Here is a 60,948-nt window from a genome sequence, read left to right as displayed (position 1 = left end):
TAAACAGCCAGAGGAGAGCCTCAGAGGCATGGAGACCCTGAACAAGAAAAGAAACAGGAAAACAAAAGGTAAACAATGGGTAAAATCCTGGCTTTCCTGAAGTCAGCAACAAAACTCCCTTTGCCTTCAGTATGCCTGGATTCCCAGTGTGGTTAAATAGCAGGACTCAAAAGGTTATCTGAGCCAAGAATGGAAATCCAGCCAATAGAACGGGATCACCTATGGCAGATGAAATATGTAGTGGAGCGTAGGAGTCTAAGAATGACTTTGAAGAGCAAATAGCTAAAGGTATAAACACGAATATGTTCATTAGATTTATCAGAAGCAGAAAGCCTGCAGGTGAATCAGTGGGTTCAAGGGACCATGAGGGAGAAGGGCATCGCAGAGACGCTAATGGTGGCTTTGCATGTCAGGAAGGCATTAAACTGATGCCCTTGTTGCCCTTTGTGTGCCCTCTGATGTGGCAGGACTGCAGCGCAGAGCTCCCCAGTTCCCGGTAGAAGGGGTTGCTGACCAAGGAAACAGCTTGAGAGTCCTGGCAGTCCAGGCCCTTTCAGAAAGGTGTCCTGATTTTTCATACTTGCTATCTAGTCAGCTTACCTTTACCCCTCTGCAAGGGGGGAGATACCCTGAACAGCACAGCCAAGGGGCCCTGCCCTGGTAGACAGGAGCAGCACCCACCCTCTGCCCATGGGCTTACTAGAGAAAGAGAGCCTACCACCTCACCACAGTTGAGTTTGGAGGTATGCTTGTCAGCTTATAAAGATGAAGTGCTGCCAGGGATTGAGGGGTGCTAGAAAGAGGTGCTGGAACAAATTAGTGAATTAGAAAGCAACAAGAGAAAGGTATAACATGGCCCAGAGGTTGGAAATTGAAGCTAGACAAATAGAAATAAGGCATAAATTTTCAACAGAGGGTAATTAGCCACTGGGTGACCTAGGGTGTGGTAGATTCTCTATTACCTGAAGCCTTTAAACCAAGACTGGATGTATTTCTAAAAGCTACGTTTTAGCACAGACGGAGGTATGGGCTTAATGCCAAGGTTACAGGGTGAGGGTCTGTGGCTTGTTTTAATGCAGGGGGTTGGACTAGGTCAGTGGTTTCAACTTTCTTTCATTTATGAACCCTACAAAATTTCGAATGGAGGTGCGGACCCCTTTGGAAATCTTAGACATAGTCTGAGACTCCCCAGGGGTCTGCAGAGCACAGGTTGAAAACCACTGGACTAGTCCCTCTAACCTTAAAATCTGTGAAGCTACGAGTCTGAATCCAGATTCCTTGGCTGTTTTCCAGGGGCACCTGATCAGCTTATCCAAGCAGTGTGACTTGCCCACCAGAAAGGTGGAGAGGTGGTTCCGATACCGGCGGAACCAGGACAAACCCAGCCTGACTACAAAATTCTGTGAGGCCAGGTGAGCGCTATGGGCAGAGGCCTTGGGTCACTTCAACCTTCCAGCAGGGTCTGAGCTCTACAGTGTGTGCACAGCCTCCCAGCACCGCCATGGTCCCAGCTGGAATGTGCCGTTCCCGCTGCCCCTCTGCTTCGCCTCCCCGCTCCTGTGCTGCCTCCCTACCCTAAATCAGAGGCCTCGCTTTTCCCTCCACCTTCAGCCCCTGGACTGTCTCCTTGGCCCTGTCTCCTCCTACACCTGTCCTCCTCATTCCTTTTGATCCCTACCTGCCCTTACATTCCTTACCTTTAAACAGGCTTGTTACCCAGGGTTTTCAGAACCCAAAGCAGGGATAACTTAACTGTTTCAACGTTCCAAGGGGAACAGTGGGGGCAAAAGGCATATCTGGCTTCAAGACGAAGCTTGATAAGTTTATGGAGGGGATGGTATGATGGGATAGCCTAATTTTGGCAATTAATTGATCTTTGACTATTAGTGGTAAATATGCCCAATGGCCTGTGACGGGATGTTAGATGGGGTGGGATCTGAGTTACTACAGAGAATGCTTTCCTGGGTGTCTTGCTGGTGAGTCTTACCCACATGCTCAAGGTTTAGCTGATTACCATATTTGGGGTTGGGAAGGAATTTTCCTCCAGGGCAGAATGGCAGAGGCTCTGGGTTTTTTTCGCCTTCCTCTGCAGCATGGGACACGGGTCACTTGCTGGAGGATTCTCTGCACTTTGAAGTCTTTAAACCACAATTTGAGGACTTCAGTAGCTCAGACATAGGTTAGGGGTTTATTACAGGAGTGGGCGGGTGAGATTCTGTGGCCTGCGTTGTGCAGGAGGTCAGACTAGACGATCATAATGGTCTCTTCTGACCTTAAAGTCTATGATTCTATGATTCTAGGTGGCCCCACCAGTTTACATCAGCCGATAATGTGGCCCAAAGAGCTCAGCTCCTGCATCCCTTTGGTTCAGTGTGATTGGTCGGTGCTCAGCAATTGTAATTCCACCAACGCCCCTCTGAAACTGCTGTGTATAAATCAGCTCAATTACACAGATGACAAAGCTGAGGCACAGGGAGGTCAAAGCAAAAGCTGGGTTCCTCAGGTTTTGAGCGCCCAAGTTTAAACAGCAAAGATGTCTCAAGCTGGGCATGCAAAAATGTAAGTCCCCAAAATCAGAGGTTCCGGGCAACAACTGCTTCAACTGGCTTCAGCTGGAAGGAGGTTAGAGAAGGATTGTCACCGCACCGGTCTTGCATGTGATGCCTCTCATCCCGTGTCTGCATCACTTGGTGACATTCTCTGAGGGTCAGACTAGATGATCAGAATGGTTCCTGGACATCGCTGACTCCATGAAACATTCTGTAGGAAACAGTTCTGCCTGGGTGCCCAGGAAGGGGGGCTAAAGGACCTAGTGGGCTGTTCCCATGTCTAACGTCTCTGATGCACTGACCAGTCTGAACATGTTCAGTGTACTTGCCCAGAGGCTGAGGCACTCCATACCCTTGGGTGCCCACTCTTGCAGGCAGGGGCTGGGAGCTGAAGCTCTTGTACATAACACAGTGGATCTCTATCACCACGCAGGGGCTGATATGCCAAGCAGCAATTTCCATGCATAGGAGGAATAGAAAAATAAGGGATCAAAAATAAAGGAACAGATCCAGTGAAATCCCCATAGTCTCTGCTGATTCTATTCCACTGAGCCCAGCTGACATGCCAGGAGTCTCTCACTGCTGAAAGGCTGCTTTGGCCAGGGATCACAGCTGCTGAGCGAGTGTGGCCCTTGCATATGTCAGAGTCAGAGAGAGGGAAGAGCCCTCGTTTGAAGTCTGTTGCTATTGGCATAAAAATATCCCAGTTCCCCTATAGTCATTCCCTCCACGAATCCCAGAGATGTGTTAGACTGGGCTAGTTACCATATAGGGGAACAGGACTGTGGGAAGTGATAAGGGATTGGGATGGAGGCATCTTGACAAACACTTAGCACCTGAATATTTGGAATGAGGGAATTAAATGTACCTGTGTCACTGCAAGAGGAGGGGTGAAATCCTAGCTCTAATTACATCAATGGGAGTTTTGCCATGGACTTCACTGGGGACAGGATTTCTCCCTGGGACTGGGACCCTGGAGAGATGGGTTGTACTTCCTTAGAAGTTTTTAAGGTCAGGCTTGACAAAGCCCTGGCTGGGATGATTTAATTGGGTATGGGTCCTGCTTTTGAGCAGGGGGTTGGACTAGATGACCTCCTGAGGTCCCTTCCAACCCTGATATTCTATGATTCTATGATTCCCAGCCCTTATTCTCTGGGTGATCATGGGCAAGGCATTTACCCACTCTTTGCCTCAGTTTCCCCATCTGTACAGTGGAGATGATACTTTCCTATCTCCGATGAGGCTGAGCAATTACTGTTTGTAAAGTTCTTGGAGATCCTTGAATCAAAAATGCTAGAGACATGCAAAGTACAACTGTAATTTATTATCACCTGGATGAGCATCTGATACCACCACAGCCCATGTGCCTTTGACAAGGTCACTGTTTGAATGAATGTCTGGCTGACACTGGGCACAGAGTTGCAGCCTGACCTCTGTTGTAGTTCTAACGTGCTTTGTTTTGTTTGTTTTAGCTGGAGGTTTACATTTTACTTCATTTCTTTCTTCACTGGATTTGCTGTCCTGTATGATGTGAGTATATAAGCATCCCCACTTGGGTCAGCTGAAATGGTAGATTTTATAATTCGGACACATGTCCACTTCGACCTGAGCTTACACACCTTCCACAACACACATCAGCCACTAAATGATAAATATGTTTGGTCTTGATTAATTTAGGTTGGAGCTCAACCTCCAGCTTGGATGTGAAAGGATCCCTACCAGATTGTCAACCCCTGAACCACTCATTCCCCTCTGTGATCATTTAGTGATATAGAAGGATGTGCACAGACAACCTTAACTCTAGCATCTCCTAACTTTTGAGTGCTTGACTTTGCAACCTTAATGTTCTTTTCATGTGGTTTTTGTGGATGAAATATCTTATGTTTCTAAAACCATATTGAGCCCCACATGTGTCAGCAGCAGAATTGGGACTTCTAGATCCATAGCACACACCTCTGCCACGTGAGCTAATGGACAGCAGTAGTAGATTGTCATCCTCAACTTGGACTACACTAGCAGGGGATGAGACACACACATGGCCAGTGGGAGTCAGAGATATTTGCTGACAGCAGAAGAATGGTAAGACTCAGGAATCCTGGGTTCATTTTCAGGTTCTAAAGGGTCGTGTCTTCTAGTGTTTACAGAGTCTTCTGCTTTCCTCCAGCCTGTGCCTGATCTTAGAATCATAAAATATCAGGATTGGAAGGGACCTCAGAAGGATGGGTAGGATCCCCTGGGGGACTAACTTGAAGGGGAAAGGAGTCCAGGAGAGCTGGCTGTATTTCAAGGAATCCCTGTTGAGGTTACAGGGACAAACTATCCCGATGTGTCGAAAGAATAGTAAATATGGCAGGCGACCAGCTTGGCTTAATGGTGAAATCCTAGCGGATCTTAAACATAAAAAAGAAGCTTACAAGAAGTGGAAGGTTGGACATATGACCAGGGAAGAGTATAAAAATATTGCTCGGGCATGTAAGAATGAAATCAGGAGGGCCAAATCGCACCTGGAGATGCAGCTAGCGAGAGATGTTAAGAGTAACAAGAAGGGTTTCTTCAGGTATGTTGGCAACAAGAAGAAAGCCAAGGAAAGTGTGGGCCCCTTAATGAATGAGGGAGGCAACCTAGTGACAGAGGATGTGGAAAAAACTAATCTACTCAATGCTTTTTTTGCCTCTGTCTTCACTAACAAGATCAGCTCCCAGACTGCTGCGCTGGGCATCACAACATGGGGAATAGATGGCCAGCCCTCTGTGGAGAAAGAGGTGGTTAGGGACTATTTAGAAAAGCTGGACGTGCACAAGTCCATGGGGCCAGACGAGTTGCATCCGAGAGTGCTAAAGGAATTGGCAGCTGTGATTGCAGAGCCATTGGCCATTATCTTTGAAAACTCATGGCGAACGGGGGAAGTCCCGGATGACTGGAAAAAGGCTAATGTAGTGCCCATCTTTAAAAAAGGGAAGAAGGAGGATCCTGGGAACTACAGGCCAGTCAGCCTCACCTCAGTCCCCGGAAAAATCATGGAGCAGGTCCTCAAAGAATCAATCCTGAAGCACTTACATGAGAGGAAAGTGATCAGGAACAGTCAGCATGGATTCACCAAGGGAAGGTCATGCCTGACTAATCTAATCGCCTTCTATGATGAGATTACTGGTTCTGTGAATGAAGGGAAAGCAGTGGATGTATTGTTTCTTGACTTTAGCAAAGCTTTTGACACGGTCTCCCACAGTATTCTTGTCAGCAAGTTAAAGAAGTATGGGCTGGATGAATGCACTATAAGTGGATAGAAAGTTGGCTAGATTGTCGGGCTCAACGGCTAGTGATCAATGGCTCCATGTCTAGTTGGCAGCCGGTGTCAAGTGGAGTGTCCCAGGGGTCGGTCCTGGGGCCGGTTTTGTTCAATATCTTCATAAATGATCTGGAGGATGGTGTGGATTGCACTCTCAGCAAATTTGCGGATGATACTAAACTGGGAGGAGTGGTAGATACGCTGGAGGGGAGGGATAGGATACAGACGGACCTAGACAAATTGGAAGATTGGGCCAAAAGAAATCTGATGAGGTTCAATAAGGATAAGTGCAAGGACGGAAGAACCCAATGCACAGCTACAGACTAGGGACCGAATGGCTAGGCAGCAGTTCTGCGGAAAAAGACCTAGGGGTGACAGTGGACGAGAAGCTGGATATGAGTCAACAGTGTGCCCTTGTTGCCAAGAAGGCCAATGGCATTTTGGGATGTATAAGTAGGGGCATAGCGAGCAGATCGAGGGACGTGATCGTTCCCCTCTATTCGACATTGGTGAGGCCTCATCTGGAGTACTGTGTCCAGTTTTGGGCCCCACACTACAAGAAGGAAGTGGAAAAATTGGAAAACATCCAGTGGAGGGCAACAAAAATGATTACGGGACTGGAACACATGAGTTATGAGGAGAGGCTGAGGGAACTGGGATTGTTTAGTTTTCAGAAGAGAAGAATGAGGGGGGATTTGATAGCTGCTTTCAACTACCTGAGAGGTGGTTCCAGAGAGGATGGTTCTAGACTATTCTCAGTGGTAGAAGAGGACAGGACAAGGAGTAATGGTCTCAAGTTGCAGTGGGGGAGGTTTAGGTTGGATATTAGGAAAAACTTTTTCACTAGGAGGGTGGTGAAACACTGGAATGCGTTACCTATGGAGGTGGTAGAATCTCCTTCTTTAGAAGTTTTTAAGGTCAGGCTTGACAAAGCCCTGGCTGGGATGATTTAATAGGGGATTGGTCCTGCTTTTGAGCAGGGGGTTGGACTAGATGGCCTCCTGAGGTCCCTTCCAACCCTGATATTCTATGATTCTATGATTCTAAGGTCATCTAGTCCAACCCCCTGCTCAAAGCAGGACCAATCCCCAACTAAATCATCCCAGCCAGGGATTTGTCAAGCCTGACCTTAAAAACGTCTAAGGAAGGAGATTCCACCACCTCCCTAGGTAACGCATTCCAGAGTTTCACCACCCTCCTAGTGAAATAGTATTTCCTAATATCCAACCTAAACCTCCCCCACTGCAACTTGAGACCATTACTCCTCGTTCTGTCATCTGCTACCACTGAGAACAGTCTAGAGCCATCCTCTTTGGAACCCCCTTTCAGGTAGTTGGAAGCAGCTATCAAATCCCCCCTCATTCTTCTCTTCCGCAGACTAAACAATCCCAGTTCCCTCAGCCTCTCCTCATAAGTCATGTGTTCCAGTCCCGTAATCATTTTTGTTGCCCTCCACTGGACGTTTTCCAATTTTTCCACTTCCTTCTTGTAGTGTGGGGCCCAAAACTGGACACAGTACTCCAGATGAGGCCTCACCAATGTTGAATACAGGGGAACGATCAGGTCCCTTGATCTGCTAGAAATGCCCCTACTTCTCCATCCCAAAATGCCATTGACCTTCTTGGCAACAAGGGCACACTGTTGACTCATATCCAGCTTCTCATCCACTGTCACCCCTAGGTCCTTTTCTGCAGAACTGCTGCCAAGCCATTCGGTCCCTGGTCTGTAGCGGTGCATGGGATTCTTCCATCCTAAGTACAGGACTCTTGAACCTCATCAGATTTCTTTTGGCCCAGTCCTCTAATTTGTCTAGGGCCCTCTGTATCCTATCCCAACCCTCCAGCGTATCTACCTCTCCTCCAAGTTTAGTGTCATCTGCAAACTTGCTGAGGGTGCAATCCACGCCATCCTCCAGATCATTAATGAAGATATTGAACAAAACAGGCCCCAGGACCAACCCTTGGGGCACTCCACTTGATACCAGCTGCCAACTAGACATGGAGCCACTGATCACTACCTTTTGAGCCCAACAATCTAGCCAGCTTTCTATCCACCTTATAGTCCATTCATCCAGCCCATACTTCTTTAACTTGCTGGCAAGAATACTGTGGGAGACTGTGTCAAAAGTTTTGCTAAAGTCAAGGAACAACACATCCACTGCTTTCCCCTCATCCACAAAGCCAGTTATCTCGTCATACAAGGCAATTCGATTAGTCAGGCATGACTTGCCCTTGGTGAATCCATGCTGACTGTTCCTGAGCACTTTCCTCTCCTCTAAGTGCTTCAGAATTGATTCCTTGAGGACCTGCTCCATGATTTTTCTGGGGACTGAGGTGAGGCTGACTGGCCTGTAGTTCCCAGGATCCTCCTTCTTCCCTTTTTTAAAGATGGGCACTACATTAGCCTTTTTCCAGTCGTCCGGGACCTCGCCTGATCGCCATGAGTTTTCAAAGATAATGGCCAATGGCTCTGCAATCACATCCGCCAACTCCTTTAGCACTCTCAGATGCAGTGCTTCTGGCCCTTTGGACTTGTGCTCGTCCAGTTTTTCTAAATAGTCCCAAACCACTTCTTTCTCCACAGAGGGCTGGTCACCTCCTCCTCATGCTGTGCTGCCCAGCGTAGCAGTCTGGGAGCTGACCTTGTTCGTGAAGACAGAGGCAAAAAGAGCATTGAGTAGATTAGTTTTTTCCACATCCTCTGTCACTAGCTTGCCTCCCTCATTCAGTAAGGGGCCCACACTTTCCTTGACTTTTTTCTTGTTGATAACATACCTGAAGAAACCCTTCTCGTTACTCTTAACATCTCTTGCTAGCTGCAACTCCAGGTGTGATTTGGCCTTCCTGATTTTGACCCTGCATGCCAGAGCAATATCTTTATACTCTTCCCTGGTCATTTGTCCAATCTTCCACTTCTTGTAAGCTTATTTTCTGTGTTTAAGATCAGCAAGGATTTCACTGTGAAGCCAAGCTGGTCGCCTGCCATATTTACTATTCTTTCTACACATTGGGATGGTTTGCCCCTGTAAACTCAATAAGGATTCTTTAAAATACAGCCAGCTCTCCTGGACTCCTTTCCCTCTCATGTTATTCTCCCTGGGGATCTTGACCATCAGTTCCCTGAGGTTGTCAAAGGCTGCTTTTCTGAAGTCCAGGGTCCGTATTTTGCTGTTCTCCTTTCTTCCTTGTGTCAGGATCCTGAACTCAACCATCTCATGGTCACTGCCTTCCAGGTTCCCATCCACTTTTGCTTCCCCTACTAATTCTTCCTGGTTTGTGAGCAGCAGGTCAAGAAGAGCTCTGCCCCTACTTGGTTCCTCCAGCACTTGCACCAGGAAATTGTCCCCTACATTTTCCAAAAACTTCGTGGATTGTCTGTACACCGCTTTATTGCTCTCCCAGCAGATATCAGGATTGAAGTCTCCCATAAGAACCAGGGCCTGCGATCTAGTAACTTCTGTTAGTTGCCGGAAGAAAGCCTTGTCCACCTCATCCCCCTGATCCGGTGGTCTATAGCAGACTCCCACCACAACATCACCCTTGTTACTCACACTCCTAAACTTAATGCAGAGACACTCAGGTTTTTCTGCAGTTTCATACTGGAGCTCTGAGCAGTCATACTGCTCTCTTACATACAGTGCAACTCCCCCACCTTTTCTGCCCTCCGTGTCCTTCCTGAACAGTTTATATCCATCCATGACAGTACTCCAGTCATGTGAGTTATCCCACCAAGTCTCTGTTATTCCAATCACATCATAATTCCTTGACTGTGCCAGGACTTCCAGTTCTCCCTGCTTTTTTCTCAGGTTTCTTGCATTTGTGTGTAAAGGCACTGGAGATAATTCGCTGATTGTCCCTCTTTCTCAGTATGAGGCAGGAGCCCTCCCCTCTTGCCCTCTCCTGCTCGTGCTTCCTCCTGGTATCCCACATCCCCACTTACCTTAGGGCTTTGGTCTCCTTCCCCTGGTGAACCTAATTTAAAGCCCTCCTCACTAGGTTAGCCAGCCTGCTTGCGAAGATGCTCTTCCCTCTCTTCGTTAGGTGGAGCCCATCTCTGCCTAGCACTCCTCCTTCTTGGAACACCATCTCATGGTCAAAGAATCCAAAGCCTTCTCTCCAACACCACCTGCGTAGCCATTCGTTGACTTCCACGATTCGATGGTCTCTACCCAGGCCTTTTCTTTCCATGGGGAGGATGGACAAGAACACCACTTCCGCCTCAAACTCCTTTATCCTTCTTCCCAGAGCCACGTAGTCCGCAGTGATCTGCTCAAGGTCATTCTTTGCAGTATCATTGGTGTCCATGTGGAGAAGCAGGAAGGGGTAGCAATCCGAGGGCTTGATGAGTCTCAGCAGTGTCTCCATCACATTGTGAATCCTAGCTCCTGGCAAGCAGCAGACTTCTCGGTTTTCCCGGTCGGGGCGGCAGAGAGATGACTCAGTCCCCCTGAGGAGAGAGTCCCCGACCACCACCATCCGCCTCCTTCTCTTGGGAGTGGTAGTCATGGAACCCCCATCCCTAGGACAGTGCATCTCATGCCTTCCAATCGTCAGAGTCTCCTTCTGTTCCATTCCCTCCGATGTATCATCTGGTCCACTCTCTGCATTAGTACCTGTGGAGAGAACATGAAAACTGTTGCTTACCTGCATCTGCGTTGCTGGTACATGGATGCTCCCCTTTCTTCTTCTGGAGGTCACATGCTGCCAAATTTCTTCACTGTCCTTCTGTCCCTGCTGCGCGGCCTGCTCTGAATCTTCAGAACGTTGTGTCCGTAGAAGCATATTCTGATGTTTGTCCAGGAAATCTTCAGTTTCTTTTATGCAACGCAGGGTCAATACCTGTTACTCCAGACCTTGAACCTTCTCTTCCAATATGGAGACCAGCTTGCACTTTGTACAGACAAATCGCTTCTGTCCTGTGGAAGAAAGACAAACCTGGCACATCCAGGGCAGGTCACAACAGCTGAACGCTCCCCATCCATATTACCTTCCTTCTACGAGCTGCCTCAGGAGTTGTAATAACTACTCGGAGAAGACTGCAAGATGTAAGCCTCAGTGGGCTCTCCCCAGGTGAACTCCCAGGCGAACTCCCTCTGTTAGCCTCTCTGTTTGCTGCTCAGCTGACTGGCTTTTTATAACAGTCAGGCCCACTCAAGGCTCACCTGGAACAAAGCACTCCCAATTCACACTTTTCAAACAATCAATCAAGCACAGGGTTAAACTGTCCAACTGTCCCCGCAACAGACACTCAGATACTCACCAACACAGCCTCCCTACTGCAGCCCTTAGTGTACCTCCTCTTAGACAGATCCCAGGCAAACTCCCTCTGTTAGCCTCTCTGCTGTTCGCTGCTTAGTTGGTTCGCTGGTCTGTCTCTTCTAGCAGACACATGCAGGACAATATCCTGCAGGTGCACAATGAAATCAGGAAAGTTCAAAACAGAAATAAGTTGCCCATGTTTAATAGTGTGAGTAAAGGTTTTTTTACTTTACGGCCCGGCTTGACAAAGCCTTGGCTGGGATGATATAGTTGGTGTTGGTCCTGCTTTGAGCAGGGGATGGGACTAGATGACCTCCTGAGGTCTCTTCCAACCCTAATCTTCTATGATAATTAACCATTGCAACAGATCAGCAAGGGATTTGCAAATCCTCCTTTATTTAGAGTCGCCTAATCAAGACTGGGCATTTCTTGTCAAAAGATCTGCTTTAGCAGAATCTGTGGGCACATCCTCTTGCCTGTGTAATGCAGGAGGTCAGAATGGAGGTTTACAATGGTCCCTTCTGGCCTTAAAATCTCTTAAACCTTGGCATAAAGGATGTTTGAATAAATGAAGTGAAAACATACTATCAAGCCTACATTTAGGGAAAACAGAAGCAAAGGTGTACATCCAATAATCCACGGATGTGTTGGTTGCAGTAGCTCTGAAATCATAATAATTTCTAAGATGGTAAATTCTAGTGTAAGGAAGCCCTGTGGTGCCCACAGAAGACAAAATTGCTAATTAAAACGTGTGTGCCCTACAGAGCTGGGCTGAACACTGTCTTTTCAGCTATGAAACCACAGGTGAGCGAACAGAAAATTTTTGATAGCTGGTAATAGTAATAGATGGTTCCTTGACCGCATCATGGAACATCCTCTAGAGGGCAACATTACATGCTTAAAACCAGCACTTCCCACTGGATCCAAGGGCCAATATCCGTCCATCCCACAGCATTCATGTACAGTCTTTCCCCTGAAATGCAGAGACCTGATCACTACCCAAAACTGTTTGTTTTGTTGGTTGTTTTTTCCCTTTGCCCCCATTCCCTGGCGCTTGTGTGGGGGGCTATAACACAACTGCTCCCTCTTGGTTTTGCAGCCCTTACTGCTCTCGGTATTCTGGTACTACATGCTGGAGCTCTCCTTCTACTCTTCGCTGGTCTGCACGCTGCCCTTTGATGTGAAAAGGAAGGTAAGTGGCAGCGCCATGGGGATGGGGGCACAAACTGAGCTGGGGCATCTGGAAGCCTGGAAGGAGGTCAGTTTGGTGAATGTGCCACACTGCAATCTACCAAATTCGATTTGCCAATTGTACAAATGTTACAGCCAATGTTAGAATGGAATCTAACAGGATGGCCCCTTTCTACTGAGTCCAGGGTGGGATCATTAGCTTACTAATTTAATGCTAGTTTCTTTTCATGCCAGCTTTTAATTGGAACAGTATTTCTGAAATCAGGACACTTGGTTATTCTTAAACAGTCAACAATCACCCAGTCTCACATCTATATACTGTCTACAGTTCACCCATCAAGTGTAGATACAATCAATGTTCTATGTATGTACTGAATACAGTTTTGCAAGTAATTGTCAAAGCGTGGTGTGGGGCTTACACCAAGGAACAGTCAAATCACCAAGATTTCTTGCTACATTTACTTATGATCATCCGTTCTTTAGTACCGAACACATTTATCAACTTTCAGTATTTCTCCAAGGAGCAAGGATGGACTTGTCTTTAAGGCACTTTCAAGAGTGTGGTCCCTGCTGTTTCAGTTGTTTAGTTTGCAATGGACATCAACATCAAAAAGCAACAACATCAGAAGCAGTTGCTTGAAGTTATGGTTCAAATCTCTCTTAGGCCAATTTGCTTTGACTTATAAAGGAGGGCAGGTATATAGCATTAGTTACAATCTAAAATATGGTCAGAGATCTCACTAGAGCATGCAGACTCAGCAAGATAACTGACCTTCAGTTATTTATATTAAAGAATAGAAGGAAAAATACAATTTTTGAAATGAAATCTCACCACTTTTTATCCTGTTAACCCTGCAATGGGGAAAGTCCTTTCCACACGACTGCTCTGGGCATACATCACCTTCCTTGTGGGTTCTGCCCATACCCATGTGGTGATCTCAGTTTTATGTACCCTGATTCCAGGGTTCATTGATGGGGTTACCTTCTGATTTCTGTTGGATGCTTGCCATCGGAGTGCTCAGTTTTCAGCTGTCTGAGTTTCTCTGCCACTTCCATCAGCATTCAGTAGATGGTGTTGGCTTAGGACAGATTTCTTCAGTCCCATTGCAGGTATTTTATGTTTGATTCATTCAAGGATTGTATTTCAATATTAGCCCACATTATTTATTGGAATTTCCCCTTTTTTAGGCAGTTTCTTATAGTAATGCAAAGTTATACCCTGGTTTATATCTTTTAACACTCCTCCTCCTTGTGCCGTACAAATCGTATTGCTTCTAGAATGCCACAATTATTCATAATGAAAATGAACAAAATCTCTTATAATCTTCCAAACTTGATGGACATGCTTCACACATTCTTTGATTATGTACATATGTATTTTGTGTTATTTAGGGTTTGCAACAGAACAAGAGACATTATCCACATATAGAGAGATGTAAATCTGACTCCCAGGCCAAGCAAATATGCATAATTAATTTGGGATGAAAGACATGTTGATGGGGCAAAACAGATTATCCATAGTATATTTGATTTACAAGGCAAACAAATGTATAGTTTCATATGAGGAGAAAACATGTGATTTGAGTTTCTTGGGGTAATCGGCAGTTTGCCCCACTTGTTGATCTTCAGTCTCACAACTATTTATTTCTAGTTTGGTTAACTCCCAGCTTCCCAATCCAACTCTTGACCAACTCCGAGTGTTCAGTGAGCCACTTTGCACAGGAAAGCTAGGCGATACCCTAGCATGTGTCAAAGTTTGACTCAGACTCACAATTTATCAGACCACTCTGTTTTATTAGCAAAGCTGCTCTGCTAATACATTTAGAAGTGAGCCCCCTGAGTGGGGCTTGTGTCTCTTAATTTATACAGCTTGCTGGAGAACAAGTTACAGAGAAGTTACAGACAAAAGAAGAAAAAGATTTTAGTCACCACCCTTCGAGAACCCTGAGACCAGTCACGTATCTTCAATTACCTGCCACCCTGAACAATCTCCTTTAACAGCTTCCAGTTAACTTAACTAATTGCCCTTCACACCTTCCATTCTGATGCCTGCTTCTTAGACGTGCTGGCTCTATCTTAATTGCTTCTCCATTCAAAAGCTAACTGTCCCTACGTGTGCTCCCTCAGATACTTTGTAACATGTTTTGGCATGCCCTCTCATATACAATGTATCCAGCATGTTCCCTTATACAACGTTATACAATGTTATACTTCCACACATGGTAACTTTTTGGAGGCCTTTTAGCTAAATTTGGAGGTAGAAGAATGCTTTATCTGTATGTAAATTATGGGAGATTTGTGCCTCTGTGGTTAACAATCTTCCCGTTTAGCCATTTTAGTTTCTATTCCTGGGGGGGGGTGGGAGGGGGGGTTGAACTCCTAACCAGAGTCGATCTGTGTGTCTTTAGACAAAGGTTATGTCTTCATTACAGCCCTTAGAGTGGCACAACTGTAAGGTCTCCCGGGTAGCCACTGTGTGCCGACCGGAGAGAGCTCTACCATCAGCATCACCCCAACGAGCAGCGGTAGCTCTGTCAGCAGGAGAGCGTTTCCCACCAACGTAGCACTGTCCACACCGGCACATGGTTCTGTGGATGAAGGGAAAGCAGTGGATGTATTGTATCTTGACTTTAGCAAAGCTTTTGACACGGTCTCCCACAGTATCCTTGTCAGCAAGTTAAGGAAGTATGGGCTGGATGAATGCACTATAAGGTGGGTAGAAAGTTGGCTAGATTGTCGGGCTCAACGGGTAGTGATCAATGGCTCCATGTCTAGTTGGCAGCCGGTGTCAAGTGGAGTGCCCCAAGGGTTGGTCCTGGGGCCGGTTTTGTTCAATATCTTCATAAATGATCTGGAGGATGGTGTGGATTGCACTCTCAGCAAATTTGCGGATGATACTAAACTGGGAGGAGTGGTAGATACGCTGCGGGGCAGGGATAGGATACAGAGGGATGTAGACAAATTGGAGGATTGGGCCAAAAGAAATCTGATGAGGTTCAATAAGGATAAGTGCAGGGTCCTGCACTTAGGACGGAAGAACCCAATGCACAGCTACAGACTAGGGACCGAATGGCTAGGCAGCAGTTCTGCGGAAAAGGACCTAGGGGTGACAGTGGATGAGAAGCTGGATATGAGCCAGCAGTGTGCCCTTGTTGCCAAGAAGGCCAATGGCATTTTGGGATGTATAAGTAGGGGCATAGCGAGCAGATCGAGGGACGTGATCGTTCCCCTCTATTCGACGTTGGTGAGGCCTCATCTGGAGTACTGTGTCCAGTTTTGGGCCCCACACTACAAGAAGGATGTGGATAAATTGGAGAGAGTCCAGCGAAGGGCAACAAGAATGATTAGGGGTCTGGAACACATGAGTTATGAGGAGAGGCTGAGGGAACTGGGATTGTTTAGTCTGCAGAAGAGAAGAATGAGGGGGGATTTGATACTACCTGCTTTCAACTACCTGAGAGGTGGTTCCAGAGAGGATGGTTCTCGACTATTCTCAGTGGTAGAAGAGGACAGGACAAGGAGTAATGGTCTCAAGTTGCAGTGGGGGAGGTTTAGGTTGGATATTAGGAAAAACTTTTTCACTAGGAGGGTGGTGAAACACTGGAATGCGTTGCCTAGGGAGGTGGTGGAGTCTCCTTCCTTAGAGGCTTTTAAGGTCAGGCTTGACAAAGCCCTGGCTGGGATGATTTAATTGGGTATGGGTCCTGCTTTTGAGCAGGGGGTTGGACTAGATGACCTCCTGAGGTCCCTTCCAACCCTGATATTCTATGATTCTATGATCTGTCGGTGAAACTTATGTCAATCAGGGTGTTTTTTTCATGCCCCTGACCAACAAAAGTTTTACTGACAAAAGTGGTAGTGTAGGCATAGCCAAAGTGTCTCACATGATGTTAATCATTTTCTTATTGTCTTTGCTTGCTGGGTGGATCCTATTTTGTGATAACAGAAATGGATATTTTCTAATTTTCGAGGGTCAGGAGACATTGTTATTAATCATTCAAGACATATCACTTGTCTCTACCTCTTACACTTCACACTGAAGAGAATATTCAGACTGTGTGCTCTGGCCTGGTCCTCGGTTCTGCAAAGCTCACTCCTCACTGGTTAGACTGGGTTCCTCTTCACAACAACAGGGCTTCCCTCCCCTCTGGGAAGGTGGAGAACTACACGGCCAAACTTCCAAAGGTGCCAGCTTCTTTAGGGTGTCCAGCCTTCGGCATTGTGAGCTGGGATCCCCCAAAGTGTGAATGTTTTTGTAAATTCTTCCCTTGATCTGCCATGCCACACTGGTGCTGGAGATGGGAATAGAAACAGCTGACTGCCATGCAGGCTGAACGTGTCCATGTGACCAGGGCTCCAGGAGACATGGGGCTCTATGTGGTTGCATAGGCTTAAGGCTGCCATATAAGACTTCATGTGCAGAGGGGAGGGTGGGTGCATGCGTAGATAAGGGTGGGGTGTGCATTGCAGGCATTAGGCGAGTTGCAGGTATAGGTGAGGTGAGGGTGTAGGCCTGCACATGGGCACAGAGCAGAGGTGGGAGCTAGTGTTACTCTATGGCAGAGGGGAGGTTTCTCTTTGCCTCCTCCAATGTAGAGGCATAGGTCTGCATTGTCAGTTGGGTACGTGTGTGCTTTCTCCATGTACGGTCCCAGCCCTGCACAGATAGGTGGTTCAGCAGAAATCAGTAGTACTAAACAGAAGGACCACAGGCTCAGTTCAGTAGCAAAGGCCCTTGGCCAGGTTTACTGTTGATGAAGCACGGTCCTAGCGCCCCATACTAGATACAGGCACACTAACACATGTGTGCCCAGGACCATGGACCAGCTCAGTCAGCAGCAGGACTTTCTGCTGCCCCCCCAGCTGGACGAATGTGCCCCTCCTATGACTTCTCTTTTATACATTGATACAAACAAGTTACCTATCTAGGGTGACCAGATAGCAAGTGTGAAAAATCGGTCTGGGTGGGTGGTAATAGGCGCCTATATAAGAAAAAGCCCCAAATATCAGGACTGTCCCTATAAAATCGGGACATCTGGTCACCCTATACGTATCACACTCCTGACATGGTTAGTTACCAGCCCTACACCTGGTTCCTGCTGGCTCGAACAAAACATCCCCATTGATTATTCTGTCCTCCTGTCCTTACCTTACTCAGGGTCAGGGTGTTCCCGTACCATCTCCCAAGAATGTGTTAACATGTCTATCCAGTACGTAGTACTTAGGAGTTCCTGAGTCTTACCCACGCTCGCTGTACCTCTGCCAAGTGTATGTTCCAGACAGTGAACTTGTGACCAAGCATCTGCCCTATGCCAGGGCCTGACTTTGGCTCCTAGCATGGCCTGGCTTTGCTGATTGTGATTCAGGGCTCAGGTCCGGCCCCAGACCCCGTGCTCCAGGCCCTCTCGCTCTACTACAGTTTGTAGGAGTTCTGTGTGTGTGAGTTTGCCCAGATCAGACCGTGTTTGCCACCATTGACTCTTTCTTCCCATTTTTCTGGTTGTGGGTCATCCAAGAGTCATGGGTGCCTCATCCCTTTCACAGCCACCAGGGAGTAGACAAAGTTCTCTTGGCTGCTCAGAGCTCTAGAATGTGGCCAGGTTAGAGAGCTGCTGTGGGAGGGCCAGTCTGGGAGCTGCTTCGTGCCTCGTAGCAGGAAGAGATTTTATTTCTGGTTCGGAGGAGAATATGCTCTGCCAGGAGAGAGGGTGGGTCTTGTGTTTTAATCTCTGCTGTACACACTCATCCCTTTTCTCATCAGGATCTTAATCAGCAGATCGTCCACCATGTGGCTACCATCTTCCTGATCTGTTTCTCCTACTGTGCCAATTACCTCCGCATTGGGACATTAGTGATGGTGATCCATGATGCTTCAGACTGTATCCTAGAGGTGAGCACCACAGACTATGGGGTGGGGGGTGGGAATCGCTGTGCAGCCCACGAGAACCTGAGTTTGGTTTTCCAATAAATCCAGGACAAGTCCGGTGAGTCAATGCAGAAGCTTACAGCTGTGGAGACTTGTGCTGGAGCCTGGCTAAATCCACTTGTGAAATGAGCTACATGGTCTCAGATGTGTCTCTAGTGGACATTTCTCCATACTCCAGTTCTGCACTCTTGGCGGTGTCTGCCTGCAGGAAAAGCAGGGTCATGGCAAGTCAGCACTGAATGGGAGGAGCTGGGTGGGCTCTGGCCTGGCACACCCCACGCTGATGCAGTCAAATTGAAGAGTGCTGGCTGAGCTAGTGCAGGCCCAGGATTGGAAAAGCAGGGTGCTGCAGCTCAGGAGGAGGGGCCATTGGCAGAGAACTCTGGAGACCAAACACACCCAGCCTTGTGCCTCACCCGTGTCTGGGCTGGGAGATCAGCCTTCACAGCCCTGTCCATCCTAGACTCCCTGCTCAGGGGGCCAGCAGTGGGACTTGCGTGCTGCCCCTGCCCCTCTCCCCATGTCTTCCCGCCATGCAGTCACTGCTGAGGCACTCTCCCAGGCTGCTCTCTTTTACTTTTCTTTTCTTTTCAGCCAACCAAGATATTCAATTATATGAAGTGGAGATGAATTTGTGACGGGCTCTTCATCATCTTCTCAGCTGTTTTCCTCATCACCCGCCTGCTCATTTTCCCCTACAAGTGAGTCTGCGCTAGAGTATGGTTCTTCGAAAGGGCTTCCTGGGGAATCACTTCAGAGTCAGGAGCAGCCAGCCTGGCCCCAAATCCCCAGCTACAGCCTCTGCTCCCTCCATCCCCGAGCACCTGCCCCTCCGTAGCTGGGCTGCAGCACATGCATATGTGACCAGCCTTGCTCCAGGGGTGAGCTGGGAACATGTGGCCTTGGAGGCTGGCAGACTAGAGTGATTCCCTGGCACAGGGTGTTTCCGTGAGTTACCATCTCACACAGGCCTCTGGCAAGTCATTCCCCACCCACGCTGGGCTGCTTGCCTCCTCGTGGTCATTGCCTCAGCTCTATAATCTCCCTACGCCAGCATGTGAGCACACCCCTGTCTGAGACAAATAGTGCTGCCACCTTTCAAGTCTCTCTCAGACACACCCCTGTGCCTGAGTCTGTAGAAAAGCCTGACACATGAAATGTGAATCCTCCTGCCCCCATTCATCGGACTGGAGAATCAACTTCGGTGTCATCATTAACTCTTCAGGCATTGATGGGTTCAGGGGAGGGAAGCAGGTGTGAATGAAGCTGGTGGGGCTGGGAACTGGGAGATGTTGCAGCAAAGGACACACAGAGGGAGGAGCAGAGGAGGCTCCCAGGACCCGGGAAGAGAGAGAAAAAGAGCATGAGGAAAGAAGGGGCAGGAACCACAGTGGCCTGAAGGGGAGCATATCCCCCCCTGGAGGAGGTGGGAGGGCATTTCCCCATGGAGTGACGAATGTGACAGTAAGACAACGGGCCAATAATAACTAAACATGTAAAAAGAAAAGGAGTACTTGTGGCACATTAGAGACAACCAATTTATTTGAGCATAAGCTTTCGTGAGCTACAGATCGGATGAAATGAGCTGTAGCTCACGAAAGCTTATGCTTAAATAAATTGGTTAGTCTCTAAGGTGCCACAAGTACTCCTTTTCTTTTTGCGAATACAGACTAACACGGCTGCTACTCTGAAACTAAACATGTAGTTACTGCAGAAAGACCAGATTCTTCCCTTGGTCTTGTGCAGCCCCCTAGGGGGAGCACTGTTTGCATTGCAAGGGGTCTGTAGTTCTGCATGTATCCCTGGCCCCGGACCATTATTAAACTTGGAATCCAGCCACTCCCCCAGGTGCGGTGAAACCCAGTGCTGGGGTATGGTTGTACTTTACTTTTCATACAGATACAGGAAAATCAGTCCAGAAAAACAGACAATAGACAAAGAGCTAACTTACAACCTAGGTCAGTTTTTAAAATAACCCTCTGGCTGTTCTCAACCCCACTGGGGATCTCCGAGCCCATCAGACGGATGCAAAGAAACAATGTGTTTGTAGCTCACTCAGAGCCAGAAGTGTGATTAGGCTCCAGTTAGCTTTGAGCTGGGACCAAGCGGCACTTAAGGAGCCTTAGAAATAACTGGGCAGCTGTGACCCAGCACAGCCTGCATGGGTTGGGGCTGGCAGGCTGAGCATGGAGGATCTAGGAGGCCCTAGGAGAAGGGCTGAGGATAAGAGTGAAGGTACAAACAATGCAGCAGGGTCAGATAGCAGCCAGTTATGTTCCCATGTGGACAGATCAGTCCTAATCCCTTCTCTCACCATCTGTCACATTTACTCCTTTCCAGAGAAGCCAGATGCAGCTTTCAGCAGCTGCCAGCCAGAGCCGGGGGCAGCTGCTCACTCAGCTGCACAGCAAAAGACTGAAAGGGGAGAAGCAGCTCTGGGCAGGGGGAATGAGGGTTGTCTGTAGATCAAGGGATGCGAGCCAGTCAGCCAGCCCCTGCAGTTTGGCCTTGGAAAAAATAAGGGGAGGATGAGGCTGTGACAAAACCAGGTGTGACTGGAAAGAGTGTCGGACCTGGATTTTAGAAGGTGGGCGGTCTAGGGAACGTGCGAATTAGGGAGCAGCAGATCCTATGATTTAATTGGGGATGGGTCCTGCTTTTGAGCAGGGGGTTGGACTAGATGACCTCCTGAGGTCCCTTCCAACCCTGAGATTCTATGATTCTATGATTCTATGTCTGGCCCAGAGAAACTTGAGAGAAAAGCCCCAAACCCCACAGTCCACCTGGCCAATTGTACAATGCTATATGTGGGGATGGAGGGGAACACAGGGGCATTCCAAGGACCACATTTGTTCTGTGATCCCCTTACACCCTGAGGCCTGCTCCCCCATAGCCCTACCCTGCCTGCACACGCTTTTATTGCTCACCAGATTGTCAGCCCTTTAAAGCTCTAGCCGCAGTATTTGAGTCTCCTGTGGCTTGGAGTCCTGCAGGCTGTGACTACGCCTGGTGTGAGCAACTATTTCCTTTCATTCGTCCTGGACATACTGGCCATTCCCCAGATGTGGTTACAATCTGCTTGTAGACGGGGAAGACACATTTTCAGACATGTCCTCTTGCTTTGAATGCCGACTTGAAATGCACTAGCGGCCTGATTTTCAGAGGTGCTGAGCACCCACAACTCCACCTGCAGTCAAAGTACTGGCCACTGGCTCCTCTAAACCCCATTAGCTGTAATGGCCCCCGGTGAGGTGAGAGTGCAGCTGCACTCTGATCACACCCCAGCGTGACCCCTGCACTGGGAGCTGCAAGAGAGACGTGGCATAAGAACTAGCTGAGCTGGCTCGCCACCACCTGGGGATCTTCCCCACCCCACTAGCTGCTCTGTGCCACCAGATGGGTGCAAAGCAGTGGGGGCGGGGGGAGGGCCAGAGGAGCTGGCCCAAAAATGCAGTCTGCCACCATGCCCCAGAGGCAGCTGCCCCTGCTGCCTTGTAACCCTGCTGAGCACAGGCTGGGGCTTTGGCAGACAGCCCAGTACAGACAGCACCTGAGTGAGATGTAGAGCCAGCAGTGAGAGATGCAGGGCTTAGGCCTGGTGCATACCTGAGAGAGGAGGAGCTCCTGCCACCTGCGCTCAGCAAAGGAGAGCTAAGTACAGCTCATCCCTGGCTGGGGGCTGGCTCCCAAGTGTCCTGGGTAGGGACTGATGTGCACCCATTGCTAGAGCTGAACCTTGCTGAATCCTACTAAGATCTCGCCTGTTGCTCACGGGGACTCTCTCTTCGGCAGGGTGCTCTACAACACATACTACTGCTCCATGGAGCTCTGCCAGCCCTTCTTCGGGTACTATTTCATGAATGCTCTCCTGATGATTCTGCAGCTGCTGCACGTCTTCTGGTCCTGCCTAATCATTCACATGGTCTACAGATTCATCCTGTGTGGCACGGTATGAATCTGCTAACAGTCTCCTGTACCCTCCCTCTAGACTCCTGGGATTCTCAATTATCCATGGTGGATTCTGCATCCTACTAGAATCCAGGGGCTTACATTCCTCACAGTGCAGCGGGGGGGGCCAGGCTCATTGGCAGTGTTGGCCCTAAAGATGAAACTTCCATGGAAGTTAATAATGGGCCCAAACCTGACATCTTTGTTCAGGGGAGATCCATGCTGGAGTCAAAGGAAGTTTTGTCTGGGTAAAACTTGCACAAAGACAGAGTCAGGACCTCCAAATTGGGCCAATGTGATCTGCATTTGTCACAGGATCACAGAAATTGGAGAAAGGGAACTCTGTCATGTCACTAACGATCCCCTGCAGCATCTTCTCCAGAGCTCTTCCAGGCCCACCTTTTCCTATTTGTTATTGATACACCTTGTGACTTTAATCTACAGCATGTTCTGTCACACTGAATTGCTGCACAGAAGGAAATGCTCTCCCAAAGGCAAAGGCACAGTCTTAGCAATGTTAGATTGCCAGAAACCAGGCTGTAGGAAGGGGCAGTGGGGTATGCCCAGTAGCAATAGCAGGGAGGGCCAGCATAGTGACAGATGGGAGCTGCTCTCACAGCTAAACTGTCTTTTATTGGTCTCTGATTCTGACACTGTCCTGCAGGAACCAAGAATGAGCAGTCACCATGCCCTGTTCCAGTCCAAATACAAGCTCTTTCCTAAGAGCAACACAGAGCAACCCCAACTTACTAAATGAAAAATAACACTCACTAATTACCTATAGTTTCCCCTGGGGTGGAGAGTGGAGAAGAACTGAATTTGACAGACAGGAAGGTGCTCAGACACCACGGTGATTGGCACAGTGTAAAAAGATTAACAGAATAGAAGAAAGCCTTATTAGAAGAGGAATGGGCCATGAGGAAAACTACACTCAGTTATATCCAGAATTAATTCATGTTCTCTCTAAAAATACTTCACCTTGTGATACGTGCAAAAATATATTTCAGAGATTTTCAAATTCAGCAGAGCTCAGCAAGGAATAATAGTGCAGCATCCACAGCCAGGTGTGTAAACTCTGCTTTTAACGATAAAGACTCTGAGTGGCCCAAGCAGCATTAGGAAGGATGTGGCATGACCTCCCCTGCTTAGAGAAGATCAGCCAGAGAATTCACACAGTTCAGTCCAAGACTCTGGCTCCTTTTGTGGGTCTAGTTTCCTGCTCCTTTTTCCCTCCTTTTCTCCTTCTTCTTTTTATTCTCCCACAAAAGTTCAAAGAAAATTTTTCTCCAATAAAGCAACGAGAAAGTGCAGGGCATGGCAAGAGCAGTGCCCAGTGCTGCAGCACAGCTCAGGGCTCACCCATTCTAACTAGCCCCAGAAACAAACCCAGGATTGGGCAGGGCATCAGGCACAGCACCAGCAACTAAGGGGGGATCTGCAAAGTCACCTCTGAGACTTAGGAGCACAAGTCCTTACAAGTGACTGTCAAAGGGAGTTGGGCACCCTCCAAGCTTCCAGCAGCCCCCAGGACTCAGGCAGAGCTTAGCAAAGCTGGAAGCCTCCCCTTCCACTCAGCAGAGCTGTCTGAAGCTGGTATCCCCACTCAGGCCACAGGGTGGAAGTGATAGCTGCAGTCCTGCTAATACCCATGCAGCTCAGAGAGCTCCTAGGCCGATGGTCCAGTCTAGTTTTAAATGACTGGAGCAATGGGATTTCCACCTCCTCCATGGGAGACCACTCCAACGCCCTGGAGTTCTGATCCCCAGCTAGATTTTTCCTTTGCCTAATTCCATCTCATTGCTCCTATTCTCTTCCCACTAACCAGCATAAACAATTCCTCTCCCTCCTCAGCGTTTATACCCCTCCGAGCCCAGATGGGCATATTCAGCTCTGAGCATCTCACACTATGCTCTCCAGCTCTCTAGTCATTTTGATTGCCCTGCTCTGAGTGTTGGCATCTTTCTAATATTAAGATACCCAGGACCAGATACAGTATTGCAGGTACCTGGCCAGATTCATACCCCTGCTCCAGTCCCTTGGAGCTGCTCAGGTTGCAGGTGCTGTTACTCTCATCAGACATGGACATACACCTAAAAAAAGGCTAGGACAGGTCTTTCCTAGGAGGTGACCCTGCACAGAGGTTCAAATGTCCTGAAACATTTAAGTCCACCCCAACTAAATGTTTTGTTTCAATTTTGAGGTTTTTAAAAATATCTTTATAAGTTTTTAAAACAAAATTGAGGGATATACTGAAACAAAATATCTCTCCAAAACAAAAAGTCTATAACTTTCATTTTGGAAATGCCCAAACACAAACCATTTTGACATTTCCCTTTTTTCCCCTGAAATGATTCACCAACAAAATCAACCCGAATTCACAGATTATTATGGTTGACCCGAATTGGCATTTTTCAGGAGGAAAAACAAAGTACTCACAGATATCTGTGATGAGATAACTGGCTCTGTGGATAAGGGGAAAGTGGTGGACGTGTTATTCCTTGACTTTAGCAAAGCTTTTGATACTGTCTCCCACAGTATTCTTGCCAGCAAGTTAAAGAAGTATGGGCTGGCTGAATGGACTATAAGGTGGTTAGAAAGCTGGCTAGATTGTCGGGCTCAACGGGTAGTGATCAATGGCTCCATGTCTAGTTGGCAGTCGGTATCAAGCGGAGTGCCCCAAGGGTAGGTCCTGGGGCTGGTTTTGTTCAATATCTTCATTAATCATCTGAAGGATGGCGTGCATTGCACCCTCAGCAAGTTTGCAGATGACACTAACCTGGGAGGAGAGGTAGATACACTGGAGGGTAGGGATAGGATACAGAGGGACCTAGACAAATGAGAGGATTGGGCCAAAAGAAATCTGATGAGGTTCAACAAGGACAAGTGCAGAGTCCTGCACTTAGGACGGAAGAATCCCATGCACCGCTACAGACTCGGGACCGAATGGCTAGGCAGCAGTTCTGCGGAAAAGGACCTAGGGGTTACAGTGGACAAGAAGCTGGATATGAGTCAACAGTGTGCCCTTGTTGCCAAGAAGACCAATGTCATTTTAGGCTGTATAAGTAGGGGCATTGCCAGCAGATCGAGGGACGTGATCATTCCCCTCTATTTGACATTGGTGAGGCCTCATCTGGAGTACTGTGTCCACTTTTGGGCTACACACTTCAAGAAGGATGTGAAAAAATTGGAAAACGTCCAGTGGAGGGCAACAAAAATGATTACGGGACTGGAACACATGACTTATGAGGAGAGGCTGAGGGAACTGGGATTGTTTAGTCTGTGGCAGAGAAGAATGAGGGGGGATTTGAGAGCTGCTTTCAACTACCTGAAAGGAGGTTCCAAAGAGGATGGATCTAGACTGTTCTCAGTGGTGGCAGATGACAGAACAAGGAGTAATGGTCTCAAGTTGCAGTGGGGGAGGTTTAGGTTGGATATTAGGAAACACTGTTTCACTAGGAGGGTGGTGAAGCACTGGAATGTGTTACCGAGGGAGATGGTAGAATCTCCTTCCTTAGAGGTTTTTAAGGTCAGGCTTGACAGAGCCCTGGCTGGGATGATTTAGTTGGGGATTGGTCCTGATTTGAGCAATGGGTTGGACTAGATGACCTCCTGAGGTCCCTTCCAACCCTGATATTCTATGATTCACACCATTTTTTTCTGCAACTCTAGAGGTGACTTGATTACAGTCTGTCAGTACCTGCAAGGCGGTGGAACTTTCTGATACTAGAAAGATCTGTACTGTAGCAGGCAAAGACACAATAAACTGGAAACTGAAGCTAGACAAATTGAGTCTAGGAATGAGATGCAGATTTTTAACAGTGAGGGTAACTAACCATTGGAACAACTTGCTTAGGATGTGGCGGATTCTCCATCATTTGAAGTCTTGGGTGTCTCTTTCTAAAAGGTTTGCTCTAGTTCAAGCAGAAGCTACAGATCTGATTCAGGATTCACTTTGTGACATTGTTGCCTGTGTTGTGCAGGGGTCAGACTGGAAGATTGAAAGGGATTGTAATGGATTAGGCTATGAACCTGCCCACTGTGCATTTAATTCCTTACAGTTACAGTCACCAGAAATGCAGTGCTCTCCATTGTAAAGTCACCATGGGCCGAGTTACCACGCAATGAGATCGGAGACACCACAGTTCTTCTTTGAGCAACCGCAGATGTTTATTCCAGTCAGCTGCACGCAAGCCCAGGGCACTGATGCCATAGAATTTTGCTTAGCAGTACCACAGGGGCAGCGCTCCCATAGCCTTTCCCATGGCTGTATCCCCAACCCCCCTCAGTTCCTTCTCACTGCCCACAGCTCAAGTTGAAGTATTTTGCGTGGCTTTTCCTCACACAGTTTCCTATCTCAGTCCTCTGAGATTTTGTTGTAAATAGTTGACAGTTAGTTAGTAGTCATATCCGTTCTATTAGTTGGAAATAGTTCATTAGGGTAAGTAGTTGTCCTGGAGGGATGTGCTCACTGGGGTTCAAGCACTGGGGTGGCTATTCCCAATTGTGATCCCCACACATGGTGTTTATTGTGCCTAGAAGAAGGGCACTCTAGGGTCATGTCACCCAACCAACCCATGATGCCACCTGCTCGGCCACCTACATTACAGACTCACATGGAGGCTGCTTCCTCACAGCAGGTTCAGACTGAGCCACTTATACAGGGACCTGCGCTGCAACAGGACAGTCCAGTGGCTCCACTTCCATCTTCGTCCTTATCCCCTGATGACTCCATGGTACTGGAACGTTCCTCCCCAGTGCCTGAAGTTTTTAAGGCACATCTGGAGCTTCTCAGACGAATGGCTTCAGCCTGGATAGTCAGGATGAGTTTGTGCACGGTCTGGTAGACATTCTTAAGTCCTTGACCCTGGGGAGGGTCACTCTCCCTTCAAATGAAGCACGGTTAGAACCTGCCCAAACTTCATGGATAACCCCATGTTCCTTGCCGTCTCCAACAAATTGTACAGACCAGCATTATTACATTCCTGTGCAGGGGTTTGAGTGCTTTAATTCGCATCCTGCTCTTAACTCTTTTGTTGTAACAACAGCTAATGAGAGGTCGCAATGAAGGGAGATACAAATCCACACCCTGGGACAAAGAGGCTAAGAGGCTGGATCTCATAGGAGGAAAAATCTACTCGACTTTTGCAATGCGCATTTGCAAGGACAATCAGCATGCGCTGCTGTCCAAATAAGATTTTGGGAGTTAGGTTTGGTAACAAAATTCACAGATAAGTCACCTGAATCCTCTCGGGAGGGGTTCAAGGTGTCCATTGCAGACAGCCGATTGGTTGCTAACACAGCTTTGCAGTCGCCACCAGGCACAGCGGATGCAGCTTCCAGAGATATGGCATCAGCATTTACAGTGAGAAGGGCATCATGTTAGCAAAACTCTGGCATAGCTCCAGAGACCCAGCAGAGTGTAGAAGACCTGCCCTTGATGTTGATGTTTGTTCTCTGACAAGACAGATAAGACTTTACATTCATTTAAGGACTCTCAAGCAACTCTGTTGGGGATTTATACCCCAGCCACAAAGAGACATCATTTTGCGGGTCAGTAACAGCAGCAGCAGTATCGCCCTCAGCAGTTTTTCAGACAGGTATCTTACCAGTTAAGGCACCAAGACTACTCCAGAAGGGGGAACAAGTCAAACAGAAGAAGACCTTCTGGATCTAGTTTTACCCAATCAGTCTGTCCTCCTCCAGCTTCGAGAGCAGCATACCAGTGGTGAATGTCTCAATCCTATCTCCTCAGTTTGGGGACAGGCTGTCTCACTTCTACAGCACTTGGGAAGCCATAAGCACTGTAGGATTGAGTTACGGTATTCAATTTCTCTCCATTTTCCCCTCCCAACCCCCATTCTGTCTCTATTCAGGGCTCCTCTCTCGAGTCACTGTTTCTTCAGTAGGTCCAGGGCCTCTGTGTTCTGGGAGCTGTGGAAAAGGTCCCTCATTGTCATTGCCAAAAGAAATTCTACTCTGGGTACTTTCTGATCTTCAAGTCCAAGGGACGGATGAGATCTATCCTTGAGTGCTGTGATCTCAACAAGGACATCAAGTATATGAGATTCTGCATGGCTACCCCTGGCTACTGTTCTTCCCACATTGAATCACAACAACTGGTTTGCTGCTCTCAATCTCCAGGATGCATATTTTCATGCAATGATCTTCCCAAGCCACAGGAAGTTCCTGAGGTTCCTCATTGCCAGCGAACACTTTCAGTGCACGATTTTCCCCTTTGGCTTGTCGTCAGCCCCATGTCTCTTTACCCAGTGCACGACAGTGGTAGCAGCCTACTGCAGATTGGGGGGGGGCGTTTGTGTCTTCCCATACTTAGACAATTGGCTAGTGAGAGGCTGTCAAGGTTCCTTCCCCACTCTGAACTCTAGGGTACAGATGTGGGGACCTGCATGAAAACCTCCTAAGCTTACTTTTACCAGCATAGGTTAAAACTTCCCCAAGGTACAAATTAACTTTACCTTTTGCCCTTGGAATTTCCACTGCCACCACCAAACTTTAACTGGGTTTACTGGGAAATGTAGTTTGGACACGTCTTTCCCCCCAAAATCTTCCCAACCCTTGCACCCCACTTCCTGAGGAAGGTTTGGTAAAAATCCTCATCAATTTGCATAGGTGACCACAGACCCAAACCCTTGGATCTTAGAACAATGAAAAAGCATTCAGTTTTCTTACAAGAAGACTTTTAATAGAAGTAAAGGAATCACCTCTGTAAAATCAGGATGGTAGATACCTTACAAGGTAATTAGATTCAAAACATAGAGAATCCCTCTGGGCAAAACCTTAAGTTACAAAAAAGACACACAGACAGGAATAGTCATTCTATTCAGCACAATTCTTTTCTCAGCCATTTAAAGAAATCATAATCTAACACATACCTAGCTAGATTACTTACTAAAAGTTCTAAGACTCCATTCCTGTTCTGTCCCCAGCAAAAGCAGCATACAGACAGACACAGACCCTTTGTTTCTCTCCCTCCTCCAAGCTTTTGAAAGTATCTTGTCTCCTCATTGGTCATTTTGGTCAGGTGCCAGCGAGGTTACCTTTAGCTTCTTAACCCTTTACAGGTGAGAGGATTTTTCCTCTGGCCAGGAGGGATTTTAAAGGGGTTTACCCTTCCCTTTACATTTATGACATGCCCCCCAAATCTCAGCTAGGGTGAAACGCTGGCTGGGATTTCTTCCTGGAGCTCTAGGAAAAACAGAGTTAATAAGACACATGCACCTCTAAATATACTACCAAGTACATAAAGACTAACAATATTTTCCACATCTCAAGGACGATTTTAACCAGTTGATTCTGGGAAACTTTCATGGGAGAGTGCATCAGCCACTTTGTTAGAAGCTCCTGAGATGTGTTGGATGTCAAAATCAAAATCTTGGAGAGCTAAACTCCACCAAATAAGTTTTTTATTATTTCCCATGGTGGTATGAAGCCACTTCAGTGCAGCATGGTCGGTTTGCAGGTGGAAACGCCGTCCCCAAACATAGGGGCATAGCTTTTCCAGAGTGTAGACAATGGCGTAACTTTCTTTTTCACCGACTGACCAGTTGCTTTCCCTCTCAGACAGTTTTTTGCTGAGAAACACTACAGGGTGGAATTCTTGATCAGGTCCTTTCTGCATTAAAACTGCTCCCACACCACGCTCGGATGCATCTGTGGTTACTAGGAACGGTTTGTCAAAGTCTGGGGCCCTTAGTACAGGGTCAGACATGAGTGTCGCTTTAAGCTTGTTAAAGGCCTTCTGACACTTTTTGGTCCACTGAACAGCATTTGGCTGTTTTTTTTTCGGTTAGGTCTGTCAGTGGGGCGGCGATTTGGCTGTAGTGCGGTACAAATCGTCTGTAATAACCGGCCAAGCCTAAGAAGGATTAAACCTGTTTCTTTGACTTTGGGACAGGCCACTTTTGGATAGCATCCACTTTGGCCTGTAGGGGGCTGATAGTTCCTTGATCCACCTGGTGTCCAAGGTAAGTCACTCTGTTTAGGCCTATTTGACACTTCTTAGCCTTAACAGTTAGTCCTGCCTTCCTTATGTGCTCAAGGACTTTTTGTAGATGTTCCAGGTGGTCTGCCCAGGAATCTGAAAATATGGCTACATCGTCAAGTTAGGCGACTGCATATTCTCCCAATCCCGCTAGGAGACCATCTACAAGTCTTTGGAAGGTGGCGGGTGCATTTCGCAGCCCAAAAGGGAGTACATTAAATTCATACAGCCCGAGATGTGTGGTGAAGGCTGACCTTTCCTTGGCAGATTCATCTAGCGATACCTGCCAGTACCCCTTGGTTAAGTCCAAGGTAGAGATGAACTGGGCCCGTCCCAGTTTCCCTAATAGTTCATCTGTGCGTGGCATTGGATAGTTGTCTGGTCGAGTTACAGCATTTAGCTTATGGTAGTCCACGCAAAAACGTATCTCCCCATCTGGTTTGGGAACTAGAACCACTGGAGATGCCCATGCACTGCCAGAGGGGCGGATTACCCTGATCTGTAGCATATCCTGGATCTCCCGTTCTATAGCAGTTTTAGCTTGAGGAGACACCCGGAAAGGTTGGGCTCTGATTGGGTGAGCATTACCTGTGTCAATGGAGTGGTATGCCTGTTCAGTCAGTCCTGGGGTGGCTGAGAACGTTGCGCATAGCTAGTGCACAGCTCCTGGATCTGCTGTCGCTGCACACGCCCAAGGGTCATGGAGAGGTTCACCTCTTCCACACCACCAGCACTTTTCCCCTTTGTAGTAGACACCTTCGGGCCACTCAGCGTCGTCTCCTCCGTGGGCTGTAAACTGACAAACCTTTAATTCTCTGGAATAAAAGGGCTTTAGAGAATTAATATGGTACACCTTAGGCTTTCGGTTGGAGGTGGGGAATGCTATGAGATAATTAACAGCTCCCAGGCGCTCCTGGACCGTGAATGGCCCTTCCCATGATGCTTCCATTTTATGGGCCTGGAGTGCCTTTAAGACCATGAGCTGGTCCCCTACTTTGAAGGAACGCTCTCTGGCATGTTTATCATACCAGGCTTTTTGCTCTTTTTGAGCATCCTGTAAGTTTTCTTTAGCAAGGGCTAAAGAGGTTCGGAGGGTGTTTTGTAGGTTGGTTACAAAGTCCAGAATGTTAGTTCCTGGAGAAGGTGTAAATCCCTCCCATTGCTGCTTCACCAACTGTAATGGCCCCTTAACCTCACGGCCATATACAAGTTCAAATGGGGAAAACCCTAAACTGGGATGTGGTACAGCTCTGTAGGCAAAGAGCCACTGCTGCAACACTAGGTCCCAATCATTGGAGTGCTCATTTACGAATTTACGTATCATGGCCCCCAAAGTTCCATTAAACTTCTCCACCATGCCATTTGTTTGATGGTGGTAAGGAGTGGCAACCAAGTGACTTACCCCATGAGCTTCCCAAAGGTTTTTCATAGTTCCTGCCAGGAAATTAGTCCCTACATCTGTGAGGATGTCGGAGGGCCAACCTACCCTGGCAAAAATGTCTGCTAGTGCCTGGCACACACTTTTAGCCCTGGTGTTGCTTAGAGCTACTGCTTCCGGCCATCGGGTGGCAAAATCCATGAAAATCAGTATGTACTGCTTTCCTCTGGGTGTCTTTTTCAGAAAAGGACCCAGAATATCCACAGCTACTCGCTGAAATGGAACTTCAATGATGGGGAGTGGCTGGAGAGGGGCTTTGACCTGGTCTTGGGGTTTTCCCACTCTTTGGCATACTTCACAAGACCGGACATAGGTAGAAACATCCTTGCCCATTCCCTCCCAGTGGAATGACCCCCCCAGATGGTCTTTGGTCCTGTTTACCCCAGCATGGCCACTAGGGTGATCGTGGGCTAAGCTCAAGAGCTTGGCCCGATATTTAGTTGGAACTACCAACTGTCTCTGAGGATGCCAGTCTTCCTGGTGTCCACCAGAAAGAGTTTCCTTGTATAAAAGTCCTCTTTCGACAACAAGCCTGGATCGATTAGAAGAGCTGAGAGGCGGTGGGTTGCTCCGTGCCGCCGTCCAAGCTCTCTGGAGGCTTTCATTTGCTTCCTGTTCAGTCTGGAACTGTTCCCTTGATGCTGGAGACATCAGTTCCTCATTGGATTGTGGACATATGCTTGGTCCCTCTGGAAGCGATGTAGGGGATGGGGCTGTTTCTGTTGACTGTGAACTGCTTTCCGCTGGGACACTCTGCTGGGGTTCAAGCTCTGGCTGAGCCTCTTGTGTAGGGTTATGGGCTGCTGCCAGTTCAGCTTCGGTGGGGCCCTCTGGTGTTGAGCTGTGGCCTCAGCTCTACCATGTATTGGTCAGTAGAGATGCTGTACCCAAGGCAGGCCCTTTCGAAGTTTTCTAAGAAGGCCTCAGTATCTTCGCCTGCCTTGTAGGTGGGGAACTTTCTGGGATGGGGAGTGGTACCTGGAGAAGGATTGCTAGGGTTTGTTGGTATATTCTGCTGAGCCTTTACCTTCTCCATCTCCAGTGCATGCTTCCTCTCTTTTTCCTTCTCCTCCTCCGCATGCTTCCTTGCCTCCATTTCCCTCCTGTGGGCAGCCTCCTGTACCTCCTTCTCCAGCCACATGAGTTCTATCTGTTTTTCATGTTCCTTTTGTTTTTCCTCAGCCTGAAATCTGGCTAATTCCAGCTTTTGTTGCGCCATGGATTTTGTCATCCTAACCTCTCTGTTTTTAACTAACTTTACACCCAAGGTTTAGAAATAAACAAACAAAACTTGGCTGTAATATTTTGCTGTGCTGGAATAGGATACCTATTCTCTGATATTGATTGTCAGCCTACAGAAAAAGACAATTCCCTTTGTCTCTGCTCTGGCCCCAAATCAAAGCAAAAAACCTCCAACTACTTGGAAACCTACTTACTAGCAGCCCAAAGGAAAAAAAATTCCTTTTCAAACCTGTGCTCCTTGTAAAAAAAAAAATCAAAATTCTAAAAATAACCAACCCCCTGCCACTTTTGTCTCCAGTCAAATGGGTAGAACACCCCCCCTCCCCCGCATTTACTTTTAGGGAAAAAAAAACCTCTGGTTTGGAAGACTGTGAATTTCCCTGCAGGAGTTAAGTACCCTGCCTGCAGGCAAAGAAAACCTGCAATTCACAAAGATAATCCCCTTTTGTCTCTGCTTTGGCCCCAAAGCAGAGAAAAAACTAGCTGCTTTCAGTTGGACCTCCTTTCCAGCAGCCTCAAAGGAAAAAAAAATTTCCTTTTTAAAATCTGTATTTCTAGTCCAAAAAATCTCAAATTCATCTCAAAATGATTTCATGTTAATCCCACCATTCTGCCCCCATGTCAAGGTTCCTCCCCCACTCTGAACTCTAGAGTACAGATGTGGGGACCTGCATGAAAACCTCCTAAGCTTACTTTCACCAGATTAGGTTAAAACTTCCCCAAGGTACAAATTAATTTTATCCTTTGTCCCTGGATCTCCACTGCCACCACCAAACTCTAACTGGGTTTACTGGGAAACATAGTTTGGACAAGTCTTTCCCCCCAAAATTCTCCCAACCCTTGCACCCCACTTCCTGAGGAAGGTTTGGTAAAAATCTTCACCAATTTGCATAGGTGACCATAGACCCAAACCCTTGGATCTGAGAACAATGAAAAAGCATTCAGTTTTCTTACAAGAAGACTTTTAATAGAAGTAAAGAAATCACCTCTGTAAAATCAGGATGGTAGATACCTTACAAGGTAATTAGATTCAAAATATAGAGAATCCCTCTAGGCAAAACCTTAAGTTACAAAAAAGGCACACAGACAGGAATAGTCATTCTATTCAGCACAGTTCTTTTCTCAGCCATTTAAAGAAATCATAATCTAACACATACCTAGCTAGATTACTTACTAAAGTTCTAAGACTCATTCCTGGTCTATCCCCGGCAAAAGCAGCATACAGACAGACACAGACCCTTTGTTTCTCTCCCTCCTCCAAGCTTTTGAAAGTATCTTGTCTCCTCATTGGTCATTTTGGTCAGGTGCCAGCGAGGTTACCTCTAGCTTCTTAACCCTTTACAGGTGAGAGGATTTTTCCTCTGGCCAGGAGGGATTTTAAAGGGGTTTACCCTTCCCTTTATATTTATGACATAAGATGTCTATGAAAAGGTTATGATTTGCTGGTTATGATTATGCTATCTGTATGCATGTATCATTTTTGTATTTGAAGTTATAATTATTGACTCTATACCTGGATTTCAAATGTTTGCTCCTGGGGTACACAAGGTAGTCAGCCAGCACATCTTGGACTATTCAAATTGAGTGGAATGCCCAAGGAAACTGCTTTTATGACTTCTTGTTAGCCAGTGTGGTGAAACAGAAGTTTACTTTTGTTGCTGGTTTGGTATATCTTATGGAAGGATAACCACCAGTTTTGGGTTGTGTTTGCCCTGTTTCTCAGCATTTTGTCCTGAGTTTGACATTCTCAGTTGTGACCCACTGAGGCACGGTTACGGGGCATAGTCTAGCTAGGATCTACAGAAACAGGTCAATTAAGCTTTGGATCAGAACCCCATGCTATTCAAAATTTGAAATTTAATATTGAGAGTTTAAAAGGTTAAAGATCAATGACCACGAGCCAGAAGGCATCAGCGGAAGTAATGAAACTGCAAGCTCTGAGGGAAAGCCTGTATTTTGAACATGAACAGGAAATGGCTGAAATAAAGAAAGAAGCTGCTGAAAGAGAGAAAGAAGCCCATGCAAGGCACATGGAACGGCTGGCCACTGAGGAGAGGGTTGCCAGACTTAAGCTCCAAATCAAAAGAACAATGGAAGAACAGCAGAAACTGTGTTATCCTGAAAGTCCAGTTTATTACAATGTTGGAATGTTGTTCGACTCTAAGCAGTTGTCTGTGTTTAACCAGTTTTGCTATGACTAGGGAGAGGGTGTCTCTAACCTGGGGAAGGTGGAAAATAACTGTTTGTCTGTAAATGAAGTTTCTGAATGTCTGTCTAGTATCTCAGAAGTAAATCTGGAATTAGATAAAGCACAGAGAGAACTCATTAATCAGGAAAATATTTTTCTAGAGCAGATTAAAGTTGATGGTCAAGTCCTAACAGGAATAAAGGGGTAAACTTTTTATGGGTGATGGATTGTTGGCAAGTAAAGTTTGTGAAAGTAAACCTGAAAAATGGAGACGTGATTTGCTTAGAGAAGCTCAGTATAATGTGGAATTTATCTGTTGGGAGTGGCAATTTGTCTGTTAAGGAAGCTGTCCTAGTTTTCAGGTATGTGTCTGAAATCAGCCATGGGTGCTGGGACAAAGGAAAGGATGACTCCAATTGTTTCTCTGTTTTGAATAGCAGCAGCATGCTGCACACCAGTGGAGCAGACAGAAAGTGCTTCTGTTTATGCTACTTGAAAATTTATCAGTTGTCCCAGAGGTGATTCTGGATTTAAGTGAAACCCAGAAAGAATCTGTTGTTGCTCAGGAAAATGTTCCTTTAGAGCAAGCCCTAAGCGGAGAGGGTAAGGGCAGAATTTCTGAGAAAGATGGGTTGTTGCTCAGGCCCAATCTACACTAGCAAGTTTGTGCACAGTAAAGCAGCTTTGAGTGCTGTAACTCCCAAGGCATCACACTGCCAACCCACTTAGTGTGCAGAAACTGCACAGATGCAGTGCTCTAAAAAAAACCTCCACAACAAGAGGCGTAGAGCTTTCTGCGCCAGGGCTACAGTGTAGACACTGTGGTGATTACAGGCCTCCGGGAGGTGTCCCACAATGGCTGTTCTCACCTCTCTGGCCATCGGTTGGAACTCTACTGCCCTGCCCTCAGGTGACCAACCGTCAGCCCCACCCCGGACATTCCTTTGCAAATTTGAAAGTCCCCTTCCTGTTTGCTCAGTGATGCATGCAGTGGTCTCAGCACATCCTTCCAGGTGGCCATGTCTGCTCCATACACCAGGCGATCCCCTGCTTGGAGCAATGCCAAGCTGCTGGACTTCATCGGTATTTGGGGAGAGGAGGCAATGCAATCCCAGCTGTGCTCCAGCCGTCAGAATTATGATATCTACGGACAGATTTCTAGATGCATGACAGAAAGGGGCCATGACTGGGACACACTGCAGTGCAGGGTCAAAGTGAAGGAGTTGCAGAATGCCTACCACAAGGCACGGGAGGCAAACTGCCACTCCTATGCTGTGCCCACGAGCTGCCAGTTCTACAAAGAGCTGGACGCAATACTTAGTGACGACGCCACCTCCACTGCAAAATGCCCTGTGGATACTTCATTGGCTTGCATGCCAGTCGAGAGTGGACCAAGCCAAGACGAGGCAATCTCAGATAAAGAAGGGGAGGGGGAACCAGAGGCAGAGGATGACTCGGAGGTCAGAGATGCAGGCAGCCTGGAGCTCTTTTCTACCCTGGAGGAGGCTAGCCAGTCACTGTAGTTGGAGCTTGGCGAAGTGTGAACAGGAGAGGAGGCCCCTGGTAGGTGGATCTGATTTGGGGAATTGCTGAAGCGAGTTGTTGGGGGCAGGAGGGTTGCAGAAAGCAGGCTTGTCTCCCAGCTCATGCCTAGCCTGAATGGCAGAACAGGCTGTTGATACACTCCCTCACTTCATGGGAATCTCCCTCAGAGATCTCCAGGAAACTCTCCTGGAGATACTGGGCAATCCGCTGCTGCAGGTCCCTAGGCAGAGCTGCTTTGTTTCTTACCCCATTAATGGTAACTTTCCCTCGCCACTTTGCCGTGATGGGTGGGGGGACCATTGCTGCACACAGGCTAGCCGCATAGGCGCCAGGGCGGAAGCCACAGGCTTGGAGAAGACCCTCCCTTGATTCCCTGCTCACCCTCAGCAGCAAGATATCTTCCCTAACGATCACCTCCTATGGAGAGTGTGGGGACAGGAATGATTACCAGCCCCACCCCCCACAGTGCTGGCTCTCCCCAAGTACCCAAGAGCCATGTGCCCAGTATACAGAAGGGTCCGGGAAGAGTGATTTACCCTGCCCCTGCGGCTACTCACCATTTTGGGGGTCTTGTGGCTCATGTGTGCTTGCCTGGGGTCAGCCAGTTAGTGACAGGTGTGAGAGTACTGGCTGTGTTTTAAAGCACTGAAACATTGTTGTCTGTGTTGCAAACAATACTGCGTCTGTAAGAAGTTGCATTTAAACTTCACAGAGATGACCTTGGGAGCACAGCCTCCCTCTTTGTTGTCGGTGGCAGAATGGCTGTGCAATATTAGAAAGCATCCAAGAAGAACTAAGGAGCACTTTATGTGCGAGGTTATGATGCACTCTGCCGCCGAGGAAAAAGAATTGAAGGAGTGGCGGGACAGCGAGAAGAGGGACCGAAAGGAGAGTGCAGCACACCAGAAAGTAGCCATGGAGCAGCTCTTAACAGTTCTGGAGCGCCAAGCAGACACGCTCCAGGTGATACTAGCTCTTCAAACCAAGCAGCTCCGCGCCCGCCCTCCGCTGCAGCCGCTGTCGCAAAACTCTTTCCCATGAGCCCCCCACACACGCCACCTACACACTCTTATCAACCTCCTGGCTCCACTCTCTACCCGCAGCATTCCACTCCTCCCTTCTCGCAGTCCAGTCCTGTGGACTCCCACTACCCACTGCACTCAACACCCAATCCTCTGCAGTTTGGCCCTGTTGAAGTACAGAATCTGCTGCATCATACTCCAGAGGAGAAGCTTGCGTATGATCCCTGGACATACACAAATCTGTAGCTTTCCTGGGACTCCTTCTCCTCTTGAGACCTTCCCTTCTCCTATTCCCCTCCCTGATGATGATTTTTTTATTTGACTCTCTCCTCTGGTTGTTGTCTTTCAATAGAAGAATTGTGTTTGTTTGAAAGCGATCTTTATTCTACTATTTGAAAGCACAGAGAGCCCTGCAAAGCAACATACAATTATGTTAAACCCCCTTATTGCATCATGTGCACCAATCACCTCCTAGCATTACAAGCACTGCAATCCCGAGCATAGCAACAAATATTACTGGCTTTCAGCTTCAAATTGCTGCCTCAAAGCATCCCTGATCCTTATGGCCCTGCGCTGTGCTCCTCTAATAGCCCTGGTCTCTGGCTGTTCAAACTCAGCCCCCAGGTGCTGAGCCTCTGCAATCCAGCCCTGAGTGAAGCTTTCACCCTTCCCTTCACAAATATTATGGAGCGTACAGCATGCAGCTATAAGCATAGGAATATTGTCATTGGCCATGTCCACATGTCCAGCTTCCCATACAGGCATCACCAGTGGGCTTTTAAACGGCCAAATGCACACTCCACAGTCATTCTGCACTTGCTCAGTCTGCTGTTGAACTGCTCCTTGCTGCTGTCAAGTTGCCCCGTGTATAGCTTCATGAGCCACTGCATTAAGGGGTAGGTGGGGGTCTCCCAGGATCACAATGGGCATTTTGACTTCCCCTGTGGTGATCTTCTGGTCAGGGAAGAAAGTCCTGCTTGCAGCTTCTTGAACAGGACAGTGTTCCAAAAGATGCGTGTGTCATGCACCTTCCCGGACCAGCCTGCGTTAATGTCTGTGAAACGCCCACAGTGATCCACAAGCACCTGGAGAACCATTGAGAAATACCCCTTGCGATTAATGTGCTCTGTGGCTAGGTGGTCTGGTGCCAGAATTGGAATGTGCTTGCCATCGATCACCCCTCCGCAGTTAGGGAAGCCCATTTGTGCAAAGCCATCCACAATGTCACTCACGTTGCCCAGAGTCACAGTCTTTTGGAGCAGGATGCGATTAATGGCCCTGCAGACTTCCACTAACACGACTCCAATGGTCGACATTCCCACTCCGAACCGGTTAGCGACCGATCAGTAGCAGTCTGGAGTAGCCAGCTTCCACAGTGCGATCGCTACACACTTCTCCAGCAACAGGGCAGCTCTCATTCTTGTGTCCTTGCACTGCAGGGCTGGGGCAAGCTCATCACACAGTCCCATTAATGTGGCTTTCCTCATGCGAAAGTTCTGCAGCCACTGCTCATCATCCCAGACATGCATCATGATGTGATCCCACCACTCAGTGCTTGTTTCCTGAGCCCAAAAGCGGCGTTCCACTGTGGTCAGCACCTCCATGAATGCCACAAGCAATCTCATGTCATAGCTACTATGCATGGCGAGATCAACGTCGCACTCCTCTTGACTTTGTAGTTTAAGGAATAACTCTCAGTGAGGGCAGCAAACTGGTCAACAGCTCAGGATCCATTCCTGCAGCCTGAAAGAAGCAGGGCAGGGCACACAGTACGCAAACAGTTGAAAGGTGGCGCCAAATGCACATGGAAGCACAGGATTGCTGGGATGCGAAGCAGTGCATCACAGGACATTGGGACAGGACCCAGGATGCCCCTGTAACGAAGCTGCCTCTGGTGGGACACAACTAAGAGTATCAATTCAGGACAGATTGCTTAGAGCAGGTCAGTTGCTGCCCAAGGCTGGGTTTCCTTTACTATTAAGGCACAACAAACCAGCCAAACAGCGAGGACTTCGGTCTCACCCCACTGGCTAACCAGAAGTCATACAAGCAATTACCTCAGACGCTCCAGTTTTCCAGTATCACCGCCAGCGCCACTCCTTATGGGGATGAATGGTTATGAAAACCAATACCCCAGTAAAAGAAAAAGCTTCTCCCTATCCCAAGGGATTGCTGTTGCCAATCCTTTAGAATCTAAAATCTAAAGATTTATTCATAAAAAGAAAGAAATATAGATGAGAGCTAAAATTGGTTAAATGAGATCAATTACATACAGTAATGGCAAAGTTCTTGGTTCAGGCTTGTAGCAGTGATGGAATAAATTGCAGGTTCAAATCAAGTCTCTGGAGTACATCCACAGCTTTGAGAAAATAACAGATTTTTTAGACAAAGGAAACACAGTGGATCTAATTTACCTAGATTTCAGTAAGGCATTTGATACCGTGCCACATGGGGATGATTAGTTAAATTGGATCATTGAGTCATAGAATCATAGAATCACAGAATATCAGGGTTGGAAGATACCTCAGGAGGTCATCTAGTCCAATCCCCTGCTCAAAGCAGGACCAATCCCCAACTAAATCATCCCAGCCAGGGATTTGTCAAGCCTGACTTTAAAAGCTTCTAAGGAAGGAGATTCTACCACCTCCCTAGGTAACGCATTCCAGTGTTTCACCACCCTCCTAGTGAAAAAGTTTTTCCTAATATCCAACCTAAACCTCCCCCACTGCAACTTGAGACCACTACTCCTTGTCCTGTCATCTTCTACCACTGAGAATAGTCTAGAACCATCCTCTTTGGAACCACCTCTCAGGTAGTTGAAAGCAGCTATCAAATCCCCCCTCATTCTTCTCTTCTGCAGACTAAACAATCCCAGTTCCCTCAGCCTCTCCTCATAAGTCATGTGTTCCAGACCCCTAATCATTTTTGTTGCCCTTCGCTGGACTCTCTCCAATTTTTCCACATCCTTCTTGTAGTGTGGGGCCCAAAACTGGACACAGTACTCCAGATGAGGCCTCACTAATGTCGAATACAGGGGAATGATCACGTCCCTCGATCTGCTGGCTATGCCCCTACTTATACAGCCCAAAATGCAATTGGCCTTATCGGCAACAAGGGCACACTGTTGACTCATATCCAGCTTCTCGTCCACTGTTACCCCTAGGTCCTTTTCCGCAGAACTGCTGCCTAGCCATTCGGTCCCTAGTCTGTAGCGGTGCATTGGATTCTTCCATCCTAAGTGCAGGACCCTGCACTTATCCTTGTTGAACCTCATTTCTTTTGGCCCAATCCTCCAATTTGTCTACGTTCCTCTGTATCCTATCCCTACCTGCCACCGTATTTACCACTCCTCCTAGTTTAGTATCATCTGCAAATTTGCTGAGAGTGCAATCCACACCATCCTTCAGATCATTTATGAAGATATTGAACAAAACCGGCCCCAGGACCGACCCTTGGGGCACTCCGCTAGATACCGGCTGCCATCTAGACATGGAGCCATTGATCACTACCCGTTGAGCCCGACAATCTAGCCAACTTTCTACCCACCTTATAGTGCATTCATCCAGCCCATACTTTAACTTGCTGACAAGAATACTGTGGGAGACCGTGTCAAAAGCTTTGCTAAAGTCAAGAAACAATACATCCACTGCTTTCCCTTCATCCACAGAACCAGTAATCTCATCACAGAAGGCGATTAGATTAGTCAGGCATGACCTTCCCTTGGTGAATCCATGCTGACTGTTCCTGATCATTTTCCTCTCGTGTAAGTGCTTCAGGATTGATTCCTTGAGGACCTGCTCCATGATTTTTCCAGGGACTGAGGTGAGGCTGACTGGCCTGTAGTTCCCAGGATCCTCCTTCTTCCCTTTTTTAAAGATGGGCACTACATTAGCCTTTTTCCAGTGGTCCGGGACTTCCCCCGATCGCCATGAGGATCTGCAATCACAGCCGCCAACTCCTTTAGCACTCTCGGATGCAACGCATCCGGCCCCATGGACTTGTGCATGTCCAGCTTTTCTAAATAGTCCCTAACCACTTCTTTCTCCACAGAGGGCTGGCCACCTACTCCCCATGCTGTGTTGCCCAGCGCAGCAGTCTGGGAGCTGACCTTGTTCGTGAAGACAGAGGCAAAAAAAGCGTTGAGTACATTAGCTTTTTCCACATTCTCTGTCACTAGGTTGCCTCCCTCATTCAGTAAAGGGCCCACACTTTCCTTGGGGAAAGATGGGGATCAATAGAAAAATTGAAAGGTGGATGAGGAATTGGTTAAAGGGGAGACTACAATGGGTCCTACTGAAAGTTGAACTGTCATGCTGGAGGGAGGTTACCAGTGGAGTTCCTCAGGGATCAGTTTTGGGACCAATCTTATTTAATCTTTTTATTACTGACCTTGGCACAAAAAGTGGGAGTGTGCTAATAAAGTTTGCAGATGATACAAAGCTGGGAGGTATTGCCAATTCAGAGAAGGACAGGGTTATCCTACAGGAGGATCTGGATGACCTTGTAAACTGGAGTAATAGTAATAGGATGAAATTTAATAGTGAGAAGTGTAAGATCATGCATTTAGGGATTAATAACAAGAATTTTAGTTATAAGCTAGGGACGCATCAATTAGAAGTAACAGAGGAGGAAAAGGACCTTGGTGTATTGGTTGATCATAGGATAACTATGAGCCGCCAATGTGATATGGCCGTGAAAAAAGCTAATGTGGTCTTGGGATGCATCAGGAGAGGTATTTCCAGTAGGGATAAGGAGGTTTTAGTACCCTTGTACAAGGCACTGGTGAGACCTCACCTGGAATACTGTGTGCAGTTCTGGTCTCCCATGTTTAAGAAGGATGAATTCAAACTGGAACAGGTACAGAGAAGGGCTACTAGGATGATCCAAGGAATGGAAAACTTGTCTTATGAAAGGAGACTCAAGGAGCTTGGCTTGTTTAGCCTAACTAAAAGAAGGTTGAGGGGAGATATGATTGCTCTCCATAAATATATCAGAGGGATAAATACCAGAGAGGGAGAGGAATTATTTAAGCTCAGTACCAATGTGGACACAAGAACAAATGGATATAAACTGGCCACCAGGAAATTTAGACTAGAAATTAGATGAAGGTTTCTAACCATCAGAGGAGTGAAGTTTTGGAATAGCTTTCCAAGGGAAGCAGTGGGGGCAAAAGATCTATCTGGCTTTAAGATTAAACTCGATAAGTTTATGGAGGAGATGGTATGATGGGATAACATGGTTTTGGTAATTAAATATTCATGGTAAATAGGCCCAATGGCCTGTGATGGGATATTAGATGGGATGGGATCTGAGTTACCCAAGAAAGAATTTTCTGTAGTATCTGGCTGCTGAATCTTGCCCATATGCTCAGGGTTTAGCTGATCGCCGTATTTGGGGTCGGGAAGGAATTTTCCTCCAGGGCAGATTGGAAGAGGCCCTGGAGGTTTTTTGCCTTCCTCTGTAGCATGGGGCACGGGTCACTTGCTGGAGGATTCTCTGCTCCTTGAGGTCTTTAAACTACGATTTGAGGACTTCAATAGCACAGATATAGGTGTGAGGTTTTTTTGCAGGAGTGGTGGGTGAAATTCTGTGGCCTGCATTGTGCAGAGGTCAGACTAGATGATCATAATGGTCCCTTCTGACCTACATATCTATGAATCTATTAATCTATGGATGGGTCATTCAGTCCTTTGTTCGGAGCTTCCATTTATAGCAAAATTCCTCCAGAGGTAAGAAGCAGGATTGAAGACAAAATGGAGAGGTTTCCAGGGCCTTTTATATTCTTTCTTTTGTAGGCAGAAATCCCTTTGTTCTCCTGTGCAAAATCTCAGCAGTAAAATGGAGTTTGGAGTCACATGGGCAAGTCACATATCCATGCATGACTGCATTTGCAGGCGGCAGCCATTGCTCATATGCTATCTTGAACATCCCAGGAAGACTTTTCATGAGATTGGAGTCTCCCAAGGTCCATTGTCAGTTAAGTGTTTCTTGATTGGGCACTCAATCTGCAAATTCCTTTCTCAAGAAGCTAGCCAAATGCTTCATTAGTGCTACTTAGAATCAAACACATTGAGATACAAGTACATAGCCAATATTTATAACTTCAAATACAAAAATGATACATGTATACAGATAGCATAATCATAATCAGGAAATCATAATCTTTTCATAAACACCTCACTCGACAACCTTTGTACAATATTTGCTGCAAATATATAACAATGGGTGCAACAATGATCTATACGGTTTCAGTTCATGTCAATAACATCACAGCCCCGCAACCCCTTCCACCTTCCCACAAGTCTTAGTGGCAAAAAAGAAAGAGGTGCTCTGTGGGATAGCTGTCCAGAGTGCACCATTCCAAATAGCACCGCAAGTGTGAACACGCTATTGTGCAGGCAGCTGTCAGTGTGAATACACAACAGCGGTTTTCCTTCAGCGCTCTCTGAGCGGCACTGTAACTTTGCAAGTGTAGAAGTGCCCTTAGAAAGATTCCTGAAAAGAAAAATCTTCAGGGTAGTTTTTTCAAGCAGTTTACTGTAACTGAAGGGTGTGGTGAAAGTGATTTGATAAAGGGAGTTTCAGTGCCTAAGAGCCAGAATTTTTCTGTTGAAAATGGATCCACTGACTTTGCTTTGGAAAGATACAGTGTGGATAGTTTAGAGAAGGTGGAATGAAAATTGCCAGAGAATTTGAACAGCCCTATGACCAAGTGGCTTTGTTTGGTCTGCTTGTTGGGAAGACAATGTTGTTGGGACAGGAATGGCTCCATGTTAATTCTGTAATTGAACAGCTCTCTCCCAGCACTCTGCCACGACCACACAAGCCACGTTAAAGTGCTCCCGCAGCAGTGCTTTAGCGTTGTCAGTGTAGACTAGCCCTCAGGTTCAGAGGGAAGACTGGGTAGCTCAATCTGCAGAGCAGCAGGACAGCTGTGAAGTTAATCTCTCGAAAGTACAGGGGATGGTAGGTAAACTCTCACCCTAAGACACTTTGGCTTTGTTTGGTGTCTCTTTAAAATAAAGTCCAGTCTCTAAGCTGGTGGTTTAGTAGATCCACAAGGAAGCATGCAGGAGTGTGTCTGTGTCAATGTTCATAGCACAGAGGGGCTGCCGTTGGTGAACACACCTAGCCAGCAAAGTATCAGGGGTTAGCTGTGTTAGTCTGTATCCACAAAAACAACAAGGAGTCCGGTGGCCAGCAAAGGAAGTCCTGTAAGCAGGGAGGTTCAGTTTTCAGCCTTCTAGGAGAAAGGTGCGAGCGGGGGGCGGGGGGAGGGAAGGGCCCAGTCCTGCTGAGGGGAAGAATGAGTGTCCAGCCTTGAAGTTGGTAGCAGATAAGAATTTGAAAGCTAATGTCTGGGTTGATTCACTCTACCTGGCTAACAAAGGAGGGGACGGTATTAATGCAAGAAGGGGAAGGTGGAAGGAGATATCCTATTGCATACTTAAGCAAGAGACTGTCACCCACAGAACAGAATTATGCTACCATTGGAAAGGAATGTTACGCAATCATATGGGCTGTCAAGCAGCTTCAGCCCTATTTGTACAACAGAGAGCTCACTGTATTAAGCAATCATGAATCTCTGGTTTGGCTGCACGAGGCCAAGGGAACCAACTCCAGGTTGCTGTGTTGGAGTGTAGCTCTTCAGGAATATGAAATGAACATAATTCACATAAAGGGGAAGGAAAATATAATGGCAGATGCATTATCAAGAATGAGGACTCACTAGGATGCATTCAGTAATGTCTGCAACACCCCTTCCTGCATCAATTTTGTGTTGGGGGTGTGACATTATTTGATTACAATATGACTATATAGATCATTGTTGCAACCACTATTATATATTTGCAGCAAATTTGGTACAAGATGTAGCATGTAAAATGTCTATGAAAAGGTTATGAGCTGCTGAATATAATTATGCTATTTGTATGCATGTATCATTTTTGTATTTGAAGTTATAAGTGTTGGCTGTATACCTGGATTTCAAATGTTTGCTCCTGGGTAATGCCCACAAGGTAATCAGCCAACACATCTTGGAGGAACTATTGAAATTGAGTGGCCCATTGAAAGAACATTTATCTGACAGTGGACCATGGGAGACGCCCCTCTACACTTAACGGAATTTCCTGCTGTGACTAGGTGAAATGCATGGACATGGGACTTGCCCATGTGACTCCAAACTCCATCTTGTTGCTGTAATTTTCCACAATAAGAACAATGGGATGCCCTCCACATGGCAGAAGCTATAAAATCCGTGGAAACCTCACCATTTTGCCTCTGTCTTGCCCAAACCTCTGGACTATGGACTATACTAATGGGAGCATTCTAACCAAGGGACTGAGGTCCTTCTGATGATTTGGAAGCAACCAGGAATTTATCAAGCCAGCAGTTTATTCCATCATTGCTACAAGCCTGAACCAAGAACTTTGCAATTACTGTATGTATTTGATTCCTTTAACCAATTTTAACTCTCATTTTTCTTTCTTTCTTTCTTTCTTTCTTTCTTTCTTTCTTTCTTTCTTTCTTTCTTTCTTTCTTTCTTTCTTTCTTTCTTTCTTTCTTTCTATTAATAAACCTTTAGATTTTTGATACTAAAGGACTGGCATCAGCATGACTTTTGGGTAAGATCTAAGTTATATATTGACCTGGGTGTGTGGCTGGTTCTTTGGGATCAGAAGAACCTTTTAGTTGATGAGACTGGTTGTGAAGAACCACTCAACTTTAAATCCAGTGTTTTCAGTGTTGATACAAGGACTGGAATGCCCAAGGAAACTGTTTTTATGACTTCTTGTTGGCCAGTGTGGTGAAACAGAAGTTTACTTTTGTTGCTGGGTTGGTATACGTTATGGAAGAATAACCACCAGTTTTGGGTTATTTGCCCTGTTTCTCAGCAGTTTGTCCTGAGTTTGGCATTCTCAGTTGTGACCCACTGAGGCACGGTTACAGCACGTTTATGCCTGCATTTCTTGGAAGTGGATAGTTGGTCCATGTGATTGTTTTCTTGCTTGTCAGAAAGGAAGTATGTGGATGTAGAAAAGCAAAGTGTACAGTGACTTCATTCATTTTGCTTAACACCTGGGGGGAGGTGGAGAAGATAGAGTGTTGGGAGTGGGAAAGGAAGGAGTGCAGCAGGCGGTGGGACCTCAGGGGGAAGAGGCAGGGCAGGGGAGGTTTCAGCACTCCTGCTGTAATGTCCCATGCAGGCCCATAAATATGTTTGGTGCCAACCCCACAAAAGATTAATCCAGCCCCGAGGCTCTGTGGTAGCCAAGCTCCCTCCTCCAGGCCTGGCATATGGCTGACTTGGCCAATGCCAGGAAGTGTTCTCTGGCCTGTGGTATGTGGGGCAAGTATGGTTCTGCTTGGTGAGGAGGTGGCAGGTGAGAAGAGCAGGTAGAGTTGTCCCCCACGCAGGCCTCCCACAACCCGTGCTGAACCCACAAAAGCCGAGAGAGGGGCAGCAATACTCTCACTATTGCAGCCTCTGGGTAGATTGGAACAGGAGCGGGAACTCTCCCCGTGCTCACCCAGAAGAAAGGGCCAACGTGGGTGAGCACGGCTCAGCCACGCCAGGGAGAGGAGGGTGAGACTTCCTTTTGCTCGGGCTAAGGAGGTGGACTTGTCCCTTTGTGACAAAGTGGCAATATTTTGTAATATTTTTATGAATCCTATGTGTGTCTCAGCTTCCCCTTTGTTTTGCATTGCGACGCAGTGGGGGAAGGGATCAACGTTGCTCTCAGGGCAGGTTAAGAGACAGCGGTGTGTGCATCACCTTCCTGTCTAGGTGGCTGCCGCTCAGGCCCATGGCATCCAAGCTCCCCACACCTGTCATGCCAGCATGTCCTTCAGCAAGACCATGTGCTGGACAGTTAGAGCAGGTGTCTGCGCGTGGTGATTGGAGGGTCGCCATGCCCTATGGATTAGTATGTGAGAACACTCGCGTGTGTGGAAGGTAAGACTGCTCTGCACATAACAACCCTACCACAAAGCAAGAAAATGAAAAGATAATGCATCTAACTCTTTCCTCCTGCCCACAGAGACACCTCCCTCCTCGAGTCATCAGTCAACATGCCGCAATCTGAACTCTGCCTCAGCCAGGCTGCCAGCTTCCTGCAGCCTCTCCCCAAGCAGTTCTCCCAAGCAGTGCTCCAGTTCTCCCCACCCTCTGGTCACACTTATTTATGTTTGGGGAAGCTCCTGGTTGCTGACTTGGGATCTGGTGAGAGTCTGTCTGAGCCTCACATATGTCCCTGTGATCAGCCAAAAAGGTGTGTGTAGCTTCTGTTTGCAATGTGCTGTGAACTGAGGCTACTGTTCTGATCCTGTCCCTGGGAATGGGCAGGTTTGCATCACGCAGCCAGGAGTGAGTTATGAAAACCAGGGAGTGTCGAAGAGGGGCGACTGTGAAGGTGTCATCTTCCCATGGTTCTTTGGCATGGGGAAAGAGGGAACTCCCTTCTAGCCTGCTCATTGCAGGTCCTGCCTCTGGCTGTGAACCACAGCACTATGGGTAGTTCTTCCAAACTATCTGCCCTGACAAGACTGTTTCCTTTCACCTGCCATGCTTGGAGTACAGTCAAGTGTGCAGCAGTATTCTTTCCAGCTCCTCTTTCTTTAAAGTGGCTGGAAAGTAACCAAGCTACCTGGATCTTCTCCCACATGGGGTGGGGTGGGGAAAGATCAAGGCCCTTGCAGGCAAAATTAGACAGTCCCATCTGGCACCAGGAGAGGTTCCAGACCCACACAACGAACTCCTTTTGGTCTGAAAATGAAAAGAAAATCCTCCCTGCTCCAGAGGGGACGCAAACAGTCTTGGGAAACAGAACGAAGCAAAGCTTTGCCTCTTCCCTGCAGCATCCCAGCCACTGACTTACAACTAGGAGCTCATTTCCTCTTCTTCATGGTAGCTGGGGAGCATGATGCAGTAAAATCTCATTCTGCAGGGGAGATAGTGATCAAAAGGAAAGGGAGGTGTCACTTGATTTGTAAAACTCTACAGAATCATAATTGCATTGGTGTCACCCCCTGCGGTGGGGCAGGGAGAGCTCACTCCACCCCACCCCCTGGCTCCCAGCTCCAGGTCCTTCATTCAGTGGGAATGTCGACAGTACATTGTCATCAGAAATGGGTCCCGGTGGGTATCCTTCGAAAGCCCTTTCTGCCCCAATACAATAGTACCAAACATGACAAGCCTAGACCAGTTATGTACAATGGCTAAAAATCAACTTTTTAAAACTATACTTTAACACAGGGGTGTATTGCTTACATAAAAAAGACATGGCTCTTGGGTAATCCTCAGGATGTCAGCCTTGCCATGTAGAACTAAAAATGTTTACTCATTAAAGTAATAAGTGTCGTCTCCATCTCAAGAGACATGTTAGCACATGGATCCTTATCCACGCAACACCTTCATATCTGTGTACAAGTCACACCAAACATTTGCAGGGTGGTGAGCTTTAGATCTTTGCACACAAGCATTTGGTGAGCTGATCACAAGAGCTGTGATCAGTCCATCTTCCAAGACCCATCCGTGCCTGATAGGAGAAGCTAGTTTTGAATGTGCATGATCATCCCAGAACCATTCCATTGCTTGATGATTTGCCCTCTTGATAGCAGGCACCCTGTCTGAATGGCATTTTTTTCTCTATTTTTCTGTTTCTTGGAAAAGTTACACCAATGTTGCTCTGTAGCTGTGTTCCCTCTAAAGTGCACACCTGTGTGGCCGAACAGAAGGCCATCAAGGGCAGTGCACCTGATTACTACAACTGTGCAGGCACGCTCACAGGGGCCTAGCCACAGGTGAGCATAGGGTGAGGTGTGGAATAGAGGGTGGGTGGGGGGCAGTGGGTTAAGTGGGGGGCAGTGATGGGGTGTGCAGGTCTATGGCGTGGAGAGATGCCTCTCCCCTGAACCCAGCCCTGGGGACACCTCTCCCCCTCTTTGCTTTAAAAAGTTAAGCTTATTAAGTAACATTCTCTAACTAGCTTATTTCTTTTACATAGCTTTTGTTTTTAAGTGTATACAATTTTGCCTAAAACTTTAAAAGTCCAGTGATGTCAAACTTCTAAAGTATTTTTAAAAGTCTTGCTGTTTTAGAGTCTAGTGAATGGTATTGGCCGAAGGGGGTGGGGGGAGAAGGAATAGAGGAGGAAGGTAGCTAAAATATTTTAGTCATGAGAAATGGCTGACATTAGCTGCCGGTTGGAATGTTGAAAATATGTAGAACTTGCAGTAAAACTACTCAAAACTCAGTAATCAAAATGTTAAAATGCTTTTATTTTTATATTGCTGCTATCAGTAAAATTAGAAACTGTAAATCCCTTGCATTACAATGAACTATTTCTTTAACTGTGGGTATAAAGCACCATTTCCCTTCACTGTTAGCCCTAGCATTTGAGGATGCACCATCATTAGAGTGTATTTTGAGAATCCAGACACCTCAGAGCAGCATTACCTGAAAAGAAACATTTTTGCATTTATGGGGGAAAGGGTTAGGCCTAGGGTGCATAAGCAGTGCACCTCGTTAATTATCCCTTGTTTTAATGTTCTTTCTTCTTCGTGTGCTTGCTCATGTCAATTCCATTCTAGGTGTGCACGCGTCGGCTGTGGCGCCCTCTAGAGTGCTGCACTCATGCCACGGAAAATCAGGCGGTGCCGGCCCATGCCCTCTCTCCTTCTTATCCCCTGTTGTGGTCAGTTGGAGTGCCTCTCTTCCTTGACAAGAGCTAGCAGTTTTCTTCCCTTGGACTTCATGCCTTCAGGCCTCTTGTACATTGTTGATAGTGTTAAGTAGTTGTTAAGTGTTAGTTAGTTAATAGTTAAGGTCCCAGTGGGGACTTTGCCGCAGAGTGGGGCATGCCCGGGCCCCGGGTTTAAGCCCTGCTTGGACTGCAGCAGGCCAGTGCCTGTGAGTGACCCCCATAACTGCTGCCTTAAATGCTTGTGGGAGTCACACATTAAGGAGCGTTGCTGGATCTGCAAGAACTTTCGGCTCCACACCCAAAAGGAGAGGGATATCCTCCCCAGGGCTCTCTTGAGGGAGTCTGCCCTCCACCCGGCTTCCAAGCCTTCTACGCAGGCCACACCGAGCACTTCAGATTCTGTGTGAAGTGCACCACCAGCACTGGCCTCTTCCTAACACCATTTGCAATCACCAGTACCGAAGAAGAGAGCTAAGGAGCGCTCTCCAGCACCGAGCAAGAAGGCCCATTGGTCATCCAGCACAGGACCTGGGTCCGCCCCCGGCGCGAGCGTGCCTCCACAGTGGGGGCTCTTAGCCCCTGTCATAAATATAAAGGGAAGGGTAAACGCCTTTAAAATCCCTCATGGCCAGAGGAAAAACCCTTTCACCTATAAAGGGTTAAGAAGCTAGGATAACCTCCCTGGTACCTGACCAAAATGACCAATGAGGAGATAAGATACTTTCAAAAGCTGCAGGGAGGGAGAAACAAAGTCTCTCTCTGTCTGTGTGTGTGATGCATTTGCCAGGAACAGAAAGGAATGGAGTCTTAGAACTTAGTAAGTAATCTAGCTAGATATGCGTTAGATTCTGTTTGTTTAAATGGCTGAGAAAATAAGCTGTGCTGGAGGGAATGTATATTCCTGTTTTTGTGTCTTTTTGTAACTTAAGGTTTAGCCTAGAGGGATTCTCTATGTTTTGAATCTAATTACCCTGTAAGGTATTTACCATCCTGATTTTACAGAGGTGATTCTTTTACTTTTTCTTCTATTAAAATTCTTCTTTTAAGAATCTGATTGCTTTTTTCATTGTTCTTAAGATCCAAGGGTTTGGGTCTGTGTTTGCCTATGTAAATTGGTGAGGATTTTTATCAAGCCTTCCCCAGGAAAGGGGGTGTAGGGTTTGGGGAGGATTTTGGAGGGAAAGATGTTTCCAAGCGGGCTCTTTCCCGGTTATATATCTGTTAGATGCTTGGTGGTGGCAGCAATAAAGTCCAAGGGAAAAAGGAAAATAGTTTGTACCTTGGGGAGTTTTAACCTAAGCTGGTAAAAATAAACTTAAAAACTTAAAAATAAACATGAAAACCTCCTAAGCTTATTTTTACCAGCTTAGGTTAAAACTTCCCCAAAGTACAAACTATTTTCCTCATAGCTCCGGAATGGCCTCACCAGCACTGGTTCGGCACGCTGCTGAGTTTTTTGGTGGCCGACCCGCTGCAGTTACCTCTTTGGCCGGATCTGCTGTCCCAGAACCACGGCAACCTGCTGCACCCGAACCTGACATTGCTGCACCTGATGGCATGGCTGCTGCGTGGCTAAGTACAGATGAGTGGGAGTGCTCAGCTGCGGTCCAACAGGTCCTGCTGGGCAGCAGGAAGCCTTCCACCAGGACTACCTATGTGGCAAAGTGGAAGCGCTTCACATGTTGGGCCTCGGACAAGCATATTCGTCCAGAGGAAGCCTCACTGCAGGACATCCTGGACTATTTGTTGCATCTTACGCTCCAGGACTTGTCATTGTCTTTGGTGAAGGTTCACCTGGTGGGCATTTCAGCATTCCACCCTCCGCTTCAGGGCAGGTCAATCTTCACCCCTTCCATGATGGTGCGGTTCCTGAAATGTCTCAAACACCTGTACCTGCACATCCGGGACCTGGTCCCCCCATGGGACCTGAATCTTGTGCTTTTGAAGCTCATGGGCCCCCAATTTGAACTGTTAACTTCCGGCTCCCTTCTGCTTCTCTCCTGGAAGGTGTCCTTCTTGGTCGCTATAACTTTGGCCACCTGGTCATACGTTCGCATCATATTACGTGCTGACCCAGCAGGCTCAAGATGACGCTGGCTTTGGCAGAGCTATTCTACAAGCTGAACGATGGTGAACTCCAAGCCCATCTCCATTGGTACTGCTTGCGAGTCACCTAGAATGGAATCGACATGAGCAAGCACTTGAAGAAGAAAAAACATTTACCTACCTTCTGTAACTGTTGTTTGTAGAGAGGTGTTGTTCATGTCCATTCATTTCTAGGTGTGCATGCGCCCACGTGTGCAGCCATTGATGATTTTTACGTTAGTGGTGCCTGTGGGGCTGACTGTGGCGCCCTCTAGAGTGCTGCACTCATGCCACAGTATATCAGGCACTGCCCGCCCATGCCCTCTCAGTTCCTTCTTGTTGACAACTCCAACAGAAGGGCAGGAGGGCGGGTAATGGAATGGACCTGAGCAACACATCTTGAAGAATGAAAGATAGGTAACCATTTTTTCTTCCACACCTATGGTAACTTTTAAAAAATATATATTATATCTAGGATTTTTGTTTCTATTGGTGGCACACATCCGCACATTACCTCAATATTGGTGCACATAACAAAATTCATTCTGCACATGGATGGAAAAAAATAAAGGAAACATGGCTCTGCAGATGTCATAATGTTGGTTTTCAAATTATAAACTCAGGATATCAATCCCTTTGGCGCAATGTATGGCCTCATTCTTGACTGTCTCAGCTGTTCTGAGCACCTTCAGCGCAAGGAGAGAGTCTTCAGAGGCTGAATTAAATACCTTCCAGTAAGATCTGTGCAGTTTAATATAATTATAAATGATATGGAAAAGTGAGGTGGCAAAGTCTGTTGGTGATTACTCAAGATAATTAAGTTCAAAGCAGACTGTGCAGTGTTACAAAGGGACCTCATAAAAATAGATGACTGGGCAACAAAATGGCATATGAAATTCCATGTTGATAAGTGCAAAGTAATACAGACTGGAAAAAATAATCCCAGTTGTATATACAAAATGATGGAATCTAAATTAGCTGTTACCACTCAAGAACAAGATTTTGGAGTCACCATGGATAGTTCTCTGAAAACATCTGCTCAATGTGCAGCAGCAGTAAAAAAATCTAACAGTGTTAGGAATTATTAGGAAAGGGATAGAAAATAACAATGCCTTTATATAAATCAATGGTACATCCACATCTTGAGAACTGCATGCTGTTCTGGGTTGTCCAATTTAAAAAAGGTATATTAGAATTGGAAAAAGTACAAAGAAGGAAAACAAAAATGATTAGGGATATGTGTGACACTCTGTACCTCGCGGGAACGCCCTACACCCCCATGTTCATCTTTATAAAATGATTGTGTGGTATCCAATACAAAGTCTGTCATGTTGAGTGCCTTTGGAAAGCTCATGATGCACTGAGCATGGTTGTTATAGTGATGTTATAGTAATTGTTACAGTAATCTTATAGGTTATAATTTCATGTATGTAGTTATGAGACTGAAAATGTATGCTCATGGCTTAAAGCAAGCCCAGACAAAAACTCTCCAGAAGCAGAGGGGCAGTTCACACCTCATCAGGGAGTGAATCATAGAATATTAGGGTTGGAAGAGACCTCAGGAGGTCATCTAGTCCAACCCCCTGCTCAAAGCAGGATCAACACCAACTAAATCATCCCAGCCAGAGCTTTGTCAAGCCGGGCCTTAAAAGCCTCTAAGGATGGAGATTCCACCACATCCATAGGTAACCCATTCCAGTGCTTCACAACCCTCCTAGTGAAATAGTGTTTCCTAATATCCAACCTAGACCTCCCCAACTGCAACTTGAGACCATTGCTTCTTGTTCTGTCATCTGCCACCAGTGAGAACAGTTTAGCTCCATCCTCTTTGGAACCCCACTTCAGGTACTTGAAGGCTGCTATCAAATCTGCCCTCACTCTTCTCTTCTGCAGACAAAATAACCCAGTTCCCACAGCCTCACCTCATAAGTCATTTGCCCCAGTCCCCTAATCATTTTTGTTGCCCTCCGCTGGACTCTCTCCAATTTGTCCACATCCCTTCTGTAGTGGGGGGACCAAAACTGGACATAATACTCCAGGTATGGCCTCACCAGTGCTGAATAGAGGGGAATAATCACTTCCTTCCATCTGCTGGCAATGCTCCTACTAATACAGCCCAATATGCCATTGGCCTTCTTGGCAACAAGGGCACACTGCCGACTTATATCCAGCTTCTCATCCACTGTAATCCCCAGGTCCTTTTCTGCAGAACTGTTGCTTAGCCAGTCGGTCCCCAGCCTGTAGCCGTGCATGGAATTCTTCCTTCCTAAGTGCAGGACTCTGCACTTGTCCTTGCTGAACCTCATCAGATTCCTTTTGGCCTAATCCTCCAAGTTGTCTAGGTCACTCTGGACCCTATCCCTACCCTCATGTGTATCTACCTCTCCCCCCAGCTTAGTGTGATCTGCGAACTTGCTGAGGGTGCAATTCATCCCATCATCCAGATCATTAATAAAGACGTTGAACAAAACCAGACACAGGACCAACCCCCGGGGCACTCCACTTGGTACCAGCTGCCAACTAGACATCAAGCCATTGATCACTACCCATTAAACCCGACAATCTAGCCTGTTAGACTCTCAAGGGAGTCACCCCCCTTCCTTTGGAACTGTGATGAGGTAATGCTCACCTGACTCTGAAGGGGTGGGGGGGTCAAAGCCAAGAGGGAAGAAAGGACATGATAAAAGGGAGAGACATTTGCCATGAGCTCTCTCTTCCACCTACATCTACAGACACCAAGCGACTGAAGTTCTGATCAAGGGGGAGAGCCTGGCTGAAGAGCAACCAGCCAGCCTGCGGTGAAAATCATCTAACTTTGTAAGGGCATTGAAAGTGTTAAGATCAGCTTAGAATGTGTTTTCGTTTTATTTCATTTTACCAAATCTGACTTGTTATGCTTTGATTTATAATCACTTAAAATCTATCTTTATAGTTTATACATTTGTTTGTTTATTCTACCTGAAGCCTTGCATTTGGTTTGAAGTGTGTCAGAGGCTCCCCTTGGGAAAACAAGCCTGGTACATATCAATTTCTTTATTAAATTGACAAACTCATATAAGCTTGCAGCATCCAGCAGACATAACTGGACACTGCAAGATGGAGGTTCCTAAAGTTGTGTCTGGGACCGGAGATATTGGCGACTGTCATTTGGTTTCACAATCCAAGGAGCAGCTTACATGCCAGAGGCTGTGTGTGAACAGCCCAGGAGTGGGGGTTCTCACAGCAGAGCAGGGTAAGGCTGGCTCCCAGAGTCAAGGATTGGAGTTACCTAGCAGATCACCGGTCCAGATGACACCAGAGTGGAATGTCACAGTATGGAACAGCTTCCAACTGAGGAAAGATTAAAAAGACTGAGACTGTTTAGCTTAGAAAAGAGATGACTAAGGGATGGAGGTTGGGGGAGGATAAGATGGAGGTCTACAAAATCATGAATGGTGTGGAGAAGAAGAATAGGAAAGTGTTATTTACCTCTTCACATAACACAAGAACCAGGGTCACCCAATGAGATTTAATAGGCAGCAGGTTAAAAACAAACATAAGGAAGTATTTCTTCACCCAACGCACAGTCAACCTATGGAAATTTCCCCAGGGGATGTTGTGAAAGCCAAAAGTATTAACTGGGTTCAAAAAAGAATGAGATGAGTTCGTGGAGGACAGGTCCATCAATGGCTATTAGCCAGAGATGGTCAGGGATGCACCCCCATGCTCTAGGTGTCCCTAAACCTCTGATTGAGTCACTTGATAATCACCCACTTCTGGTCATTCCTTCTGCAGCATCTGGCACCAGTCACTGTCAGGGTACTGGGCTAGATAGACCATTGTTCTGACTCATTATGGTCATTCTTACTTTCTTATAATTAGGTCTTTCCAGCAGCGTCACTTCCTGCACGGGTGTGGAAACTTGGCAGTGCAGTGGTATTTAATGGTCCAAGTGACAGGAACACATCTCTGAGGGCTATTGTTAGACCCTTCAGGGATGGAACCTGGAGCCATGGGGTGATCCGGGCTGCTGACTCCTTCGCATTACCATGGGAGGACTCTGAGGCTGAGCTCAGCAGGACCGGAGTGACGGTCCCTCACAGCCTGACTGATACCAATCTATAAACCAGGAAGCCATGAATAGGAGCTGTCAGAGCAACAACACAGATTGCCTGCCCTTCCGTCTCAGCACCAAACCCTGCTTGCCATAGACCATAGACTCTGGCTTTTGATACTAGTTTGTCCTCAGCTTCACTATTCAATTGGTGCCTGACCCTGCCTGCTGCCCAACACTTGGTTCTTCCCTCTGGCCTGTCTTGGACTCTGACTTCCTGGTACCTATCTTGGCCTGACTCCGACTCTGACCACTAGGTATTGACAGCCCTTTTCCCAGTTATGACACATATTCTGCAATTCCCCAGCAGCCTTGGGTAGCATCTCACAGAGAGCTCTAGAACATCTGTGTCTTGTACCAAAAGTCCAGCATTTAGTAGCACCCTTTTTCTGTGGCATTGACGGCATGCAAGATAATTTTAGTATCAGCCTCCTTGTGGGAGCTGCAAAGAAATTCCACTGAACAGTGCAAGGCAGCAGCCACATTCTGTCATGTGACAGCGAAATTCTTGGAGAAATTCACCTGCTGAAAATTTTTTCCTGTGTTCTTTGTGTGAGTATGAGACTCTAGCTTCTTTATTGTGACTTTGGACTGAACAGGTGTAATACCATGGACAGAGACAACGCATGCCTGCAGATAGTGGTGATGAGGGTGGGCAGAGTCAGGGAAGCTGACTTCAGCAGTGTTCAGCCAAGTCTCAGCAGGTATTAACAGGTTCTGGTTTGTTGCAAGCTTGTACCTCAGCCACACCAGCTATGATTGCTACGCTGAAAGGCCTCATTGTCAGTGGGTGCTGGCTTAGGAAGACCGTGAAAAATGTGCATTAGTTTGCTTTTTGCTCAACATGTATGCATTGTTCCATCACATTCAAACATCAAGTGTGGTACCATGGATAACTTGTTCAGTTCTCAGCATGATGCTGATCTACTTGATCAGTACTTCCCTTTGGGAAAGGGCATGATGAGAAGATGAGAAATGACCTGGTTGCAGTTAGCTCTTTAATATTCCCTGGTATCTCCACACTGATTTTCTTCTTTGCCTTCGAGCACAGCTTTAGTCTGTTCGTCTAGATTGGAGCCCACAGACTGATGGAGCCTGGATAATTTATTGGGTTTTGAAGGCTTCATACAAGTCATGATCTTAAGTATCTGTTTGACTGACATCTTTAGCTATCTCATCACTGACGACAGCTTTCGCGATGATATTAACTAGCTCTGGTCCATCAGATGTGAATGGGTTGCTGTAGGGAGCCAGGGTGGCTTCCCTCCGAACCAGAGGGTAAAGAGCCACCCTCTCAGACTGAGTGGGTGGGGCCAGACCAAGCTTATGCCAATCCGCGGAAGGGGAGGGGTGGGACAGGAAGTACAAAGGGCGGGGCCCTTTGCCCAGTGAAGAGAGCACCAGGGAGGAAGACAGACAAAGGCTGCTGGCTGCTCCCTTGCGATCCTGTTGCCGACCCAGGGGAGGCCCTGGGACAGGAGGAACCTGACCGGGAGGAAGGCCTGTGGCGACCAGGACTGCCAGCCGCTGAGTACCCGGAGGACCTGGAGGGGCCCAGCTGTAGCCCGGGCCAGCATGAGCCTGACACAGAGGGGGAGCTGGAGCTGCCAGCAGCGGAATACCTGGACGAGCTGGAGGGACCAGAGAGACCCGTTTGAGAGATCGGGTAGGAAGAACTGCACCGTGGGGCGGGTGTGTTTGGTCAGCGGGTGCGGATGGCCCCCTGCTGACCGAGCGGCGGGACCTTCGCCTCCCGCCACTCTCAGGGCCCTGTGCTGGAACGCAGTGGAGTTGGGTGGGCCTGCATTCCCCTACCCTGGCCAGCCTGCCTTGGGTAGCAGAACTGTGTGCTACAAACCCGTGCCGGCCCTCCCCTGCTGGAGGGGCGCGCCGCAGACTCGCGCCGGCCCTCCCCTGCCGGAAGGGCGCGCCGCAGACTCGCGCCGGCCCTCCCCTGCTGGAAGGGCGCGCCGCAGACTCGCGCCGGCCCTCCCCTGCTGGAAGGGCGCGCCGCAGACTCGCGCCGGCCCTCCCCTGCCGGAGGGGCGCGCCGCAGACTCGCGCCGGCCCTCCCCTGCCGGAGGGGCGCGCCGCAGACTCGCGCCGGCCCTCCCCTGCCGGAAGGGCGCGCCGCAGACTCGCGCCGGCCCTCCCCTGCCGGAAGGGCGCGCCGCAGACTCGCGCTGGCGCTCCCCGGTCTGAAGGGCACGCTGCAGACTCCGGCTAGCACACCTTTCCCGCTAATTCCCCAGCACCCGAATGGTGTGACTAAGGCCTGCCGGGGGGACCATAGCCCTCCATCACCCCCTAGGGTCTCGGAGAACCGATTGAAACCTGTCACAGTTGCCCATGCAAATAAGCTTATTCTGTAGCTTTAAAATGGCCCTTCTTGGCATTTAATAGCCCCTAATGAATCTAGATGGTGCTCGGTGACTTCTGAGAAAGTCATCCCAGCCATATTTAATGTTTCATTCAAAATTTGATGGAGTTCTGGTGTTGTCTGTTTTTTATCTGACAGCTGGGAAAGAGCATTTAGATGTTGTTCTGCCCACCAACCTCCCAACAACTTTCATTGCTGTTTTCATGTTCTGGGGCTTCACCTGAACCAAGAACTCAGACAGGAACTGGTGATGTTTTAACAACTCTATTTCCTTTTTTGAAATTCCTCCCATATGTCTGCAAGGTCTCAGGCAATCAGTGCAGAATACTTAGTTAAATCTAAAGCAGAAAAGTATTTCATAAAGTCCTGGAATCTTCGACTTTTTCCTGTTGCTCAATGTACTTCCTCTCCAACCTTGCCAAATCCAAGTTAGGAGTTCACTTCTTATAGCATGTAAGGATGTATCCGATGAAGTGAGCTGTAGCTCATGAAAGCTTATGCTAAAATAAATTGGTTAGTCTCTAAGGTGCCACAAGTACTCCTTTTCTTTTTGCGAATACAGACTAACACGGCTGCTACTCTGAAACCTGTCATTTGGGATTGTAGTTAATTACGTTAGGTAGCTATGGACATACCATTTGTGGATGGATTCTAATGATTTCTGGCTGGATGTCTTAACCAGTGACTCCTTGCGACTCTTTTGGCATGATAAACAAATCTGATTCTCAATACCCCTAAACTGCTTCTTTTTGCAGATGATGGCAAAGCAGCTTGAAGCATTCCTTCCATTTATAGTAATCTGTACCATTAAAAATGAATCAGGCCTCCTCTTCTGAGCATTAGCTGATAATACAGCCTGTTAGTCGAGGGCCACAGTTGAAATTTGTGAGGGCTGCATATCTGACATGCCCATGTTAAAATTGTTTTTTAAACATTTTCACAACTAGCGATATCTGCCTAATTGTTCTAGGTTTGTCCTGGTTGGTAACAGTGTGTTCATGAGAGACAGAGCTTTCAATTAACATCCAACTTGACCCATTTCTGATGCCGCTGCAATTACGACCTGTAGATTGTTACAAATCAGATGACACATCCCTTCCCTCTCTCATTAACCTGCCCCTGGAATTACACTGATTCCAGACTGCACTGGGTAGCTAGGAGGTGCCAAGCTCACCCCATTAACCCTATCCTTCCCAGTTTGGAGTCTTATGTCTTTCTTCCTAAGCCTCACTCCAAACTGTCCAGAGCTGCTGTAAGATAGTAGGGACTCTGACAAAGACAAAGTGTCTTCAATTAGATTTGGGGGTTGTCTTTTGAGCCTGAGATGTTTAGATGCACCTCCTAGTGGTTGTGCAGGTTGTGTCGGAGAAAGGGCTTTGGATCTTCAAACATGGAATGCTGTTCTGGGAAGAGGGATTGCTAGGAAGAGATGGGATCCACCTAACAAAGAGAGGGAAGACCATCTTTGCAGGCAGGCTTGCTAACCTAGTGAGGAAGGCTTTAAACTAGGTTCACCAGGGGATGGTGACCTAAGCCAGAGGTAAGTGGGGAAGTGGGATACCAGGAGGAAACACAAGGACGAGGGTACAAGATGAGAAGCCTCCTGATTCATACTGAGAAAGTAGGGCAATCGGCTAGTTATCTTAGGTGCATGAACACGAATGCAAGAAGTGTGGGAAACAAGCAGGAAGAATTGGAAGCCCTGGCACAATCAAGGAACTATGATGTGATTGGAATAACAGAAACTTGATGAGGCAGTTCACATGATTGGAGCACTGTCATGGATGGGTATAAACTGTTAAGGAAGGACACGTATGGGAGGAAAGGTGGAGGAGTTGCACTGTATGTAACAGAGCAGTATGATTGCTCAGAACCCCAGTTTGAAACTGAAGAAAAGCCTGTTGAGAGTCTTTGGGTTAAGTTTAGAGGCGAGAACAACAAGGGTGATGTCGTGGTGTGCGTGTGCTATAGACCACTGGATCAGCAGGATGAGGTAGAAGAGGCTTTCTTTGGACAACTAACTGAAGTTTCCAGATCACAGGCCCTGGTTCTAAGTGGGGACTTCAATCACCCTGACATCTGCTGGGAGAG

The 60,948-nt window shown here is 47.3% G+C and overlaps 1 pseudogene; it reads left to right on the top strand.

Annotated features, from left to right (window-relative positions):
• Positions 1-363: 363 nt before the first annotated feature.
• LOC144257473 (ceramide synthase 4-like) lies at positions 364-27,350 on the top strand (annotated as a pseudogene).
• The last annotated feature ends 33,598 nt before the right edge of the window (positions 27,351-60,948 follow it).

Source organism: Eretmochelys imbricata, chromosome 25 (assembly GCF_965152235.1).
Source record: "Eretmochelys imbricata isolate rEreImb1 chromosome 25, rEreImb1.hap1, whole genome shotgun sequence".
Lineage (NCBI taxonomy): Eukaryota > Metazoa > Chordata > Testudines > Cheloniidae > Eretmochelys > Eretmochelys imbricata.
Note: the sequence above shows the minus strand (reverse complement) of the source record. Positions and strands in the feature narration are given on the sequence as shown.